This window comes from Pelobates fuscus, chromosome 1 (genome assembly GCF_036172605.1).
Source record: "Pelobates fuscus isolate aPelFus1 chromosome 1, aPelFus1.pri, whole genome shotgun sequence".
Classification (NCBI taxonomy): domain Eukaryota; kingdom Metazoa; phylum Chordata; class Amphibia; order Anura; family Pelobatidae; genus Pelobates; species Pelobates fuscus.
This window is the reverse complement of record NC_086317.1, coordinates 496,234,945-496,307,033: the sequence shown is the minus strand read 5'-3', so window position 1 is coordinate 496,307,033 and position 72,089 is coordinate 496,234,945. Positions and strand designations below refer to the sequence as shown.

At 46.4% G+C, this 72,089-nt stretch overlaps 1 long non-coding RNA gene across 1 annotated transcript; it reads right to left on the bottom strand.

The window, feature by feature from the left end:
* Positions 1-13,197: 13,197 nt before the first annotated feature.
* On the bottom strand, positions 13,198-50,622 carry LOC134573657 (uncharacterized). The gene is made up of 3 exons (XR_010085333.1): positions 50,571-50,622; positions 46,484-46,536; positions 13,198-13,531 (listed from the first exon to the last, which is right to left on the bottom strand). It is a non-coding gene; the product is annotated as an uncharacterized LOC134573657 (long non-coding RNA).
* Positions 50,623-72,089: the final 21,467 nt, after the last annotated feature.

The window sequence follows — 72,089 nt, the reverse complement described above, 5'->3', positions numbered from 1 at the left end:
ACCTATACCCGTCTCAGAAGCGTCAACCTCGAGTAGGAAAGGCAGAGTAGTATCAGGGTGAACTAAAATTGGTGCGGAAGCAAACAGCTCCTTGAGAGTCTTAAAAGCCAGAAGTGCTTCAGTAGACCAATTCTTAGTGTCAGCCCCTTGTCTGGTCATATTGGTGATAGGAGCAATAATAGAGGAGTAACCCTTAATGAAACATCTGTAATAATTAGAGAAACCAATAAATCTCTGAATGGCCTTGAGACCCTTAGGTAAAGGCCAATCTAAAATGGATTGGAGTTTCTCCGGATCCATTTCAAACCCCTCTCCAGAAATCACGTAACCAAGAAAGATAGTCTGGGATTGGTCAAAGCTACATTTCTCTAATTTGCAGTACAAGCCATGTTGAAGAAGTTTGTGCAAAACCCTTCTGACCTGTCCGTGGTGAGTCTCAATATCCCTGGAATGTATAAGTATATCATCGAGGTATACAATAACACAGTCATGTTGAAACTCCCTAAGAACTTCATTAATTAGATCCTGATATACCGCCGGGGCATTACAGAGACCAAAAGGCATTACTGTATACTCATAGTGCCCATAACGAGTATTGAACGCAGTCTTCCACTCGTGTCCCTGCTGAATTCTCACCAAGTTATAAGCACCTCTGAGGTCTAACTTAGTGAAAATCTTGGAACCCTTTAATCGATCAAAAAGCTCGGTGATGAAGGGGATCGGATGGGCATTTCTAATGGTTATCTTGTTCAAACCTCGGTAGTCAATGCAAGGTCTTAAAGAACCATCCTTCTTTTTAACAAAAAAAAATCCAGCCCCAGCAGGGGAGGAGGATCTCCTAATGAACCCTTTGTCTAGGTTTTCACGAATATACTCCTCTAAGACTAAGTTCTCATTCGTAGACAAAGGGTATACATGGCCCCTGGGAGGCATAGTACCAGGAAGTAAATTAATTTTGCAATCAAAAGGCCTGTGTGGTGGTAAGGTATCAGCCTTTCCTTTGTCAAATACCGCCTTTAAATCTAGATACAAGGACGGTATCTGTACTTTAGTAGAGTCGGTAGAGTTATTAAGTGTGTTAACAATACAAAGGGGTGACACTCTCTTTAAACATCTCCCTTGACAACCCTGACCCCACGAGACTATTTCCCCTGATTTCCAATCTATAATGGGGTTATGTCTCTTCAGCCAGGAGTATCCCAGGACTATGGGAACAGAAGGAGATGAAATGAGTAGTAGAGATATCTCCTCCTTGTGTAGAATACCAGTAGTTAAGTTAAGAGGTGTGGTCTCCCGGAAAATCACAGGCTCAACTAAAGGTCTACCATCTATGGCCTCAACAGCCAAAGGTGTCTTCCTTAACTGGGATGGGATAGCGTGTTTGGTGAGAAAAACTTGGTCGATAAAGCTCTCAGCAGCTCCGGAGTCTATCAATGCCATAGTTTCTAAAGTTCCCTTCTCCCAAGTTAAAGAGACGGGTAATAGAAGCCTGTGTTCTTTGTAGTTATGAGTAGAGGACAAAATAGAAACACCCAAGGCCTGTCCTCTAGAGAAACTTAGGTGCAAGTGTTTCCCGGGCGATTGGGACAATTCAAACGTAAGTGACCTCTGACTCCACAATACATACACAGTCCCTCCCTTCTCCTGTACTGTCTCTCCTCTTCTGAGAGGCGAGTAAGGCCTATCTGCATAGGTTCTGGAAACTGTGGAGTTTTGGTTTCAGGACTTTGAAATGATGGAGCTAGTCTAAAGGAAGGTCTACCGGTTCTATCTCGAGTGTTCTGCCTCTCTCTTAGACGTTCGTCAATGCGAGAGATAAAGGAAATTAAGTCCTCCAAATTCTCGGGAAGCTCTCTCGTCGCTACTTCGTCAAGTATTACATCGGATAATCCGTTTAAAAATACGTCTATATAAGCCTGTTCATTCCACTTAACCTCTGCCGCCAAAGACCTGAACTCTAGTGCGTAATCCACAAGTGTTCGGTTCTCTTGTCTAAGGCGCAACAGTAATCTAGCTGCATTGACCTTTCTCCCAGGGGGGTCAAAAGTTCTTCTAAAAGCAGCTACAAAGGCATTATAGTTATAGACTAATGGATTATCATTCTCCCACAACGGATTAGCCCATCTCAGAGCCTTCTCAATGAGTAAGGTGATAATAAATCCCACCTTTGCCCTATCAGTAGGGTAGGAACGGGGTTGTAGCTCGAAATGGATACTGATCTGGTTTAAAAAGCCACGACACCTTTCAGGAGAACCAGCATAACGTACAGGTAGGGTAACTCGGGAAGAAGCACCTACAGTGGCTACCTCTAGCCCTGAACTCACAGGAGGAATAGAAGTATTACGCATCTCCTCAGGTGGATTATTAGGACGTGATAGTAACGCCTGTAGTGCTAGTGCCATCTGATCCATTCTATGATCCATGGCGTCAAACCTAGGATCAGGAGAACCAAGCTGACCTGCAGTTTGTACCTGCAGGATCCATTGGCCCTGTCGTAATGTCAGGATCGGGACAGGGATCCAACACGCAGAGTACAAAGAGTAGCAGATACGTATACCGGACCTTAGAATGGCCGGACTTAACGTAAAACTACGTATAGAATGGTCAGGGACAAGCCGAGGTCAAGGGAACGAGAAGACAGGTAAGCGAGAGACAAGCCGGGTCAAGGATAACAGAGAAGACAGGTAAGTAATAACAAAGCCGGGTCAGAACCAAAAGACAAGAGAATACAAGAGCACTGTGTGACTAGGCTGGCTAGAACCACGACAGGGCAATGAGCAAATGCTGAGAGCTCCCTTAAATACCCTGGTTCTAGAGACTAATCACGCCTCCGCCGAGGCCTGATTCGTGTCCGGGATTTGACTGACAGGTCGGGCTAGAATAGCGTCATGACGTCGACTATTGAGCGTCACGTTACAAAAAGGCATAGTTCTCTCGCGGCCGGCGTTTACATGCGCGAGGGGACCGCGAGGAACGGGAGAATCATGCCGTCTAGATGGAAAAACGTCCAAGTCTCTACCCGTCTCAGGGGTAGAGACTACAGGTACCCTGACAAGCATAGAGCCACAGAATAACAGTAACCCAGGAAACCTAGAGACCCCAGCATAGAGCCACAGAATAACAGTAACCCAGGGAACCTAGAGACCCCAGCATAGAGCCACGGAATAACAGTAACCCAGGGAACCTAGAGACCCCAGCGTAGAGCTACAGAATAACATTAACCCAAGGAACCTAGAGACCCCAGCATAGAGCCACAGAATAACAGTAACCCAGGGAACCTAGAGACCCCAGCATAGAGCCACAGAATAACAGTAACCCAGGAAACATAGAGACCCCAGCATAGAGCCACAGAATAACAGTAACCCAGGGAACCTAGAGACCCCAGCATAGAGCCACAGAAAAACAGTAACCCAGGGAACCTAGAGACCCCAGCATAGAGCTACAGAATAATAGTAACCCAGGGAACCTAGAGACCCCAGCATAGAGCCACGGAATAACAGTAACCCAGGGAACCTAGAGACCCCAGCATAGAGCCAAATAATAACAGTAACCCAGGGAACCTAGAGACCCCAGCATAGAGCCACAGAATAACAGTCACCCAGGAAACATAGAGACCCCAGCATAGAGCCACAAAATAACAGTAATCCAGGGAACCTAGAGACCCCAGCATAGAGCCACAGAATAACAGTAACCCAGGAAACATAGAGACCCCAGCATAGAGCCACAAAATAACAGTAATCCAGGGAACCTAGAGACCCCAGCATAGAGCCACAGAATAACAGTAACCCAGGAAACATAGAGACCCCAGCATAGAGCCACAAAATAACAGTAATCCAGGGAACCTAGAGACCCCAGCATAGAGCCACAGAATAACAGTAACCCAGGAAACATAGAGACCCCAGCATAGAGCCACAGAATAACCATAACCCAGGGAACCTAGAGACCCCAGCATAGAGCCACAGAATAACAGTAACCCAGGGAACCTAGAGACCCCAGCATAGAGCCAAAGAATAACAGTAACCCAGGGAACCTAGAGACCATTGCATAGAGCCACAGAATAACAATAACCCAGGAAACATAGAGACCCCAGCATAGAGCCACAGAATAACAATAACCCAGGACACATAGAGACCCCAGCATAGAGCCACAGAATAATAGTATCAAGGGAATCTAGAGACCCCAGCATAGAGCCACAGAATAACAATAACCCAGGAAACATAGAGACCCCAGCATAGAGCCACAGAATAACAGTAACCAAGGGAACCTAGAGACCCCAGCATAGAGCCACAGAATAACAGTAACCAAGGGAACCTAGAGACCCCAGCATAGAGCCACACAATAACAGTAACCAAGGGAACCTAGAGACCCCAGCATAGAGCCACAGAATAACAGTAACCAAGGGAACCTAGAGACCCCAGCATAGAGCCACAGAATAACAGTAACCCAGGGAACCTAGAGAATAGAGCATAGAGCCACAGAATAACAATAACCCAGGGAACCTAGAGACCCCAGCATAGAGCCACAGAATAACAGTAACCAAGGAAACCTAGAGACCCCAGCATAGAGCCACAGAATAACAGTAACCCAGGGAACCTAGAGACCCCAGCATAGAGCCACGGAATAACAGTAACCCAGGGAACCTAGAGACCCCAGCGTAGAGCCACAGAATAACAGTAACCCAAGGAACCTAGAGACCCCAGCATAGAGCCACAGAATAACAGTAACCCAGGGAACCTAGAGACCCCAGCATAGAGCCACAGAATAACAGTAACCCAGGAAACATAGAGACCCCAGCATAGAGCCACAGAATAACAGTAACCCAGGGAACCTAGAGACCCCAGCATAGAGCCACAGAAAAACAGTAACCCAGGGAACCTAGAGACCCCAGCATAGAGCCACAGAATAACAGTAACCCAGGGAACCTAGAGACCCCAGCATAGAGCCACGGAATAACAGTAACCCAGTGAACCTAGAGACCCCAGCATAGAGCCAAATAATAACAGTAACCCAGGGAACCTAGAGACCCCAGCATAGAGCCACAGAATAACAGTAACCCAGGGAACCTAAAGACCCCAGCATAGAGCCACAGAATAACAGTAACCCAGGAAACATAGAGACCCCAGCATAGAGCCACAAAATAACAGTAATCCAGGGAACCTAGAGACCCCAGCATAGAGCCACAGAATAACAGTAACCCAGGAAACATAGAGACCCCAGCATAGAGCCACAGAATAACCGTAATCCAGGGAACCTAGAGACCCCATCATAGAGCCACAGAATAACAGTAACCCAGGTGTCAGGATCGGGACAGGGATCCAACACGCAAAGTACAAACAGGTACAGGGTAAGTATACCGGACCTTAGAATGGCCGGACTAACGTACGGAGAGTATAGAGAATGGTCAGAGACAAGCCGAGGTCGAGGGAACGAGAGGTCAGGTAAGCGAGTAACAAGCCGGGTCAAGGATAACAGAGGTAAACAGAGTAAGACAAACGAGCCGGGTCGGAACCAAAAGGATAACTGAAAAACACCAGAGCACTGTGTGACTAGACAGGCTAGAACCACGACAGGGCAATTTGCAACAGGGCGAAGTATGTTTAAATACCCTGGCTAGAGGGGATAGACACGCCTCCGACGAGTCCTGATTAGTCTCCAATGGATTGAGTGACAGGTCGTTCCGGATTGGCGTCATGATGTCGGTCTCCGGGCGCCATGCTACATAAGGAAGTGACTCCCTTGCGGCCGGCGTTTATGTGACCGGGTCGACCGCCAGGAACAGGAGAAACCTGGCGTCCGGACGGATAAACGTTTAAGTCTCTACCTCTCTCGGAGGCAGAGACCTCAGGTACCCTGACACCAGGGAACCTAGAGACCATTGCATAGAGCCACAGAATAACAATAACCCAGGAAACATAGAGACCCCAGCATAGAGCCACAGAATAACAATAACCCAGGAAACATAGAGACCCCAGCATAGAGCCACAGAATAATAGTATCAAGGGAATCTAGAGACCCCAGCATAGAGCCACAGAATAACAATAAACCAGGAAACATAGAGACCCCAGCATAGAGCCACAGAATAACAGTAACCAAGGGAACCTAGAGACCCCAGCATAGAGCCACAGAATAACAGTAACCAAGGGAACCTAGAGACCCCAGCATAGAGCCACAGAATAACAGTAACCAAGGGAACCTAGAGACCCCAGCATAGAGCCACAGAATAACAGTAACCCAGAAAACATAGAGACCCCAGCATAGAGCCACAAAATAACAGTAAACCAGGGAACCTAGAGACCCCAGCATAGAGCCACAGAATAACAGTAACCCAGGGAACCTAGAGACCCCAGCATAGAGCCACAGAATAACAGTAACACGGGGAACCTAGAGACTAGAGCATAGAGCCACAGAATAACAATAACCCAGGGAAACTAGAGATCCAGGCATAGAGCCACATAATAACAATAACCCAGGAAACATAGAGACCCCAGCATAGAGCCACAGAATAACAGTAACCAAGGGAACCTAGAGACCCCAGCATAGAGCCAAAGAATAACAGTAACCAGTAACCCCAGCATAGAGCCACAGAATAACAGTAACCCAGGGAACCTAGAGACCCCAGCATAGAGCCACCGAATAACAGTAACCCAGGGAACCTAGAGACCCCAGCGTAGAGCCACAGAATAACATTAACCCAAGGAACCTAGAGACCCCAGCATAGAGCCACAGAATAACAGTAACCCGGGGAACCTAGAGACCCCAGCATAGAGCCACAGAATAACAGTAACCCAGGAAACATAGAGACCCCAGCATAGAGCCACAGAATAACAGTAACCCAGGGAACCTAGAGACCCCAGCATAGAGCCACAGAAAAACAGTAACCCAGGGAACCTAGAGACCCCAGCATAGAGCTACAGAATAATAGTAACCCAGGGAACCTAGAGACCCCAGCATAGAGCCACGGAATAACAGTAACCCAGGGAACCTAGAGACCCCAGCATAGAGCCAAATAATAACAGTAACCCAGGGAACCTAGAGACCCCAGCATAGAGCCACAGAATAACAGTCACCCAGGAAACATAGAGACCCCAGCATAGAGCCACAAAATAACAGTAATCCAGGGAACCTAGAGACCCCAGCATAGAGCCACAGAATAACAGTAACCCAGGAAACATAGAGACCCCAGCATAGAGCCACAAAATAACAGTAATCCAGGGAACCTAGAGACCCCAGCATAGAGCCACAGAATAACAGTAACCCAGGAAACATAGAGACCCCAGCATAGAGCCACAAAATAACAGTAATCCAGGGAACCTAGAGACCCCAGCATAGAGCCACAGAATAACAGTAACCCAGGAAACATAGAGACCCCAGCATAGAGCCACAGAATAACCATAACCCAGGGAACCTAGAGACCCCAGCATAGAGCCACAGAATAACAGTAACCCAGGGAACCTAGAGACCCCAGCATAGAGCCAAAGAATAACAGTAACCCAGGGAACCTAGAGACCATTGCATAGAGCCACAGAATAACAATAACCCAGGAAACATAGAGACCCCAGCATAGAGCCACAGAATAACAATAACCCAGGACACATAGAGACCCCAGCATAGAGCCACAGAATAATAGTATCAAGGGAATCTAGAGACCCCAGCATAGAGCCACAGAATAACAATAACCCAGGAAACATAGAGACCCCAGCATAGAGCCACAGAATAACAGTAACCAAGGGAACCTAGAGACCCCAGCATAGAGCCACAGAATAACAGTAACCAAGGGAACCTAGAGACCCCAGCATAGAGCCACACAATAACAGTAACCAAGGGAACCTAGAGACCCCAGCATAGAGCCACAGAATAACAGTAACCAAGGGAACCTAGAGACCCCAGCATAGAGCCACAGAATAACAGTAACCCAGGGAACCTAGAGAATAGAGCATAGAGCCACAGAATAACAATAACCCAGGGAACCTAGAGACCCCAGCATAGAGCCACAGAATAACAGTAACCAAGGAAACCTAGAGACCCCAGCATAGAGCCACAGAATAACAGTAACCCAGGGAACCTAGAGACCCCAGCATAGAGCCACGGAATAACAGTAACCCAGGGAACCTAGAGACCCCAGCGTAGAGCCACAGAATAACAGTAACCCAAGGAACCTAGAGACCCCAGCATAGAGCCACAGAATAACAGTAACCCAGGGAACCTAGAGACCCCAGCATAGAGCCACAGAATAACAGTAACCCAGGAAACATAGAGACCCCAGCATAGAGCCACAGAATAACAGTAACCCAGGGAACCTAGAGACCCCAGCATAGAGCCACAGAAAAACAGTAACCCAGGGAACCTAGAGACCCCAGCATAGAGCCACAGAATAACAGTAACCCAGGGAACCTAGAGACCCCAGCATAGAGCCACGGAATAACAGTAACCCACTGAACCTAGAGACCCCAGCATAGAGCCAAATAATAACAGTAACCCAGGGAACCTAGAGACCCCAGCATAGAGCCACAGAATAACAGTAACCCAGGGAACCTAAAGACCCCAGCATAGAGCCACAGAATAACAGTAACCCAGGAAACATAGAGACCCCAGCATAGAGCCACAAAATAACAGTAATCCAGGGAACCTAGAGACCCCAGCATAGAGCCACAGAATAACAGTAACCCAGGAAACATAGAGACCCCAGCATAGAGCCACAGAATAACCGTAATCCAGGGAACCTAGAGACCCCATCATAGAGCCACAGAATAACAGTAACCCAGGTGTCAGGATCGGGACAGGGATCCAACACGCAAAGTACAAACAGGTACAGGGTACGTATACCGGACCTTAGAATGGCCGGACTAACGTACGGAGAGTATAGAGAATGGTCAGAGACAAGCCGAGGTCGAGGGAACGAGAGGTCAGGTAAGCGAGTAACAAGCCGGGTCAAGGATAACAGAGGTAAACAGAGTAAGACAAACGAGCCGGGTCGGAACCAAAAGGATAACTGAAAAACACCAGAGCACTGTGTGACTAGACAGGCTAGAACCACGACAGGGCAATTTGCAACAGGGCGAAGTATGTTTAAATACCCTGGCTAGAGGGGATAGACACGCCTCCGACGAGTCCTGATTAGTCTCCAATGGATTGAGTGACAGGTCGTTCCGGATTGGCGTCATGATGTCGGTCTCCGGGCGCCATGCTACATAAGGAAGTGACTCCCTTGCGGCCGGCGTTTATGTGACCGGGTCGACCGCCAGGAACAGGAGAAACCTGGCGTCCGGACGGATAAACGTTTAAGTCTCTACCTCTCTCGGAGGCAGAGACCTCAGGTACCCTGACACCAGGGAACCTAGAGACCATTGCATAGAGCCACAGAATAACAATAACCCAGGAAACATAGAGACCCCAGCATAGAGCCACAGAATAACAATAACCCAGGAAACATAGAGACCCCAGCATAGAGCCACAGAATAATAGTATCAAGGGAATCTAGAGACCCCAGCATAGAGCCACAGAATAACAATAAACCAGGAAACATAGAGACCCCAGCATAAAGCCACAGAATAACAGTAACCAAGGGAACCTAGAGACCCCAGCATAGAGCCACAGAATAACAGTAACCAAGGGAACCTAGAGACCCCAGCATAGAGCCACAGAATAACAGTAACCAAGGGAACCTAGAGACCCCAGCATAGAGCCACAGAATAACAGTAACCCAGGAAACATAGAGACCCCAGCATAGAGCCACAAAATAACAGTAAACCAGGGAACCTAGAGACCCCAGCATAGAGCCACAGAATAACAGTAACCCAGGGAACCTAGAGACCCCAGCATAGAGCCACAGAATAACAGTAACACGGGGAACCTAGAGACTAGAGCATAGAGCCACAGAATAACAATAACCCAGGGAAACTAGAGATCCCAGCATAGAGCCACAGAATAACAATAACCCAGGAAACATAGAGACCCCAGCATAGAGCCACAGAATAACAGTAACCAAGGGAACCTAGAGACCCCAGCATAGAGCCACAGAATAACAGTAACCAGTAACCCCAGCATAGAGCCACAGAATAACAGTAACCCAGGGAACCTAGAGACCCCAGCATAGAGCCACCGAATAACAGAGACCCCAGCATAGAGCCACAGAATCACAGTAACCCAGGGAACCTAGAGACCATTGCATAAAGCCACAGAATAACAATAACCCAGGAAACATAGAGACCCCAGCATAGAGCCACAGAATAACAGTAACCAAGGGAACCTAGAGACCCCAGCATAGAGCCACAGAATAACAGTAACCAAGGGAACCTAGAGAACCCAGCATAGAGCCACAGAATAACAGTAACCAAGGGAACCTAGAGACTCCAGCATAGAGCCACAGAATAACAGTAACCCAGGAAACATAGAGACCCCAGCATAGAGCCACAAAATAACAGTAACCCAGGGAACCTAGAGACCCCAGCATAGAGCCACATAATAACAGTAACCCAGGGAACCTAGAGACCCCAACATAGAGCCACAGAATAACAGTAACCCAGGGAACCTAGAGACCCCAGCATAGAGCCACAAAATAACAGTAACCCAGGGAACCTAGAGACCCCAGCATAGAGCCACAGAATAACAGTAACCCAGGGAACCTAGAGACCATTGCATAGAGCCACAGAATAACAATAACCCAGTAAACATAGAGACCCCAGCATAGAGCTACAGAATAACAATAAACCAGGAAACATAGAGACACCAGCATAGAGCCACAGAATAACAATAAACCAGGAAACATAGAGACCCCAGCATAGAGCCACAGAATAACAGTAACCAAGGGAACCTAGAGACCCCAGCATAGAGCCACAGAATAACAGTAACCAAGGGAACCTAGAGACCCCAGCATAGAGCCACAGAATAACAGTAACCAAGGGAACCTAGAGACCCCAGCATAGAGCCACAGAATAACAGTAAGCCAGGAAACATAGAGACCCCAGCATAGAGCCACAAAATAACAGTAACCCAGGGAACCTAGAGACCCCAGCATAGAGCCACATAATAACAGTAACCCAGGGAACCTAGAGACCCCAACATAGAGCCACAGAATAACAGTAACCCAGGGAACCTAGAGACCCCAGCATAGAGCCACAAAATAACAGTAACCCAGGGAACCTAGAGACCCCAGCATAGAGCCACAGAATAACAGTAACCCAGGGAACCTAGAGACCATTGCATAGAGCCACAGAATAACAATAACCCAGTAAACATAGAGACCCCAGCATAGAGCCACAGAATAACAGTAACCCAGGAAACATAGAGACCCCAGCATAGAGCCACAGAATAACAGTAACCCAGGAAACATAGAGACCCCAGCATAGAGCCACAAAATAACAGTAACCCAGGGAACCTAGAGACCCCAGCATAGAGCCACATAATAACAGTAACCCAGGGAACCTAGAGACCCCAACATAGAGCCACAGAATAACAGTAACCCAGGGAACCTAGAGACCCCAGCATAGAGCCACAAAATAACAGTAACCCAGGGAACCTAGAGACCCCAGCACAGAGCCACAGAATAACAGTAACCTAGGGAACCTAGAGACCATTGCATAGAGCCACAGAATAACAATAACCCAGTAAACATAGAGACCCCAGCATAGAGCTACAGAATAACAGTAACCAAGGGAACCTAGAGACCCCAGCATGGAGCCACAGAATAACAGTAACCAAGGGAACCTAGAGACCCCAGCATAGAGCCACAGAATAACAGTAACCCAGGGAACCTAGAGACCCCAGCATAGAGCCACAAAATAACAGTAACCCAGGGAACCTAGAGACCCCAGCATAGAGCCACAGAATAACAGTAACCCAGGAAACATAGAGACCCCAGCATAGAGCCACCGAATAACAGTAACCCAGGGAACCTAGAGACCCCAGCATAGAGCCACAGAATAACAGTAACCAAGGGAACCTAGAGACCCCAGCATAGAGCCACAGAATAACAGTAACCAAGGGAATCTAGAGACCCCAGCATAGAGCTACAGAATAACAGTAACCAAGGGAACCTAGAGACCCCAGCATAGAGCCACAGAATAACAGTAACCCAGGAAACATAGAGACCCCAGCATAGAGCCACCGAATAACAGTAACCCAGGGAACCTAGAGACCCCAGCATAGAGCCACAGAATAACAGTAACCAAGGGAACCTAGAGACCCCAGCATAGAGCCACAGAATAACAGTAACCCAGGAAACATAGAGACCCCAGCATAGAGCCACAGAATAACAGTAACCCAGGGAACCTAGAGACCTCAGCATAGAGCCACCGAATAACAGTAACCCAGGGAACCTAGAGACCCCAGCATAGAGCCACAGAATAACAGTAACCAAGGGAACCTAGAGACCCCAGCATAGAGCCACAGAATAACAGTAACCCAGGAAACATAGAGACCCCAGCATAGAGCCACAGAATAACAGTAACCCAGGGAACCTAGAGACCCCAGAATAGAGCCACAGAATAACAGTAACCAAGGGAACCTAGAGACCCCAGCATAGAGCCACAGAATAACAGTAACCCAGGAAACATAGAGACCCCAGCATAGAGCCACAGAATAACAGTAACCCAGGGAACCTAGAGACCCCAGCATAGAGCCACAGAATAACAGTAACCCAGGGAACCTAGAGACGCCAGCATAGAGCCACAGAATAACAGTAACCCAGGGAACCTAGAGACCCCAGCATAGAGCCACAGAATAACAGTAACCCAGGGAACCTAGAGACCCCAGCATAGAGCCACAGAATAACAGTAACCCAGGAAACATAGAGACCCCAGCATAGAGCCACAGAATAACAATAACCCAGGAAACATAGAGACCCCAGCATAGAGCCACAGAATAACAGTAACCCAGGGAACCTAGAGACCCCAGCATAGAGCCACAGAATAATGGTAAATCCACTTTGCAGTGCTATTATTAAACAGTTACCTGTGAGGACGAGAGCTTATGTCTGGCATTAGGTCCATGGGAAGCCTGGTTTTCAGTGCCATGGCTGTACCACCTCGGCTGCAGTGCCATACTGATTCTGAACTTGCCATTTCTGCCCCCACATATCCCACGCAGAACGGCAAATCCCTCAGGTAAATTGGCGGTAAATGGAACTCACACGTGTCCTTGTTACCTTGGGGTATGGTGAAAAGTGCAGATTTATCAAAAGGGAAGGCAGTCCGCAGGGCACCGGGTATATCCAAATCAATTAGGAGTACTTGGTGATGCCCATAGGCCCTATACAGCCTCTCCAAAGCAGGTAAGATAAGTGTCCTCTCACTGGCCATGCAATCTTGAAACGGTCGCAATAGGCGTAGAACTTCAAGCAAATCCAGCCACCAGTCTCGATGATATCCTGATGGAGCACTTTCCAAAAATCGTACCACTTCTGTAGCTAGGAGAGTCACATCATGAGGGACAACGTGCCCAGTTAATAAGAGCTGTTTAGAAATGTGGCAGCGCAAACTTTGTGCCCAATTGTGTGTACTGAATGTTGATTTAATTTGAGGACAATCTTTCATGGCTGCCAAAGAAAAAAAACACATATGAGCATGAGTATACAGCAGCTATGGGATATTCTACACAGTACACATACACCAGAATAGGTAAAATGCACATCACAGCACTGATCATTGGACTATTACTAACACTAACAAAATCTAAATGTTAATAGGAATTGTGGCAAACCTAGCCACTTCTGGACTGTAGTATTAAAGGTTGTCCGTAGGCTGAATATATGCTGTGTATTTTAAACTGTATATGTACCGTATTATGGCCGTTCGCATGCTGGCAGCCGTACGCTGCCAGCATACAAATCCCTTTCGTTTGACGAAACACGGCTACCCAGGCCGTTCGCCATACGAATGCGGGCTCCCCAGGTAGACCACCCACTCACTAGTCGTGTGGCACCAATTAACCGATTGCAACAATGTTGCAATCGGTAATTAAGGGCTCTCCTAGGTGGCCGTCGTTCGGCTACCGACCATGCGGCGGTCGGCCATCTTGGATCCTTTGTCTCTGCAGCGGTGTTCGGTCCTCGAGAGCCTGGAACTGAAAACGGCTACTCAATGATCCGAACACCGCTGGACTTCCAGATCGTTCGGGAGTTCCACGTTCGGCACATTCTGTTCCCCATAGATGTTCGGTACTTTTGAACCGAACTCAATGTTTTAATGTATTTTGTGCGGCGTTCGGTTAGTTTAGCTGGGATCGGAGCGGTATTCTCACTAAATGTGCCCGCCGACCCCAGCTATCTACCGAATGGTCATTCGTCTAAAAGCGAGGAAAATTGTATAAAATATGGATTTCTATATAAATTGTCGGTTTTGCTACACGAGGGGATAATCCACTTAATCGTCCATTTTAGTGGGAGTATCCCTCTCGTGCAGCAATGCCTGTTGGGATAATTACAATGCCTGATGGGAGAAATCCCCTGTAACATCTGTAAGGAAACCCCTTGCATGGGGAACTGCATAAATATGGAGGTCTGTGAATAAAGCAAGTTAGTTGACTCCCAAACTGTGTTTCGTCCGGTTATTGGGAGGATTGGGGAATATTGCCGTGCTTTCTGCTCTGACTGTGGCTTACCTGAAGATACCAACGGATATCGTGGACTAATATATTGCATTCCGTTACAATTGGTGGCAAGCGACGGGATCCGAACCTTACAGTCGAAAAGCAGTGTTCGTGTAAACTGGAACTACCGAACAAGGAAAGCAAGGGCAATCCGTATGGAGATTGATTATACCATACTGAAACGACAGACTTTAAAAGAGCTACTGGAAGCCAGGGGTAAGATAGCCAGCAACAAATCTAAAGCTGTGCTGATCGCTGAACTGATGGAGGGAGACGGAGCTCGCAGCAGTACACCTCCACCAGCCATGGAAGAGACCCCATACCAGAAAGAGCTAAGGACCAGGATGGCTTTTCTGCCACAGCCAGTACCTATGGAAATAATGACCGTGCTGATGTCACATGTACATGATTATCTGATGGCAAACCGCACACCGGAGACACCGCCTAGGGCAGAGTCTGTTACTACCTCCATATACGGACAGGTAAAACCCAAAGTCCCACATCACGCATTTAAAGTGTTTTGTGAAGAAAAGGACGAGCTTGACGGGTATTTACAGGATTTCGAGAGGCTGTGTGATTTGCACGACTTGGAACCCACAGTATGGGTGCCCCTACTGGCAGGCAAATTATCGGGTAGGGCAGCTGAAGCCTACCGCGCTGTGCCCCGAGAGGACAGCAAAGATTACCCTAAAGTAAAGAGGGCGATCTTGGAGAGGTATGCCATTACCCCAGAGGCGTACCGGCGCAAGTTCAGGGGCTTACGCAAACCTGAGAAAGATTCTCATGCAGAATGGGCGCACAAGCTGGATCAAGCATCACAAGGCTGGATACAAGCCAGCAACGCTACCAATATGGAAGAATTGCGGCAGTTAATGCTGCTGGAGCAATTCTTTAATGGTTTGTCCCCAGAAGCACAAGAATGGGTGAGGGATCGTAAACCACTCACCCTAACCGAAGCCGCTAGGTTGGCGGATCAGCATTTTGATGCCAGGAGGCATCACGGACTCCAAAGTAAGACTCTCCCTCGGATTACCGGGCCACCCAATACTTTTTCTCCTACCGGCCCCACAGTACCCCTGTCCAGGCCAGCACTGAATAATCCACCATCCCCTTCCCGATACAATGGCCGGGCAAACATTCAGTGTCACACCTGCAAGCAGTGGGGACATATTTCTCGTGAGTGTACGCAAAACCGGAGCCGACAAGCTTGGAACCAGGTGCGACAAAATTTAACACCAAGGGCTGCGGCGCATCACTATCAGGTAGCACCAGCTACCCAGGAAATGCTGAGCGCTCAAATCGAGGAACCTCTAGGGGTGCTCCACGAAGTAATGTCGGTCCGAGCCACCGACAACCGACAACATCATCGGCAGCTAGTGACCCTGGAGGGGAAGGAGGTACAAGGGCTCCGGGATTCGGGAGCCACTCTAACTTTGGTTGCACCGCATTTGGTACCAGGCGCAACCCACACTGGCAGATCAGTGGCAGTACGGGTGGCAGGGGGAGCAGTATACCGGCTACCCACTGCCAAGGTACATTTGGATTGGGGTGTGGGAGAGGGAACTGTGGAAGTGGGGCTTATGCAAAATTTACCCGCAGATGTTGTACTGGGGAATGACTTGGGCCAGATGACTTCCGCGTTTATACCCCAGGCTCCCTACCAGGAGGCCCATCCCGTAACTACACCTCAACAGGCTCGCACCACGGCTACACCGATACACTCTGAGGCTCAGGTAAGAGACCATGACCCCCACCCGACTCCCATGTCCTGGGATACCCCGACCACCTTTGCGACCGAAGTACAGACCGACCCCACCTTACAAGTATATAGGGACCGGGCACAAGCTGACCAGACAGGGCTAGAGGGGGAGCGATACACGTGGGAGAAAGCGTTATTATACCGTGTCACGGCAAAGGACGTGTTGTCACCTTGACCAACAAACAGTTAGTGGTACCGCAGAAATATAGGCAGGAGCTGCTTAGAATTGCGCATGATTATATATATAGTTACATAGTTAGATAGCTGAAAAGAGACTTGCGTCCATCAAGTTCAGCCTTCCTCACACCTGTTTTTTGCTGTTGATCCAAAAGGCAAAAAAAAACAAAAAACAAAAAAAACCCCAGTTTGAAGCACAATTTTGAAACAAGCTAGGACAAAAAATTCCTTCTTGATACCAGAATGGCAGTCAGATTTATCCTTGAATCAAGCAGTTATTACCCTACATTGAAAGATTATATCCTTGAATATTCTGTCTTTGCAAGTATGCATCTAGTAGCTGTTTGAACATCTGTATGGACTCTGATAAAACCACTTCTTCAGGCAGAGAATTCCACATCCTGATTGTTCTTACAGTAAAAAAACCTTTCCTTTGCCTTAGACGAAATCTTCTTTCTTCCAGTCTAAACGCATGGCCTCGTGTCCTATGTAAAGTCCGGTTTGTGAATAGATTTCCACACAATGGTTTGTATTGGCCCCGAATATATTTGTATAATGTTATCATATCCCCTCTCAGGCGACGTTTTTCTAAACTAAATAGGTTTAAATTTGTTAACCTTTCTTCATAGCTGATATGTTCCATTCCTTTTATTAATTTTGTAGCCCGCCTCTGCACTTTTTCTAGTGCCATGATATCCTTCTTTAGAACAGGTGACCAAAATTGCACAGCATATTCAATATGTGGTCTTACCAGTGATTTATAGAGAGGCAAAATGATATTCTCGTCCCGAGAATGAATGCCCTTTTTCATGCATGACAATACCTTACTGGCCTTGGCCACTGCTGATTCACATTGCACATTGTTGCATAGTTTGTTGTCTATAACAATTCCCAAGTCCTTTTCGTGTGTTGTTATCCCTAATTCACTTCCATTAAGGGTATACGTTGCTTGTGTATTCTTTACGCCGAAGTGCATAACTTTGCATTTTTCAACATTAAATTTCATCTGCCATTTGAGTGCCCAGTCCTCCAGTCTATCTAAATCCTTCTGCAGCAAAGTAATATCTTGCTCACATTGTATTATTTTACAAAGTTTTGTGTCATCTGCAAACACTGAAACATGACTTTCAATGCTGTCTTCAAGATCATTTATAAAAATGTTAAATAGAAGGGGTGATATTGATATCACCCTTCTATTTAATGATATTCCCTTGTCAGGACACTTAGGGATGACCCGCACCCGATACCGCTTAACGCATGCGTTTTTCTGGCCCGGAATCTCTCAGGATGTGCGACAGTATTGCACCTCCTGCGACGTTTGCCAGCGAGTAGGTAAACGAGGGGATCGCCACAAGGCCAAGTTATGTCCCCTACCCATTATTGCAGAGCCCTTCAGCAGGGTAGCGGTAGACATAGTAGGGCCCCTGCCAAAACCCAGTCCCTCTGGCAAAAAGTACTTTTTAACCCTAGTGGACTATGCCACCAGGTACCCCGAGGCTGTAGCCCTCACTAACATTCATGCTGAGACCGTAGCTGAAGCCTTAATGAAAGTGTTTTCCAGGGTAGGGTTCCCCCAAGAGATAATATCGGACCGGGGCACCCAATTTACTGCCGAGGTCACCCAACATATGTGGAAGGTATGTGGCATTAAGCCAATAGTCAATTCCGCCTACCACCCCCAGTCCAATGGACTATGTGAGAGGTTCAACGGGATGCTGAAGCAGATGCTTCGGACGTTTGGGGAAACCCACAAAGACTGGGAGAGGTTCCTGCCTCACCTACTCTTTGCGTATAGAGAGGTTCCCCAAGAGTCGACCGGATTCTCCCCATTTGAACTATTGTTTGGAAGAAGGGTGCGAGGACCCTTGAACTTGATTAGGGAACACTGGGAGGGAGAGAGTACGACTAACGAAACCCCTATCGTATCATATGTACTGGAGTTCAGAGACCGTCTGGAGGCGCTAACTCAGGCTGTGCACACCAACCTCCAGGCGGCTCAGCAACGGCAGCGACGCTGGTACGATAGAGGAGCTAGAGACCGCAGCTTTCGGGTGGGACAGAAGGTTTTAATTTTAAAACCCGTCCGCACAGACAAGCTGCAGGCCATCTGGAAAGGCCCATACCAGGTAGTAGAGCAGCGATGCGACACTACCTATGTGATTGGCCCCTGCTCAGGGGTAGGGAAGAGACGCATGCTCCACGTGAACATGCTCAAACCCTACCATGAGAGGATAGAGGATGTGACGGCAATCTGTGCCTCCGCCTTAGAAGATCAGGAGAACCTGCCCCTACCGGACCTACTAGAACCGGAAGAACCGATAGAGCCCTCCCGGGGAGTTCAGCTGGGGGAGCGGCTAAGCCCTCACGAGCGTGCCCAGGTACAGGCGCTGATTGTAGCTAAAGGGGCTACCTTCTCCAATTTACCTGGGTACACTCCGCTAGCCACCCACCGAGTCGAAACCCCGGGACAGCTACCTATGCGACAGGCTCCATATAGGGTTCCGGAATCAGTTCGGACCCATATGAAGGCCGAGTTAGATGAAATGTTGCAGCTAGGGGTTATCGAACCCTCAGATAGCCCCTGGGCATCGCCGGTAGTTCTGGTGCCTAAAAAGGACGGCACCACCCGATTCTGCGTTGACTACCGGAGGCTGAACGACAAAACAGTGTCTGATGCCTACCCGATGCCTCGGATAGACGAGCTGCTAGATAAGATGGCACGGGGTCAGTATCTCACTACCATTGACTTGTGTAAGGGATACTGGCAAATTCCTCTAGCCGATGACGCCATCCCCAAGTCGGCGTTTGTCACTCCGTTTGGCCTGTACCAGTTCAAGGTCATGCCATTCGGAATGAAAAACGCTCCGGCTACCTTTCAGCGGATGGTAGATCGGCTACTGGACGGCTTCCAGGAGTATGCCTGTTCCTATTTAGATGACATAGCCATCTTTATCCAGACCTGGGAAGACCACCTACGCCATATAGGGGCGATCTTAGACCGTATTGGGGAAGCCGGGTTAACGTTAAAGCCCAGTAAGTGCCACATAGGTATGGCCGAGGTGCAGTATCTGGGCCACCGAGTAGGGTGTGGGCAGCAGAGGCCCGAGCCAGCCAAGATTGAGGCCGTGGCTAAGTGGCCTACCCCAAGGACTAAGACGCAAGTGCTAGCGTTCCTAGGGACGGCCGGGTATTATAGAAAATTTGTTCCCGACTACAGCACCCTGGCCAAACCCCTGACGGACCTGACCAAAAAGAACCTTCCCCGACTGGTTGTCTGGGCCCCAGAGTGTGAGCAGGCATTCCAACAACTCAAGACAGCTCTGACTAATGCTCCTGTGTTAACTGCTCCTGATCCAACTAAAAGATTTCTTGTCCACACAGACGCTTCAATGTTTGGATTGGGGGCAGTGCTGAGCCAAGTGGGAGCCGATGGCGGAGAGCATCCCGTAGCCTACTTAAGCCGAAAGTTGTTGCCCCGTGAAGTGAGCTACGCCGCCATTGAGAAAGAATGCCTGGCCGTGGTGTGGGCCCTTAAAAAGTTACAGCCGTATTTGTATGGACAACCTTTTTCCTTACTCACAGATCACAACCCGTTGGTGTGGCTGAACCGTGTGTCTGGGGACAATGCCAGGCTGCTGCGCTGGAGTTTAGCGCTGCAGCCCTTTGACTTCACCATCCATTACCGCCCAGGAAAACAAAACGGTAACGCCGACGGGTTATCCAGACAGACTGAACTCGAGAAGTGATCTGTGAGTACTCCCCCGGACATCCCCAAGCCGATCCGTTGGGATCAGACTGTGTATGCCGGCTTGGTTCTGGGGGAGCATTGTGGCAAACCTAGCCACTTCTGGACTGTAGTATTAAAGGTTGTCCGTAGGCTGAATATATGCTGTGTATTTTAAACTGTATATGTACCGTATTATGGCCGTTCGCATGCTGGCAGCCGTACGCTGCCAGCATACAAATCCCTTTCGTTTGACGAAACACGGCTACCCAGGCCGTTCGCCATACGAATGCGGGCTCCCCAGGTAGACCACCCACTCACCAGTCGTGTGGCACCAATTAACCGATTGCAACAATGTTGCAATCGGTAATTACGGGCTCTCCTAGGTGGCCGTCGTTCGGCTACCGACCATGCGGCGGTCGGCCATCTTGGATCCTTTGTCTCTGCAGCGGTGTTCGGTCCTCGAGAGCCTGGAACTGAAAACGGCTACTCAATGATCCGAACACCGCTGGACTTCCAGAGCGTTCGGGAGTTCCGCGTTCGGCACATTCTGTTCCCCATAGATGTTCGGTACTTTTGAACCGAACTCAATGTTTTAATGTATTTTGTGCGGCGTTCGGTTAGTTTAGCTGGGATCGGAGCGGTATTCTCACTAAATGTGCCCGCCGACCCCAGCTATCTACCGAACGGTCATTCGTCTAAAAGCGAGGAAAATTGTATAAAATATGGATTTCTATATAAATTGTCGGTTTTGCTACACGAGGGGATAATCCACTTAATCGTCCATTTTAGTGGGAGTATCCCTCTCGTGCAGCAATGCCTGTTGGGATAATTACAATGCCTGATGGGAGAAATCCCCTGTAACATCTGTAAGGAAACCCCTTGCATGGGGAACTGCATAAATATGGAGGTCTGTGAATAAAGCAAGTTAGTTGACTCCCAAACTGTGTTTCGTCCGGTTATTGGGAGGATTGGGGAATATTGCCGTGCTTTCTGCTCTGACTGTGGATTACCTGAAGATACCAACGGATATCGTGGACTAATATATTGCATTCCGTTACAGGAATAATACTTCAATATGCAGAACAATGGAATAGTAATTCTAATGCCGAGATGTATGAAATAATAAAGGGCTAGCTCGTTATATAGCCCACTCATGGGACGTTCAGCCCACTATACTGTAACGGGTTTGGGGATCAGACACAGTCACTGAACTTAAACTCCTTATTGATAATGCAAATAATAAAACCAAAACGTCCCAGTACAAGTGTGACAGAACCATCCGTCTGTCTATTGTGGTGGATTCGTCTATTCCCTGTATATACTTTTATTTTCCTATGCAGAAAAGTCTATTCACGTATGTCTGCCCTGGCGTTCGGTAGATTCTCGGATTTACTGAATTAACTCATTTAACCCAGATAGCTATGCCATGGAGCCTATTCCTGTAATAAAAGAGTTGCGGTTTGCGGTTAACCGCAGGCTAATTGACGGCCCCAGTATATATCCGTTCGTGCCTTATCTACCGATGGTTAAACTACCGAAAGAGGCACGAACAGGGACCACCTTCAATCTGGCTTGTGGCCTCAATTAGAATGTAGAACGTTGCGGTTAACCGCAAGCTAAGTGGACACGCCGGACCACCCAGCTCCTACCCCCCGGAGCGCTCCCGCCCTACATGCTACAAGTGCAAGCAGCCGGGGCATCTCATTGCTAACAACCCCCTCAACAACAATTACCCCTCGAGGAGTTACAATACAGCTCCCTCTGGGAATAACCGCCCAGCCCCGCACGCGCTTTTTGTGTCAAACAAGAAAGCCCCTTAGAAGAACATCTGGGACCCTTGCACGAAGCTAACCCTGTATATGCCGCGAACGACAACCGGCAACACCACAGACAGGAAGTCTTACTGGAGGGCCGCCCCACACAGGGGCTGAGAGACACAGGGGCCACTATCACACTAGTACAAGGTCGACTGGACCCAGCCCATAAGCGCTCCACGGACACTGTTGCTGTCCGAGTGGCCGGAGGAGATATTTACAAACTACCCACAGCTCAATTGCATTTGGATTGAGGTGCGGGGAAAGGAATTGTGAAAGTGGGAATCATGGATAATTTCCCAGCGGAGGTTTTACTGGGCAACGATCTGGGACCTATGACTTCTACTTATGCTCCTTCCTACAACCAGGAGGCACATCCGGTCACGACCCGGTCGCAAGCAGGCAGGACCCGAGACCCTTCGCCAGTGCGGGAGACTCAGGTAAGACTGTTACCCTGGGATACCCCTGCAGCCTTTGAGGCTGAAACAAAAACTGACCCGACCCTTCAGAAATATAGGGAGAGAGCCGACACAGGGACAGGGGGATCAGACCAAGAGACGTTCGCATGGGAGCAGGGCCGACTATACAGACATACCGAAAAGAAAGGGAACCATAGGAGACAGCTAGTCATTCCCCATAATATAGACGTGATATACTCAGAGTGGGTCACGAAATCCCTTTAGCCAGACACTTAGCCGTAACCTGTACCCTCAAACGTATCACCCATACTCTCTTCTGGCCAGAAGTACATGCAGATGTACGCACATACTGCAACACATGTGAGGTCTGCCAATGAGTAGGCAAAAGAGGAGACCACCCTAAGGCACATCTCGTTAACATGCCAATTATAGAGGAACCTTTTAGCCGGGTAGCCATCGACCTCGTAGGGCCCCTTGCCACCCCTAGTCCATCCGGGAAGAGATATATTCTTACCGTGGTGGACTACGCTACTCGCTATCCAGAGGCCGTGGCTCTATCTAATATCCAGGCAGACACCGTAGCCAACGCATTGGTACAGGTCTTCTCCCGGGTAGGATTTCCGCGGGAGATCCTATCCGACAGAGGCACCCAGTTTACGGCAGAACTAACGCAACAACTATGGCACGTCTGCAAAATAAAATTCCTACTCAGCTCCTCGTATCATCCTCAGACCAATGGGCTATGTGAGAGGTTCAACGGAACCCTCTAACAGATGTTAAAAACCTTTACCCAAAGAAAAGAAAAAAGGGGGGAGAAAAGAAGGGGAAACTTTTCAATAAAGATTATATATAAAAAAAAACCAAAAAAAAAACCTTTACCCAGGAATATAGAGACTGGGAACGTTTTCTGCCGCATCTCCTGTTTGCTTACCGGGAGGTGCCCCAGGAAACAACCGGGTTCTCTCCCTCCCCCTGTACGGACGTAAGGTACGGGGTCCCTTGAACCTGATCCGTGAGCACTAGGAGGGAGAGACAGAGAACGCTGGGGTCCCCATCGTACCTTATGTACTGGAGCTTAGGGACCGCATGGAACAACTAGCCAGGTCAATCCAGGCTAACCTTCAGGCGGCCCAGAAGCGACAGAAAGTTTGGTATGACAGGGGAGCGAGAAAAATTAGTTTTTGTATAGGGCAGAAAGTGATGGTACTCAAACCGGTTAAAGCAGACAAGTTACAGGCAGCCTGGCAGGGACCGTACCAGATACTAGAGAAAAGAGGGGAGACTACCTATGTGATTGCCAGCTGTCACGACGAGAACCTAAGAAAGATATTCCACGTAAATATGTTAAAAGAATATCTGCAACGACCAGAAGATGTATTGGCCATATGTAGCCCCGCAGCCGAAGACCCCGATAGCCTGCCCATACTCGACTTGTTAATCCCGAATGGCCCGTCTGATATAGTGAGCCAAGTACAGATAGGGGACCAACCAGTAGAGAGGGAGCAGCTACACAAACTGCTCCAAGAGAAACAGGCGATGTTCTCACAGGAACCAGGGTACATCAACTTAGCTACTCACCAAGTAGACACCCCAGGGCAACAACCCTTAAGACAGGCCCCCTACCGGATACCCCAGGCGGTCCAGGCAGGGATGAAAAAAGAGATCACTGAGATGCTCAAACTAGGGGTCATTGAGTCCTCCGATAGTCCTTGGGCGTCCCTGGTAGTACTGGTACCCAAGAAAGATGGTACTACCAGATTCTGTGTGGACTATCGGAAACTTAATGATAAAACCGTGACCGATGCATACCCCATGCCCAGGGTAGATGAGTTGCTGGATCGCATAGCCAGGGGGAACTATCTAACTACCATTGACCTCTGTAAAGGTTATTGGCAAATCCCCCTGGCCAGGGAAGCTATCCCCAAGTCGGCATTCGTCACCCCGTTTGGCTTATACCACTTTAAGGTTATGCCGTTCGGGATGAAGAATGCCCCCGCCACATTCCAGCACTTGGTAGATAGACTCCTTGATGGCTTCCAGGATTTTGCCTGCGCATACCTGGACGACATAGCGATACATAGTGAGTCCTGGGAGGAACACTTAGCAATGTAGGAATGGTTCTGGATCAGATTCGGGCCGCGGGCCTGACCCTGAAACCAGAGAAATGCCATTTTGGAATGGCTGAAGCAGTGACCAGAGCCAGCTAAGATAGAGGCGGTCGCGAACTGGCCCACTCCCACCACTAAGACCCAGGTATTAGCCTTTCTGGGTACTACAGAAGGTTTGTACCAGATTACAGTACCATTGCCAAACACCTGACTGACTTGACGAAGAAAAATCTTCCACGACAGGTTCTGTGGTCTCCCCACTGTGAAACAGCGTTTAACACACTAAAAACTGCTCTAAGTAATGCTCCTGTCTTGGCTGCCCCAGCCCCTAACCGACGTTTTATTGTTCATACAGACGCTTCCATGTTCGGGCTGGGAGCTGTCCTCAGCCAAGTAGGAGACGATGGGAACGAACACCCGATTGCCTACATCAGCCAAAAACTCCTGCCACGAGAAGTCAGCTATGTCGCAGTAGAAAGGGAGTGTTTGGCTCTGGTGTGGGCACTAAAGAAATTGATTCCCTATTTGTATGGACAAGAGTTCATTCTGGTTACAGACCATAACCCGTTGGTGTGGCTAAACCGGGTCTCTGGGGATAATGGCAGACTATTACGGTGGAGTTTATCGTTACAACCTTTCAACTTCACCATTACCTACAGACCTGGGAAACAGAATGGCAACGCTGACGGGTTGTCCAGACAAACAGACCTCAGCCCAGCATAACCAGCGGTCTGGACAGCCTTAGTCTGCCCCGAAAAGGGGTCAGACGGTGTCTGCCAGAGTGTTCCACAAAAGGGGAGCACTGTTACAAAACTGTTACAAACATGGATGATATTGGCTATTTTGTATATTGTGACTTATGACGGTACTTGAATGCTGCACCCTCTCCCGAATGGATTGTATATACCCCGGTTCATCAAACGAACAACCGACCAGCCGGTTCCTGGCGTGTGCCGCCACTTAACCCCGGTCACCTCTCAAACTACCGAACGGTCGACCACCCGGCTGAGAGCGCATGCCACCAAATGATCACCCAGGGAGTTGCGGTTTGCGTTTAACCACAAGCTAATTGACGGCCACAGTATATATCCGTTCAATCTGGCGTGTGGCCTCAATTAGAATGTAGAACGTTGCGGTTAACCGCAAGCTAAGTGCCCCTTCACGGAGGGCTAACTTCGTATACTGAACAGTGGCCAGAGAGCGGGGATTCGGGCACAACTCTGGCCGTTATTAGTTCCACGAGTTGACGCCGAGGCATATTGTTGCACCTAAAAACATGGCCGCCATTTTCAGCTTGCGACCCAAATACACGAACAGACTTTCTCTCGACAAAAGACAGCAGCGGGTTCATGAGTTTGAGTCGCTATTCGGTGAACTAGTGCACACAGACTGGAGCTATCAAATGAGTGGTGAAAGTACCGAAGTGTCTATTAAACTGTTGGAGTTATGTATTTTTAATCTGTTTTCTGTGTGTAAAATAAACGTGGGTTTTGGGCGCTTGGAGATAATTGTATTACTGTAACCGTTGGATTCATTATCTCCAAGCTGGGCGGTAGCAAGTTCAAATGATACAATGTCTTATGATTGGTTGACTTGTTGCATTGTACCTGTATCCCACCAGGTCCACAGGGGGCTGTCCTTAGACCTGGGGACTTGCATAAATTGCCATGCTTACGTGCCAGTAAAGTTAGTTAGTTTTACCCTCAACTCGCAGCCTCGACTCGTGTTGTAGGGATCCGGGAATCCTAGCTTTGCTATAGCTAGTGGGAGATTCTACACTTGCAGGTTTATACCTACTGGAGCATCGTTCGCCTCTCTGACTTCGGGAACCAGGGCATACAAGCGATCCAACCTCCTGCTAGACCGGAGGCAATCGTAACAATTGGTTTACTTCTGTCATGATTCGGGGAACCAAACACGCTAACACACACACACAGAAAAGGTGCTGTACCGGACCTTAGAGTGGCCGGGCTAAGCACACAAACAATAGTCAGGAGACAAGCCAAGTAAGGGGAACCAGAAGACAGAATAACGAGAAACAAGCCGAGGTCAAAGGGTAGGAGAAAGTCACAAAGTCAGATAAACAAGCCAGAAAGTACTTAACCAGAAGCACAAGTTTCAGTAGCAATACTAGCAAGCAAAGACCACAACAGGGCACTGAGAGACAGGAAAGGTAAGTATATAAATCCTGTGTTTAATTCTGATTGGATAATTTCCAATCAGAATTAACAATCACACGTGGGAGATATCTATACCTCCCACTGTGATTGTAGTACTGTGACTTTAACGCCGGGTCACATGGCTGACCCCGGCATTTATATGAATGCGCGGTCTCCCAGCGTGCAGCGTTATACATGCTGCCACTGGGAGACGAGAAGGAGGATGCGAGCGCCGTCCGGGGCTGTGAGGACGCCGCTCGCCAACAGGTAGGGAAAGGGGAGACCGCGGGCGGCGAAGAACTGAGGGTGAGTGCTGCAAGCAGATTGCAGCCTCCCCTTACAGCCGCCCGTGGGATCCTGACATTACCCCCCCCCCCCTCGAAGACCGCCCGGAGGGCGGGAAGCAGAGGGTTCAAAGGAAACCGGGCATGAAAGGAGCGGACCAAAGAGGGAGAGTGCAGATCAGAGTTCGAAACCCAAGACCGCTCTTCAGGGCCGTACCCCTTCCAATCCACCAGATATTGCAGCCGACCCCTAGAAACATGAGAGTCGAGGAGGGCAGCCACTTCGTACATGTCACTAGGGACAGCGCGAGGGGAAACGGGCCGCCCGAGGGGACGAGAGAACCGGTTACACAGCAAGGGCTTCAAAAGCAAGACGTGAAACGTGTTCGGAATACGCATGGAAGGAGGCACGTCTAGGGAGTAGGAAACGGGGTTAACCCTACGTAACACCTTGTAGGGACCAAGAAATCTAGGAGCAAATTTCATCGAAGGAACCTTGAGACAAAGGTTCCTGGAGGACAACCATACCCTATCACCCGGGGCATAAGAAGGGGCCGCAACCCTACGGCGATCAGCAAACTTCTTCTGAGCAACTGCTGAACGAGACAGCGCAATATGGACCTGATCCTACATCTTCTGCAAAAAGGCGAGGTGCTGGTCCAAGGCGGGCATTCGCTTGTCGGAGAACGCACTGGGAAGGACAGAAGGCCGAAACCCATAAGCAACCTGGCAAATTCAGCCCACGGAAGGAGGTGGGACCAGTCGTCCTGGTACGCATTAGTGAAGCAGCGCAAATACAATACCACAGACTGATTAGCACGTTCGGCTGCACCATTAGATTGCGGGTGATAAGAGGAAGTGAATGACAAGGAGACCCCCATTTCAGCACAAAAGCCCCTCCAAAACCGAGAGACAAATTGAGGGTCCCTGTCAGATACTATATCCTGAGGTACCCCATGCAAGCGGAAAACTTCCTTGGCAAACACCTGAGCAAGCTGTATCGCAGAAGGCAGTTTCTTAAGCGGAATAAAGTGCGCCATTTTAGAGAACCTATCCGTCACAGTCAATATCACTGGAGGAAGGTCTACAATAAAATCCATGGATAAGTGGGTCCATGGTTTCTTGGGTACAGAGAGAGGCATCAGGAGACCCTGGGGTCTCACATTAGGAGACTTACACTGCGCACAGACCCGACAAGCCTGTACAAAATCCACTACGTCTCACTTAAGTGAATGCCACCAGAACTGTTGAAGGAGGCCTTTATAAGTCTTGGCAACCCCCGGATGACCAGCAGTTTTGGCGGTGTGAAATAAAGTGAACAACTTTTTTCTGTCATTTACTTTAACGTATAGTTTACCAACAGGCGTCTCAGGGGGTGCTTGGGTTTGGTATGTCTTAATATTATCAAGAAAGGGAGATGAAACAACCAAACGGGTAGCAGCTATTATCTGAGACGCAGGTACAATAGGTTCAGAAGTCGGGTTAACAAATTCTAAAGGTTCATACTGTCGAGAGATAGCGTCAGCTTTGGAATTACGGCAACCAGGTCTATAGGTAATAACGTATTGGAAGCGCGAAAGAAATAGAGACCATCTAGCCTGCCGGGCGGACAACCTTCTAGCATCAGCTATATAGGAGAGCTTCTTATGATCTGTTATAACCATAATTTTGTGTCTAGAACCCCCTAATAAGTACCTCCATTCCTTAAAAGCTAACACAATAGCTAATAGTTCCCTGTTACCAACATCGTAATTCTTTTCTGGATCAGACAACCTCTTTGAAAAGTAACAACAGGGATGGAGGGGTTCGTCATACCTCTGTGACAGTACTGCTCCCACACCTGATTCAGAGGCGTCTACTTCCATAACAAAGGGAAGAGAAGGATTAGGGTGGTGTAGCACTGGAGCAGAGGCAAATGCCTTCTTGAGAGTTTTGAAGGCCTTAAGGGCTTCAGGAGTCCAAACCCTTTTTTAGTCAGCTTCGTTATAGGAGAGATAAGTGGTGAAAAGTTTTTGATCAATTTCCTATAATAGTTGGCAAATCCTATAAAACGCTGGATAGCCTTAAGTCCTTGGGGAAGTGGCCAGGACAGTATGGCTTCCAATTTAGCAGAATCCATACTGAAACCCTGTTCAGTAATAATATATCCTAGGAATTGCACAGAAGTCTGATCGAACAAACATTTTTCTAACTTACAATAAAGTCCATTCTGTAATAACTTTTTAAGCACCAACCTAACATGATTATGGTGTGACTTCAAATAAGGAGAATACACAAGTATGTCGTCACGGTACACCATGGCACAGACATGCAATAGGTCCCTAAGGACATCATTTATGAGATCCTGAAACACAGCAGGAGCATTACACAGTCCAAAAGGCATGACCAGGTATTCATAATGCCCACTACGCGTATTGAACGCTGTCTTCCACTCGTCATTCTGCTTTATATGGACAAGGTTATAAGCCCCCCTGAGGTCTAATTTAGTTAAGTACTTAGAACCTTTAACATGATCAAACAACTCAGTGATGAGGGGGATAGGGTAGTCTGTAGTCTATACATGGCCTCCAATCGCCCTCCTTCTTTGCCTCAAAAAAGAAACCAGCACCAGCAGGAGAGGAGGACCTTCTAATAAAACCTTTACTTAAGGATTCCCGTATGTACTCCTCCATGATCTGGTTCTCTTTCTCAGAAAGAGGGTAGACCTTACCCCTAGGAGGGATAGTACCCGGTAGCAGGTTTATGGCACAGTCATACTCACGATGTGTAGGTAGCTTATCTGCTTCCCTTTTTTCAAACACCAATGCAAGGTCTGCATCTACAGAAGGGACAGAAACAGAAAGTGGTTTAGCCGTTGGCACATTAAGTAAACAAACAGGACGTACATGAGCCATACAGTCTCGTTGACAGGTTTCCCCCCAGGAGAGTATATCTAAACAACCCCAATCAAGTACTGGGTTGTGTTTCACTAACCAGGGAAAACCCAGAACGATGGAAGCAGTAGGGGAGTCAATTATTTGGAAGGTTAACCTTTCCTTGTGCAAAGCACCCACTGACATAACTATTTCTTGGGTTTCATGGGTCACCAGAGGTTTCTCAAGTGGTCTACCATCTATGGCCTCAACGGCCAAGGGTGTGGCCTTTTGGATCAAAGTCAAGGCTGCGGTTTTGGCAAAATTCTCATCCATAAGGTTGTCTGCCGCACCTGAATCGATCAAGGCTTTGGTTGTTATAGTGGTTTTATTGACCAAGAGAGAAACCGTAATGAACGGTCTAGAGATGGACACATGAGGGGACAAAGTCATAACACCCGAGGCCGACCCCTCTCTAGGCCTTAGGTGCTGTAGTTTCCCTGTACTTTAGGGCAGGTATTACAGTGGTGCCCCCTCTTTCCACAATAAAGGCATAACCCCCCCCCCCCTCTTCTACGATACGCTCTTTCAGCCTCAGTTAACCCCGTAGCACCCAATTGCATGGGTTCAGGGGATGGTTGCCTATGAGCGGGTAATGCTAGTAATGCAGTACTGGGTAGAGCAGGTAACACCCGTGAATCCATCCGTCTTTGACTATGGTTATCAATAAGAATCATATAATCTATAATATCATCCAGAAGAACAGGCAATTCTCTGGATGCTATTTCATCCAGTATGTAAGCAGCCAAACCCTCCTGAAAGGCTGTTACAAGGGCGTCATTATTCCAAACCACTTCAGCTGCTAGAGTGCGGAATTCGATAGTATAATCCGCTACAGATCTGTTACCCTGTCGGACCCTAAGCAGAGCTTTGCCAGCAGAAGCAACCCTACCGGGTTGATCAAACGTGCGTTTGAAAGCTGTCAAAAAATCTGCAAAGGACATAGGAGATGTATTTTCCCACATGGGGTTGGCCCATGCTAAAGCCCTCCCGGACAAGTGGTTTATCAAAAAGGCAATTTTGGATCTGTCAGTGGGATAGGAACGTGGATTCATCACCAAATGGATATCAATTTGGTTGAGGAAACCACGACACAATGCTGGGTCACCACTGTAGCGCTGTGGCGGCGTCATATGAACTACATGAGCAGGAACGGGTACCAGAGTGGGAATGGGTTCGGGCACAGCAGCAGCAGCCTCCTGAACGGCAGGCTGCAAGTCTGCAGTACGAGCCAGTATGGTTTGTAAAGCTTGAGCAAACTGATCCATACGGTGGTCTAAACCATCCATTCTAGCCTCCTGATTAACTAGGAGCTGTGGAATGTCAGCAGGTTCCATTATGGCCCTGTTGTAATGTCACGATTCGGGGAACCAAACACGCTAACACACACACACAGAAAAGGCGCTGTACCGGACCTTAGGGTGGCCGTGCTAAGCACACAAAGAATAGTCAGGAGACAAGCCGAGTAAGGGGAACCAGAAGACAGAATAACGAGAAACAAGCCGAGGTCAAAGGGTAGGAGAAATTCACAAAGTCAGATAAACAGGCCAGAGAGTACGTAACCAGAAGCACAAGTTTCAGTAGCAATACCAGCAAGCAAAGACCACAACAGGGCACTGAGAGACAGGAAAGGTAAGTTATAAATCCTGTGTTTAATTCTGATTGGATAATTTCCAATCAAAATTAACAATCACACGTGGGAGATATCTGTACCTCCCACTGTAATTGTAGTACTGTGACTTTAACGCCGGGTCACGTGGCTGACCCCGGCGTTTATATGAATGCGCGGTCTCCCAGCGTGCAGCGTTATACCTGCTGCCGCTGGGAGACGAGAAGGAGGATCCGAGCGCCGTCCGGGGCTGTGAGGACGCCGCTCGCCAACAGGTAGGGGAAGGGGAGACCGCGGGCGGCGAAGAACTGAGGGTGAGTGCTGCAAGCGGATTGCAGCCTCCCCTTACAGCCGCCCGTGGGATCCTGACAACTTCTCAATTATCTCCAGGATAGAAGACTCTGTGGAACTAATTTTGGGCAGAAAAGCCATGCTTCATTTGGTCACAAAGGACTTTGATCTATCTTTTGAACCAATGGACCAATTTGGATGATTTTGACATATGTTTGTATTTGGAGTATGCTGAAAATGTAAGTTTTATGTGAATGTGATGCATACTTTTAAAGTTATGAATAATGTGAAAAAACTGTATTTCTCTGCCTGTGATAATTACATTACCCATTGTGTAAGGTAATTGTATCACAGGCAGAGGGGAGGATTTTGTGTGGGAGTGTCTGAGTGTATTGTACGTGTTTATTGGTTGTTTTCCAAAACCCTGTGGGTGTTACTAATGTGTAAGAATGTGTATATAAGAACAATATTCACTGCTTGACCCTCAACACGGAGCTTTGTCTCGTTCTTCGGGGGATTTACTGTATGCTGTTAGAGACTGATTGCAGGAGTGTAAGCCGCTAGGGTGCTTTTCCTGTTCAGCTACTAGCAGCTATTCGTGAGGTTCCAGTTCGGGAGTTTGGAGTGCTACTTTGTATTGGGAGTTTGGGGTTCTGCGATAGCTGTGCCTGTGTCTCTGGAAGGGGAAGATCTTCTAAACGGCGGTTTAACCCCTTTTATGCCTGGGGTGCCGTTACAAGTACGTTAAGACCATTCTAAGATCCGGTTAGACGTTAGACACGTGCAATTTGTTTCGGTCCGAATGTGAATTCGGACAAATTTCGGGAAATTCGGACATTCGGGTACTTCCGAATGTCCGAATAGATGAATTGCCGAATTGTCGAAGTCCGGAAGTTCCGAAATTACTGAATTTCCGAAGTGTCGAAGTGCCGAAGGGCCGAAGTTCCGAAGCACAGTATTGCCAAAGAACTAATATACTTACCCAGTGGAAGAATGAAGAATGTTACAATGTATAAAATTTTAAATAAAAAGTATACAAACATAGCCAGGATTCAGCTGTAAGCATTTGCAACACTTACAACAATCAAGTAACATACATTCATATAAAATGTAAGTTACTTAGCAAGTCAATGTAATGACAGGAATGAATAAGAAGATAACTCCCTAATTCCCACGGTATTAGGGAGCTATCTACTAAAAGGAAGAAAGACCTAAATTGGTCTTTCAACCAAATTTACTAATACTAAGTGAAGATTACTTAGTATTAGTAAATTATGCCCCTACTCACTATATACTATATATATGTCTATTAAACAGTGAGCAGCCTGTGGCTCTCTGATTGGTGGATTGAAAGTAACCAATCAGAGAGTTATGAGTCAAATTACACAGGGTGGGAAAATCCCAAAGCACTTTCCCACGCTGTGTAAAATGACACAGAGCACTCTGATTGGTGGATTTCAAGCCAGCCAATCAGAGTGCTGTGACAGGTAAATGTAGAGACTTACCTGTCAGTCTCTTCATTTACCTGTCAGAGCACTCTGATTGGATGGCTTAAACTCACCAATCAGAGTGCTCTGAGCCTAATTGCAGTGCGGGACAAGACTTTATAAGTCTTTCCCCACCCTGCAGAGCTCAGTCTACGTGGAGCCCGCCATGGGTGAAGATGGATTTTTTTTTTTTTAAGTGCTTCGGTTATTATGGATTTTTTATTTGGCCTATTTTGGGGCTGAAAAAATAAGATTTTAGAAGAAAGAAACATCAAATGGTAAGTTTTATTTATTTATTTTTTTACAGGTACTTAGTTAATGGTCCCCCCTCATTATTTTTAGGGTGAGGGGGGTAGGTAGGGGTTAGTTTTTTTGGGGAGGGGGGACTAGGGGTTTGGGGACCCCTAGTCACCTGGGGGATGTGGGGTTAATTTTTTAATTAGGACCCCCACCTGCCGCTCATGGGTGGGGGCCAGGGGAGAGGACATTAGGTCCCCCCCTTATTAGTATTTAGGGCCCCCACCCACCGCTCAGGGGTGGGGGCCAGGGGGAAGGACATTAGGCTAATTTAGGGCTCCCACCCACCGTTCAGGGGTGGGGGCCAGGGGGGAGAACATTAGGTCCCCCCTTATTAGTATTTAGGGCCCCCACCCACCGCTCAGGGGTGGGGGCCAAGGGGGAGTTTCACATTAGGTCCCCCACCCTTATTCTAATTTACGGCCTCCACCCGCTGCTCAGGGGTGGGGGCCAGGGGGGAGGACAATAGGTCCCCCCCATCATTTTACTTTAGGGCCCCCACCCTAAACTAAAATGTTGGGGGGGACCTATTGTCCTCCCCCTTGGGCTCAGGGGTGGGGGCCAGGGGGGAGGACATTAGGTCCCCCCCTTATTCTAATTTAGGGCCCCCACCCACCGCTCAGGGGTGGGGGCCAGGGGGAGGACATTAGGTCCCCCCCAATTGGTATTTAGGGCCCCCACCCACCGCTCAGGGGTGGGGGCCAGGGGGGGAGGACATTAGGGAAAAATAATTTTTTAAACAGTGAGCAGTCACAGGCTGCTCACTGTTTAATAGACATGCCCCTTCTCGCGGAATAGCGAGTAGGGGCAAAATTTACTAATACTAAGTAATCTTTACTTGGTACTAGTAAATTTGGCTGAAAGACCAATTTAGGTCTTTCAGCCTTTTGGTAGATAACTCCCTAATACCATGGGAATTAGGGAGTTATCTACTAAGCGGCTGCAAGAGAAGTCCCAAAATTCCAAAGTTCAGAAGTGTCGAAGTGCCGAAGTTGCCGAAGTAACGAATTTCGGAATGCCTAACCGAACCGAAAATTTTCCCTATGCACATGCCTATTAGACGTTATCCTTAGTCCTAGGTGTGATACTATTCTGTGTGCTGGATCAACTATAATCCTGACATTATGACATCTTTTAGAAGGTTCCAAGGACCCTCTCCTGATCATAACTGATGTGATAAGGTGAATGGGGTGGTCTGTGAGGGAGTTTATATTTCGACAGAATTGTTCAGAGAGGCATATGATTTTAAACCCCAGGGGGAGTGTGTGTTTCTGGTTGTGTATATAACCGAAATTAATATTTAGTTATGGGCCCCTGGGGTGGAGCATTTGAAAGAGCAGGGTGGGCAAGTTCTCCACTCCGCAGTTTAGCAGTTTTCTTGGGAGACATAGATCCAGGCCAGGGTTTTTGGACTGTCTCCAACCCACTGCTCAGCTGCAGGTAATCAGCTGCAGCAGTGGGAATAAACCCCTCCCTGCTAGGCAGATAAGGGGAGAATGTTTGTTTCTCTCTGGAAGCAGCAGGCTGACTAAACACTGGAGTGCTGAGAGCGGACAAAGACACTAGGTTGGTGAAACCAATAATTTTTGTTCTAGTTTAACCCCTGAGAGATAGGGAACCTAATGTTAGTTAGTGCTCAGACGAGCTAGGTTTTTGTTTATAGGGATTTGTGTTATATTTATGTTTTCATTTACTGCTGTCTCCTGTGTGGATTTACAAATAAAGTGCCTGGATTATATGCAATTAAAAGGACTGTGCCTGTTGTTTACCCTAGAGGACCGTGCTACTGTAGCATTACTTACCTTATCCGGGGGCCGGCCGCGGTCCTCTCTTCAAGCGAGATGCGGTCACGTGTCCCGCCTGCAGCTAAGAGCGCGCCGCGAGTCTCGGGCGCGCTCTTAAAGAGACAGTGGGAACCTAAATTGCAAAAAGGCTCCCATTGGCTCCTGTCATGCCAATCACCCCATACACTTACCTGTTGGGAGTGTGGAAGTGACAGGAGCCAATCACATTAGTTTGAAGGCTACTTATACTCACCCTTTTCCCCTAGTTCCTTGCCCTATCGTGGTTTCTGCTACAGTTCCCTTTAGTGCTTGTTGTGTTCAGTTGTGTTTCTCCGTATTTGACCTTGGCTTTGTATTCTGACTTCGTTTTCGCTTTATCCTTGTCTGTACTGTTTGCCGGCTTGCTGATTCCTGTGTACCAGACCCCGGCTAGTTCTCGTTTACGCTGTCTCTTTGTGCCCTTGACCTCGGATCGTTCCTGACTCTGTACTTCTCCTATTACGTCGAGTCCGGACACTCTAAGGTCCGGTAGACGTATCTCTCCTCTGTGCTGTCTTCTGTTTGGCTGGATCCTGCGTGTAGGGGTATATACTCGTTACATTACGATAGGGCCATGGACCCCGCAGATTTAGCTCAACAGATGGCGTCCCATGAGGCTAGATTTGTAGAGCAGGATCACCGTATGGATCAGATAGCTCAGGCTCTCCAGACGCTCTTAGCTAGAACCATTCCAGCAACCGCACCTAACCCTCCTACACCCCTGCTTCCTGAAGTATCGACTGTGCCTAATGCTACGGCCCATTTAACGCCTCCTCCTAGGTATGGAGGGGATTCTAAGACATGCAGAGGGTTCATTAACCAAATAGAGTTTCATTTTGAGATGTATCCACGTTCATTTCCCACAGAGAGGTCTAAAGTTGGGTTCTTTATGCACCAACTTACCGACAAAGCACTTGAATGGGCAAACCCAATTTGGGAATCTAATGGACCTATGGTGCATGACTTTCACAGTTTCCTGACAGCTTTTTGCATAACTTTTGACACTATGAAAAGGTCTAAGAATGCCGCAAGAGCATTAATGAGGGTTAAACAGGGTTCTAGGTCTGTGGCTGATTACGCTATTCAGTTTCGTACCCTTGCCTCACAGGTAGATTGGACCAACAATGGGTTAACTACTGCCTTCATGGAAGGCTTATCAGACTCTATATTGGATGAGGTAGCAGCTAAGGAGCTTCCTGTTGCCTTAGAGGACCTTATTGACTACCTCATCGATATAGATAATAGGATTCGTGACAGGCTCTATACCAAGAACAGGAATAGACGTTTTCCTGTTCCACCCCAGAGTTAATATACCGGAGAGTGTAAAAGTATCTGAAGAGGAACCCATGCAATTAGGGGTTGCCAAACTCTCTGATAATGAAAAATTACATAGGAGAAGGGAGGGACTCTGCCTATATTGTGGTAAGAGAGACCATATAGTAAGGGAGTGTCCTTTGCTCCCGGAAAACTCTCGCACCTAAGACCTTATAGAGGACTGGCCTTGGGTGTGATTTCTAAGTCTCCTACATTGCCTCCTAACTGACTGCTTCTCCCTGTTTCTTTACATATGGGAGAGAGTTGTATAGTTGAAAATATATACGCCCTGGTTGACTCTGGGGCAGCTGAGAATTTTATAGACTCTGGTTTTGTAAAGAAAAACAATATTCCCATCAGGGAGAAGGAGATACCCTTGGCCGTTGAGGCCATAGATGGTAGACCATTGATATCTCCAGTTGTTACTCACGAGACTGCACCGCTACACATGTACACAGGGGTTCTACACTATGAAACCATTCGGTTCCAGGCCATCACCTCTCCCTCTTCACAGTTGGTGTTAGGGTATCCATGGTTACGTGCCCACAATCCCATTTTTGACTGGGAGACAGGGCAGATAAAATCATGGAGTGAAGCCTGCCATGAGTCATGTACTATTGAAGTCACGCCTGTGAATTCTATTAATGTTCCTACCATCCCTACTTTGTCTACGACTATACCCTCTCAGTATTTATCTTTAAAGACTGTCTTTGATAAAAGAGAGGCTGACAAATTACCGCCTCACAGACCCTACGATTGTGCTATTGACTTGTTGCCTGGCACTATACCTCCCAAGGGCAGGGTGTACCCTCTATCGGTTCAAGAAAGCCGTGTCATGGAGGAGTACATTAAAGAATCATTAGACAAGGGATTTATTAGGAGATCCTCTTCTCCGGCTGGAGCGGGGTTCTTCTTTGTATCAAAGAAAGAAGGTGATTTAAGACCTTGCATTGATTATAGAGGTCTTAATAAAATCACCATCAAAAATGCTTACCCTATACCATTAATAACAGAATTGTTTGACAGGCTCAAACATGCTACGGTATTCACCAAATTAGATCTTAGAGGAGCATACAATTTGATACGTATAAAAAAGGACCACGAATGGAAGACAGCCTTTAACACTAGGTCAGGTCATTATGAGTATACCGTCATGCCATTTGGGCTTTGCAATGCCCCAACAGTATTCCAAGAATTTATTAATGATGTCTTAAGGGACTTTATTCACTCATTTGTTATTGTGTACTTGGATGACATTTTAATATATTCTACAGACTTACACACTCATCACAGACATGTTACGACAGTTCTGAAGACCCTTCTTACTAATGGTCTTTATTGCAAACTAGAAAAATGTCTATTCGACCAATCCGAGGTCCAGTTTTTAGGGTATTTGATTTCCGCTAAGGGTTTTCGGATGGATCCCCAGAAGCTCGCTGCGGTCATAGAATGGCCTCTGCCGCAAGGTCTGAAAGCCATCCAGCGTTTTCTGGGTTTCTCTAATTATTATAGACGTTTTATCAAAGGTTTTTCGTCTATCGTAGCACCTATTACTCGTATGACTAAAAAGGATGGCAATACACGTGCCTGGTCTACCGAGGCACTTCAGGCTTTTGACTTTCTTAAGACTACATTCGCCTCTGCACCTATTTTACAGCATCCTGTCCCATCATTGCCATATATACTTGATGTTGATGCTTCCGATATAGGGGTAGGTGCTGTCTTATCCCAAAGAGAGTCTCCTGACAAGCCATTGCATCCTTGTGGCTTCTTTTCTAAACAAATGTCCAAAGCAGAAAGGAATTATGATGTGGGTAATCGCGAACTCCTTGCTATCATTTTAGCACTCAAAGAATGGAGACATTTGTTAGAGGGCACTAAGGATCCTATCCTCATATTTACGGATCATAAGAACCTATCCTACCTTAGCGAAGCTAAAAGATTGTCTTCCAGGCAGGCTAGGTGGTCACTGTTCTTGTCTCATTTTAATTATATAATCACCTATAGGCCAGGTGATCGGAACACTAAAGCGGACGCTCTGTCCAGACAGTTCGAGACTATTGACAAACAGGAGATTGATGTCACTCCTGTCATTCCCCCAGACAGGATAATAGCAACTATTATATTGTCTATTTCCTCGTCCCTCTTGCAGGCCATACAAGCGAAACAAAGCATGGCACCTAGCGAGAGGCCTAATGATAAATTGTTCGTTGACGTTCCCGAGAGACGGGATAATCTGTCACGGTATCATGATACTAAGACTGCTGGACATCCTGGTATTTCCAAAACGGTGTCAGCCGTTTCTCGGTATTTCTGGTGGGATACCTTATGTAAGGATGTTACTGACTATATAAGTGCTTGTACTACTTGTGCATGTATGAAATCCTCTCGTAGAGTTCCTTGTGGGCTGTTGCATCCGTTACCCGTTCCCGAGAGACCTTGGTCTAATCTATCAATGGATTTTATTGTTGAATTACCCCCTTCGAATGGTAACACAGTCATCCTAACGATAGTGGATCGGTTTTCCAAAATGGCTCACTTTGTGTCTCTTCGCAAGTTGCCCACGTCCAAGGAACTGGCTCTTATCTTCGCTAGAGAAGTGTTTCAATTACATGGTATTCCCTTATCTATTGTATCTGATAGGGGTAGCCAATTTATTTCCAGGTTCTGGAGAGCCTTTTGTTCGGAGATGGGTATTTCTCTCTCATTTTCTTCCGCTTACCATCCCCAGTCTAATGGAGCTGCTGAACGTGCCAACCAGTCTCTGGAGCAGTACCTCCGTTGTTTTGTGTCTCACCATCAGGACAATTGGTCTGACCTGCTTCCTTGGGCTGAATTTGCTCGGAATAACGCCACTCATGATTCTTCCGGCAAAAGCCCTTTTTACGTTGTCTATGGCCAGCATCCCGTGGTTCTTCCGGCTGCATTCTCCTCACAGGGCATGCCAGTTCTGGATGAGCATTTGGCTGGTTTGCGTAATACTTGGGAGCAGGTTCAGCATTCTTTGGTGGACTCTGCTGCCCGCCAGAAGGCTCAGGCTGACAAGCATCGCAGAGCGGCTCCTTCCTATGTTGTGGGGGACAGGGTTTTGCTTTCCACACGGAATATTCGCCTCCGGGTGCCTTCTATGAAATTGGCTCCCCGCTTCATTGGTCCTTATCGCATTATACATAAGGTTAATCCCGTTTCTTATGCCTTGGGTCTGCCTAAGAATCTGCGTATACCTAATGTATTTCACACCTCGTTGTTGAAGCCTTACGTACGCAACCGCTATACCCGGCATACTCCCCCTCCCCCTCCTGTCTCTGTGGAGGGTCATGAGGAGTTTGAAGTGTCTGCTGTTCTTGACTCTCGTTTCCTTAGGGGTCGGCTTCAGTACTTGGTACATTGGAAGGGTTATGGGCCTGAGGAGCGCAGTTGGATTTCTGCGGATGCTGTTCATGCTCCCCGCCTTGTACGTTCTTTCCTGAGGCGTGTCCTCAGGGGGGGGTACTGTAGCGTTACATACCTTATCCGGGGGCCGCCCGCGGTCCTCTCTTCAAGCCGCGCGCGGTCCTGCGGCTGCACGAGCCGCGCGCGGCTCATCCGACTCTCCTAACAGGAAGACGGGCAGTGACCGCGAGATGCGGTCACGTGTCCCGCCTGCAGCTAAGAGCGCGCCGCGAGTCTCGGGCGCGCTCTTAAAGAGACAGTGGGAGCCTAAATTGCAAAAAGGCTCCCATTGGCTCCTGTCATGCCAATCACCCCATACACTTACCTGTTGGGGGTGTGGAAGTGACAGGAGCCAATCACATTAGTTTGAAGGCTACTTATACTCACCCTTTTCCCTTAGTTCCTTGCCCTATCGTGGTTTCTGCTACAGTTCCCTTTAGTGCTTGTTGTGTTTCTCCGTATTTGACCTTGGCTTTGTATTCTGACTTCGTTTTCGCTTTATCCTTGTCTGTACTGTTTGCCGGCTTGCTGATTCCTGTGTACCAGACCCCGGCTAGTTCTCGTTTACGCTGTCTCTTTGTGCCCTTGACCTCGGATCGTTCCTGACTCTGTACTTCTCCTATTACGTCGAGTCCGGCCACTCTAAGGTCCGGTAGACGTATCTCTCCTCTATGCTGTCTTCTGTTTGGCTGGATCCTGCGTGTAGGGGTATATACTCGTTACAGCTACCTGCTGACAAGGATCACACTGATCACAAAAACTTGGCATACATTGGAGATGCTAAAAGGCTGTCTTCTAGACAAGCTAGATGGTCATTGTTCTTGTCACGCTTTAACTTTATCATCACTGTAGCAAAATCCCTACAGTGATTATGGTGTGGTTCTCCTTTCTGATATTTTATTGCAGCAAAGGACACGTCCCTGGACTTTGTTTTCCCCTTGTCATTGCTTGGATTTTATATAAGGCACTGGTTCTGCCCCTTTAAATTATATTGGAACAGTTCTACACTTTTGAGGTGGCACTTCGGATACAGCCGAAGTGGCCGCCATTTGACATATGAACACGTGGCAGCGGGCATTTTAATTCAGTCTAACGCATTCAGCGGTGTTTGGTCGTCGAGTTCATGGAGTTTAAATCGGACACGTGACGGCACAAACACTGCTGAACTTTACCTTCTCCAGAACTTCAACACTTCGGGAGTCAAACGGGGTTCGTCTATACGAACGACACTTTAACTTTGGCTATTTGCATGAATGGCCCCTGGTCGTGCAATCGAACGGAACTTAACTATTGGAAATAGACTGGCCGCACAGCCAAATTCTCTGGAACTATTTTGCGGTCGGTCAAAAGAGACTTCCATGGAATTTTTGAACCCCTGCTCTGATCTGGGTGATTTTTGGATATGTTGTTCACCCAGATCAGGGCTATCCAGGGATGTATATATTAATGGGGATATGTTTTTGTTTTTGGGTGTTTCTAGACTTTGGTTAAAAATGTATATTTTATTCCTGTGGTTAATTGTTATTCCATTAGCTAGCTTAATTATATCACAGGCAGAGGGGAGGGCTTGCTGACTGTATGTGGGAGTGTTACTGTGTTAATTATTGTTTATATTGGTTTGTGTCCCTTTTGTCCCTGTGTTCCATCAGGTCCAGGGGGTGTGCCTCTGGCCTGAAAATGTGTATAAAAGACATGCCTTTGTGGCCAATAAACCAGACCTTCTTACCCTCAACTCGCAGCCTTGTCTCGTGTTGTAGGGAACTGCTATATCAATACTAGCTCTTGTAAGAGCTCTCTTCAGCTCTGCAGCTATATAAGCTCCTCAGGATATCGGGTTGGAACTCTGCAGCGCTCTCCATCTATGAGAAGAAGGATGTCCAGACGGTAGATACCCTCACTCTATAGGGGTAACCGTCACAATCACATACAGGCCTGGTCCTAAGAACGTTAAGGCGGACGCTCAATCTAAGCAATATGACCTAGGTGAAACAAGATGAGGCGAAACAAGAACAAGAAACCTCTCCCATCATACCACCTGAATGTATCATTGCCTCTACGGTTCTTCCCTTGTCTTCCCTTTGTATGTTCTTTGTGCTATAATGGCAGCTCAGACTCAGGCACCTAGTGATAAACCTTTAAGATAGATTGTTTATTTCCGTATTGGAAAAGAGAGGAGGTACTAAGAGTGTTTCACGATAATGTGACAGCTGGTCATCCAGATATTAATAAAACTGTGTCCGCTGTTTCTAGGTCATTTTGGTGGCCTTCTCTTAGAAAGGACATCAGAGAGTATGTGGAGGCCTGTACTATTTGTGCGGTTTCCAAGGTTCCCCATAAACTACCTTGTGGGCTATTACAACCGCTTCCTATAACCAGTATTCCATTGTCTCATTTGTCTATGGACTTTATTGTGAGACTACTGATTTCTAAAGGCTACAACACCATCACCATCCTTTTCTAAAATGGTACACTTTGTTCCGCTCAATAATATGCCCTCTTCCCAAGAGCCGGCTCATATATTTATACGCAAAATACAGATTACATGGTATTCTGCTAAATATTGTGTCAAACAGGGGTTCCCAATTTGTGTCACGATTTTGGAGAGTATTTTCTAAACAGTTGGGTATTGAATTATCGTTTTCTTCTTATTTCCATCCTCAAACCAATGGTGCGGCTGAGTGAGCCAACTAATCGTTGGAACAATATTTGAGATGTTTTATTAATGGCGCTCAGGAGAACTGGTCTTATTTGTTACCATGGGCCGAATTTGCCAGAAATAATGCTACCCATGACTCATCTGGACATAGTCCATTTTTTGTTAACTACGGTCGTCATCCTACTATCCTCCCTGCAGCATTTTCTGACACTGCTATTCCCGCTCTGGATGACCATCTCGCATGTACTCAGGACCACACAGATTTAGAAACAGCTACGGCTAGTTTCAAACTGCATGCTGATAGAAAGCGGGGTGCCAACCCTGTTTACCAGGTGGGTGACAGGGTATGGCTCTCCACACGGAATATTAAACTCAAAGTCCCTAGCATGAAGTTTGCACCCAGGTTTATTGGTCCCTTTCGAATTATTTGTAAGATTAATCATGTGTCTTATTCTCTGGCTCTCCCCGCCTCTCTCATATATCCCTACTTAAGCCTCTTATCTGTACCAGGTATACCACCCCTTCTGTCCATCCCCCTCCATTGGTTGTTTCTGAACAGGAGGAGTCTCCTCTATTATCAACTCCAGGTTTTCTCGAGGGTCTTTACAGTATTTGGTTGATTGGAAGGTGTTATGGATATCTTACACTCCAGCTGAGTATATCCGTGCAGTGTCTCCCGAAATCCAAGTAAAGCAGAAGGTGTAGTAAATTATAGCTCACAATCCCCCAAACATGAGCCAAGATTTCATGAAGGGGTGAAACAATCTTGTTACAAACTGCTATTTGTAACTGGCCCTTTAAATTATAAATTGCCCTGTTTCCCTGGATTGTGGAGAAGCCTATTTGCCAGCCTCCTCCTGCATGACTATGGCCCTGGGAGATTGGGCCCTTTAAAAACAGTATTTGGCCATACCAGCATGTGTGTCACTCATTCTGGCCCTTTAAATCCTGTGGGGAAGAATTGGTACTTTTTATATGGCACTTCGGATGCAGTCTAAGTGCCGAAGTTGTTGAAGTGGCCGCCATTCGACAAAGGAACACGTGGCGACGGCCATTTTAATTTAGACGAACGTGGTCAGCAAAGTATGCTAAAGAAGCTATGGAACTAGAATCGGCTACGCAAATGCACAAACACCGCTGACCCTTACCGTCGCCTCCACTTCGATGATTCGGTTAAAGTCGAAGTACGTTCGACAATTCGAACCCCCTGTTACACGGTGCTATTTGCACGAACGGACCCGTTCGTGCATTCGAAGGGGACTTAGCTGTTTTTTTGCAGGAAATTGACCGACCGCACAGCCCAAATCTATGGAACTGTTTTGGGCAGGGTTTGTGTGCTTGCGGTCGGTCATAAAGGACTTCCACCTAACTTCTTATCCACTGGAGGGATTTGTATGATTTTTGAGAGTGTTTATGTTTAAAGTATGTTGAGTCCAATTTTTATGGAGATTGGATGTATAGTTTTAAAGTTACAGGGTATGTGTAAAAACTGTATTTTTACTGTCTGTGATAATTATGTTAATCCCTTGTATAATAATTATAATTATAACATAAACATCACAGGCAGAGGGGAGGATTTTGTGTGTAATTGCTGGGAGTGTCTTCTGTAATGTACGTGTATGATTGGTTGTTTTGTAACACCCTGTGGGTGGTCCTATCTAAGGGGATCCTAGATAAAAGAAGGTTCTTTTGGTGCCAATAAAACAGAATGACTTGTCCCTCTAATTTGCAGCCTCGACTCATGTTTGTAGGGAGCAGCTATAATCACTTCAGGGATTGCTATGCTCTTCATACTCCCTTAGCTACTGAGCTCTTGTAAGAGCATTTGTTCCTGATCCTGCTTCGCTCTACAGAAGGAAAAGGTTCACCTACTGGAACCTGGAGCCTGGTCGTAGGTCCAGGGTGCAGAGCAGACGGCGAGATACCAGCCCAGTAGTGGTGGTTCGTGGAGTCTGCAGTACTTATGGTGGCTATGCAGTAGTTATGGTGTCTACGGTGCTGATGGTCCTTTGGTGAGGGCTAGGAGCATCCTTTCTATGGTCCAACTTCCAGCCAGCCTGGAGGCAACCGTAACAAATCTGTTTATTGATGGCCACAGCTGGGCCTTTTATGCAGGTCCTCCAGCAAGGGTTACTCCCACAGGGACCTTGTGGAGGACTGGAACACAAAATACAGTAACCAATCATTTTACAACACAGTATCAAACACACCCACACAAACAGTGAAATCCCTCCTCTCTATCCTGGAGATAATTGGGTTAAGTGTCAGAAGAGAAATTATTTTCATTTTACACTGTAACAAAAAAATACATTAAAATCAATAACTTATATTTTACCGAACGGAACCCCCACATATCCCCAGATAGCTTGGGTCTGAGCGCTCAATATAGCCGAACAGCGCTCAGATCCCACAAACACAGTCAAATCGCCATGGGGCTAAAGAGTCTGTTCACCGACTGTTCGCTAGAAATATGTCCAAAATTAGCTCCATGGATTGAGCTACCTGGGGTCATGTAAATAGAAACGAACAAGGTGGAATTTAGGTAGTCCCAGCGGTGTTCGTGTGAAATTGGGGCCGAAAATAGTTCCACGCTTTCTACGACCAAACACCGCTGGGCGTTAGTCAGTTTAAAATGTCCGCCACAACGTGTTAGTTTAAACAAACGGTGACCACCCAGCCGTTCATCAAATAGCTGTGGTTAACCGCAGCTTCTGGGTGATTTAATTTGCTGCACAATCCCATTGCGGGTGGTCTGGCTGTTCGGTAGTTTGCTCGGTTTTTTAAAAAATAATGAAATAGTGATAACTACACGAACAGCAAACGAAGTACAAAAGCCTTGGCATTCACAAAACAGGGGTTTGTTACAGAAAGGTTATGGGCCTTGCCGATCGTTCTTGGGTTTCTGCTTCAGACGTACATGCGGGCCGCAAAATCCATTCCTTCCATTACAGGTTTCCCCTTGAGCTTGGTCCTGCCCACTTGATGGGTGGTCTTCAAGTGGGGGGTACTGTCACAGCTCCCGACATCTCTGCCAGCGTGGCTGTACTCAAACTAAGCATTCACGCCGTCAGAGATGTTTCAAACTTACCTTGGGCTCGGCGGGCAGCTACCCGGTCTCCCTCCGTTCCGGTCCCCAGCGGGTGCGACGTTCTTAGGAACGCCAGCCACTATGGATCGGGCTTTCTATAAGAAACTTGCCTTCGCCCACATGAAAGATGGCTCCGATGTGCGTGCAGCATCATGTCATAGATGCGTACGCACGTTTTGGGGTCAGAGACAGTCAATTACAGCCTAAGGATTTATTTTAAACCCAAATTACCTTTTTGTCAGTGCCCTGTCATGATTTCCACTAGATGGTTATCTGAGAGTGTGTTCCTGATTGCATTTTTCCATTATTTGACTGTATTTATATAGCTCTAACAGGTGTACTCAGCACTTTACAGGTTACATTACAGTAGAGGGAGGTACAGTAAGTGCAGTAGGTATACATTGTTTGTATATTTTATTTATATAGCGCTAACAGGTATACTCAGCACTTTACAGGTTACATTACAGTAGAGGGAGGTACAGTAAGTGCAGTAGGTATTCATTGAGTGTGAGGGAATGGGATTAACACTGAGTGGCTGGTTTACCTGGATCCAGTCTGCTCCCAGATTTTGGAAGTGGGGGTAACTCCATAAGGCGCCTGAAAGATAAGAGATGGAATAAGGAGATCTGCTTTCATACTATAACTCAGAGGTTCAAGGTGCCCTTAATATTTCAATATTTTTTCAAGGCGCCCCGAGTCAAAATGTGTAGATTGTATATATGTACAGCGCTGCTGCATATACTTGCGCTATAGTGTAATGTATAGTGTTGGTGTTTGATTGAAGGGGTGCTTGTGTATAGTTTTAGTGTTTTAATACAATAATTTTTGTGTTTGAGTGCAGGGGTGTGTTTGTATGTAATGTTCGCGTTTGATTGCAGGGGTGTGTTTGTATGATATGTTCGCGTTTGAGTGCAGGGGTGTGTTTGTATGTAATGTTTGATTGCAGGGGTGTGTTTGTATGTAATGTTTGCGTGCAGGGGTGTGTTTGTATGTAATGTTTGAGTGCAGGGGTGTGTTTGTATGTAATGTTTGATTGCAGGGGTGTGTTTGTATGTAATGTTTGTGTTTGATTGCAGGGGTGTGTTTGTATGTAATGTTTGATTGCAGGGGTGTGTTTGTATGTAATGTTTGTGTTTGATTGCAGGGGTGTGTTTGTGTGTAATTTTCACTTTTAAATGTGGATGTACATTTGTGTGAAGTATTCATGTGGCAAATGAAGGGGAGGGAGGAGAGGGGAAAATGGGACACAAGGAGGGGAGGGTGGGTGTGGGAAACAGGAATGGGAGGGGGGAGAGAGGGAGAAATGGGACACATGGAGGGGAGAGAGAGGGTATGGGACACATGGAAGGGAGAGGGAGAGTGAAGAATGGGAGAGAGGGAGGGGGAGAGAGGGAGTGTGGCGGAACCAGCCTCACCACTGTCCACTGGATGAGCCTGGTTGCTCGCCTGCTCCCTTTAGACTATGGCCCGGCATTTAAAACCTTTTATTTTCCCTGCAGAAAGGCTTATTTGTGCCTTTCTGCCGGGGCGTTCGGTGGATTCAATCTACCAAACAAAGTACCGAACGATCAACCACCTGGGTATGGAGTGTGCCGTCAATTGACCGCCCAGAAGCTGCGGTTAACCGCAGCTTAATTGACGAACGCTGGGTGGCCTTTGTTCGTTTGCCGAACACGTGGCAGTGGCCATTTTAACTCCCGAATGGCCAGCGGTGTTCAGCGCCCAAACTATGGAACTGGAAACGGACACTTAATTGCGCGAACACCGCTGAGCCGCCAGCCTCCTTGCCTCTGCATTCGGTAGTGTAACTGAATGCCTGTTCATTCGGTAGTTTAACCGTATGAACAGCATCATCACCCCAGATAGCCATGCCATGGAGCCTATTCGTGTAACGAAAGACTATGGGAAAGACTTTGACTCCATGGCGATTGAACTGTATGTATGTGATCTGAGCGCCATTCGATAGTGATGTGCGCTCAGATCTAAGCTATCTGGGGATAGGTAGAATGTATATGTTTTGTGTAGTAAGTGTAACATTGGATATTTTAATGTCTTTTATTGTCCTTTGTCTGCCATGTGGTTAATGGAGTTTTGCCTCTGTCCTTGGAGATAATTGGATTACTTCCCAATTATCTCCAGGACAGAGAGGAGGGATTGTGATGCATTGTGGGATTGTAAGCTTGTGATTGGTCAATGTCCAATATGTTTCCCAGTCTTCCATCTGGTCCCCTAGTGGAGTGTCCACCAGGTGGGAGACCTGCATAAAAGCCGGGCGGGTAGCCCCAGTAAATCAGTTCTGCTTGACCCTCAAACGAAGTGTCGTCTCGTTCTTGGGGGGGAATTGGATTGTATGCTGTTACTGTTAGGAGTGTAAACTGTTCGTATGTTTTTTCCTGTTTGGCTGTTTACAGCATTCGTGTGTTTCCTGTTCGGGAGTTGGAGGATTCATGTGTTTGCAGTTAGGGAGATTGGTGATTGCAGTAGCTGCTCATCTATCTATAAGGGGAATATCACCTAAACGTTTTTTAACCTCTTGTGTGCAAAACGGTCCGTTACAGGGAGGATATGGACAAATCATGGGGAGGGGGAGAGTGAAGAATGGGACACATGTAGGGGAGGGGGAGAGAGGGAGCATATGGTACACATGGAGGGGAGGGGGTAGAGAGTGAGATATGGACACAGGGAGGGGCTGAGAGGGAGGAGGGTATGGAAAACATGGAGGGGCTGTGGGGCAGAGGGAATGAGACACATGAATGGGCTTTGAGGTTGAGGTAATGAGACACATGGGTGGGCCTAGGCACGGAATGAGACACATGCAGGAGATTGGGGAAAAGAAATGAGACACAGGGGGGAGACACGGGGGGAGGGGATGAGACACATGGGAGGAGGACCCAGGGCAATTTCCATACCGGGGCCTGGTGGATTCTAGTTACGCCTCTGTCTGTGTGTGTGCTAGTGTCTGTGAGAGTGTTAGTGTCTGTGAAAGTATCATTGTCTGTGTGTGTGTGTTAGTGTCTATGAGAGTGTTAGTGTCTGTCAGAGTGTTAGTGTCTGTTATTGTCTGTAAGAGTGATAGTGTCTGTGTGTCTGTGAGAGCTTTAGAGCCTGTGAGAGCGTTAGTGCCTGTGAGAGCGTTAGTGCCTGTGAGAGCGCTAGTGTCTGTGAGAGCGTTAGTGACTGTGTGTGTTAGTGTCTGTGTTAGTGTCTATGAGAGTGTTAGTGTCTGTGAGAGCGTTAGTGTCTGTGTGTCTGTGAGAGCATTAGTGTCTGTGAGAGTTTTAGTGTCTGAGAGAGCTTTAGAGCCTGTGAGAGCGTTAGTGCCTGTGAGAGCGTTAGTGACTGTGTGTGTGTGTGTGTATGTGTTAGTGTCTGTGTGTGTGTTAGTGTCTGTGTAGGTGACTTTTACAAAAATTAAATATTAGCGATCAATGAAAACCATAACAATAATCTATAATAATTGGCAGGAGGACAGGGGGCCTCAACAAAGAAATCGAAATCATCATTTAGACCTGGGATAGTAAACCTAGTCCCTACTGCCCACTAGTGGGCGGTTTGGGATTTCAGGTGGGCGGTGGTGAGTTCTGCAGAAAACACCGGGTGGGCCTCGATGGTCATGGGCCAAGGGCAGAAGAGATCCTTTAATCTCCCCTGCCGGCCCATGCAGAGCCAGCCTTGCTGTAAGCCCTCTCAGGCTGGTGAGGAGATCAAAGATCTCCCTCACCGGCGCGCTGGCACTTAGTTTCAGCAGAAGGAGGGAAGGGCCTGGGCGGGTCTGTGCTCCTCCTGCAAGCAGGCTAGTCGGACCGTTGCTGTGCGTTACCATAGCAACACTCTGATACAGTGCTGTCCTTGCAGGATCTATCTATAATAATTGGCGGGGGGAAACGGGGGCCTCAACAAATAAATAGAAATCATCATTTAGACCAGGGGTAGTAGTCCTGGTCTCTACCACCCACTCCGATACAGTTCTGGGCTCGCAGGTGGACAGCAGAATCAGCCTGCAAGCTAAAGTGAACATGCCATCACTGGACCAACAGGGCTTGCAACATTATGTCCCCCTTCCTGGTAAAAGGTAAGAAGAAGGGAGGGGAAGATGTTAACATAGATTTCACATCTCATCCACCTACACACAGCATAGACCCTCACACAAACACACAATACAACCCTCACACACACACAGCCTGCCCTTCACACACACTACATCCACCCACACACACGCACTGCCCCCTCACACAAGCACAGCACCACACACGCACAGCACCCCTTCACACACGCACAGCACCCCTTCACACACGCACAGCACCCCTTCACACATGCACAGCACCCCTTCACACACGCACAGCACCCCTCACACAAACACACACACTGCCCACCTCACACACAAACACACACACTGCCCCCTCACAAACACACACACACTACACACAGACAGACACACACAGCACCTCACAGACACACATAGAATAAAAAAGTAGAATAGAAAATGGAAATAAAGGAAAGAAAATTGATACATTTAAGTACATTTCTTTTTTTAAAACCTTCCTTTCTAAAAAAAATATATAAAATAAAATATCGCACTTAGGTAGGTATTGAAAGGTTGATTACCCTAATTTAGACAATCTGCTACTTACCGAAGTTGATACTTGTACTCCTGTCACAGTCAGTATTAAAGCAGATCTCTCTTTAATGCACCCTCTCTCTGTATAACGCTCTCTCTGAATAATGCTCTCTCTCTGTATAACGCGCTCTCTTTCAGTATAATGCTCTCTCTCTGTATAACGCGCTCTCTTTCAGTATAATGCTCTCTCTCTGTATAACGCGCTCTCTCTCTGTATAACGCGCTCTCTCTCTCTGTATAGCGCTCTCTCGCTCTGTATAACGCGCTCTCTCTGTATAACGCTCTCTCTCTATAAAGCTCTCTCTGTATAATGCTGTCACTCTGTATAAGCTCTCTCTCTGTATAACGCTCTGTCTCTCTCTATAAAGCTGTCTCTCTGTATAACGCTCTGTCTCTCTCTATAACACTCTCTATGCCATGCAGAGCTCCCTGTGTTACTGTCTGTTGCCAGGGAAGCTGGATGGTAACCAGGGGCGGAGCCAAGACACAAGGGATTTAAACCGAAGAGAGGGACTATCTGGAGAACCACCACATGGGGGCAGCAAACCGAGCTCCATATCTCCAACTATAGAATCCCTCAATACAATACCTGGTCCATAACAAAGTAACAACCGCACATGTTACAATTGTATCCAGTGGGTTTATATTATTACATTACATTTATATCACGTGGGTTTATATTATTACATTACAGTTATATCACGTGGGTTTATATTATTACATTTATATCACATGGGTTTATATTATTACAGTACAGTTATATCACGTGGGTTTATATTATTACAGTTATATCACGTGGGTTTATATTATTACAGTTATATCACGTGGGTTTATATTATTACAGTTATATCACGTGGGTTTATATTATTACAGTTTTATCACGTGGGTTTATATTATTACAGTTTTATCACGTGGGTTTATATTATTACAGTTATATCCAGTGGGTTTATATAATTACAGTACAGTTATATCACGTGGGTTTATATTATTACAGTTATATCACGTGGGTTTATATTATTACATTACATTTATATCCAGTGGGTTTATATTATTACATTACAGTTATATCACATGGGTTTATATTATTACATTTATATCACGTGGGTTTATATTATTACATTTATATCACGTGGGTTTATATTATTACATTACAGTTCTATCACGTGGGTTTATATTATTACATTACAATTATACTGGGTGAGTTTATATTATTAAAGGACCACTATAGTGTGAGGAAAACATACTCGCTTTCCTGGCTCTATAGGGTCTTTGGGTCCCCACCCTCAGGGAACCCCTTCCCGCCGGGATCTAAGGGAAGGAAGGGGTTAAACTCTTACATTACTCCAGCGCCGGGCTTCCTCGGCGCTGGAGACTCTCCTCCCTCTTCTGCTGAATGCGCATGCGCGGCAAGAGCCACGAGCGCATTCAGTCAATCCATAGGAAAGCATTGCTCATGAAACTGCTATGTTTACAGCTGCCGGGTTAACCCTAGATGGACCTGGCTTCATTGAGCTGAAGTGGTCTGGGTGCCTGTAGTGGTCCTTTAAGAAATAATGAGTATTTGTGTGCTGAGTAGGCGCTTCTATTTGAATTCAAAATACATAAGATATAGTGTTAGCAGCTACCACACAGATATAGGGACTCTTATCCCCTATATAGAGAATAACCAGACAAAAATTCAAGCTAGGTGGAAAGAAAATATATATACATATAATTCACCACTAGTTGATTGTGGAGCGCTTAAATAATTTTGGTCACTTACCACTTACCCCTAAGGGTTGATGTGATATTCAGAGCTCAAAAGGTGCAGAACAAATCTATACAACTGAAAAGATAGAAAACTAATAAAGTGTAATAAATTGGTGAAAATAAATTGTGTGGTGAATAATCTCCATGGTCACACATGAAAAAGAGCCACTCTGGATGGGCTCAAATCACTTTTGCCTGTGTGTACTAAGGTGACACTGTACCTCTTCTCACTCAGATAATCCCCATTTGTGGAAGAGAAGAAGGTAGGGAGAGAGAGGAAGTTCTGGTGCAATTAATCCCAATGGATGCAGTAAAAAAGTGCAATAAATTGGTGGCTTCTCGCCTTCTTAGGAGCCCAGACCTGGCTCCTGGTATATGAATGAATGTGCCTTTGAGGGGGCAGCAACCCTTCTTTTAGACAGCAGAAGATGTGGTTGGATCAACAGCAAAAAACAAATGTGAGGAAGGCTGAACTTGATGGACGCAAGTCTCTTTTCAGCTATGAAACTATGTAAGATGGGAGGTCAACTGGACTACTTGTGTATAAAATAAAATGTATTTAACCCCTTAAGGACTGAGCCAAATGAACAAGTTGTGAACAAAACAAAACGTAAACAAAACCTGGCATTTGCGCTACTTGTCTGTCCAACCGTAAATCACCTCTTTCATATTAAATGCACCCCCCTTATTATATATCATTTTATTCAGGGGAAACAGGGCTTTCATTTAATATCAAATATTTAGCTATGAAACACAATTTAATGTGAAAAAAATGGTAGAAAATAAGAAATGTTATTTTTTTAGTTCTACATGACATTTTAACTGTTAATGTCATAATACTGTTTGCTTTTACTGCAATAAAATACGCATATTTGTATTCAGCAAAGTCTCACGTGTAAAACAGTACCCCCTATGTACAGGTTTTATGGTGTTTTGGGAAGTTACAGGGTCAAATATAGCACGTTACATTTGAAATTGAAATTCGCCAGATTGGTTACGTTGCCTTTGAGACTGTATAGTAGCCCAGGAAATAAACATACATCCATAATGGCATACCATTTGCAATAGTAGACGACCCAAGGTATTGCAAATGGGGTATGTCCAGTCTTTTTTAGTAGCCATTTGGTCACAAACACAGGCCAAAGTTAGCGTTAGTATTTGTTTGTGTGTGAAAAATGCAAAAGACGCCAATTTTGTCCAGTGTTTGTGACTAAGTGGCTACTAAAAAAGACTGGACATACCCCATTTGCAATACCTTGGGTTGTCTACTATTGCAAATAGTATGCCATCATAGGGGTAATTTTCATTCTTGGACTACCATAGGGTCATAAAGGCAACGTAAGCAATCTGGCGAATTTTAATGTGAAAAAAATTAAACACAAGCCTTATATTTGACGCTGTAATTATTGAAAATACCATAAAACCTGTACATGAGGGGTACTGTTGTACTCGGGAGACTTCGCTGAACACAAATATTTGTGTTTCAAAACAGTAAAAAGTATTGCAGCAATAATATCGTCCGTGTAAGTGCTGTTTGTGCGTGAAAAATTCAAAAAAATTCACTTTTACTGGAGATATCATCGTTGTAATACATTTTACTGTTTTGAAACACTAATATCTGTGTTCAGCGAAGTCTCCCGAGTAAAACAGTACCCCCATGTACAGGTTTTATGGTGTCTTGGAAAGTTATAGGGTTAAATATAGTGCTAGCAAATTAAATTCCCTATACTTTCGTCATGGGTTGTCAGGCAGGTCCCGCTAATTGTAATTAATTAGGATATCTAATTATGTAAAAATATTACATAAATATATGTGTAGAATTAATATATGTGTATATATGTATTAACAAGGGGTTAAAATCCGTTTAGGCGATATGCCCCTTTCTGAGAGACAGGCACAGCTACTGCAGAACACCAAACTCCCAAACTGGATACAAAATAGCACTCCAAACTGGAACCTCACGAATAGCTGCTAGCAGACGAACAGGAAAAGCATACATCAGCTTACACTCCTGGCAATCAGTCTCCAACAGCATACAGTGAATCCCCCCCCCCCCCCCCCCCCCAAGAACGAGACAAGGCTCCGTGTTGAGGGTCAAGCAGTGGTCTGTTTTACTGAGGGCTACCTGCCCAGTATTTATGCAGGTCTCCCACCTGGTGGACACTCCCCTAGGGGACTAAATGGGAGACTGAAACAACAGACAGACATGTATCATTTTAGTACATACAGCCACAATACTTTCCCACAATGCATCCTGGCTTCCTCCCCTCTGTCCTGGAGATAATTGAGAAGTAATTCAATTATCTCCCAGGACAGAGGCAAGACTCCATTATGCACGTGGTGACACAAAGACAGTATATCACTTTAAAATATACAATAGGACAACTGGTACAGTAAATATACACATTTAACATATCCCCAGATAGCTCAGGTCTGAGTGCACATTATTAGGTGAATGGCACTCAGACCACACGAATACAGTTTAATTGCCATGGAGCCAAAGTCTTTAATTACACGAACAGGCTCCATGGCATGGCTATCTGGGTTAAAACATTCCTCCAACATAAAATACCGATTTTACATGCATTCGCTAAATCAATACAAATTAGAACCAGGGGCTGGAGGTTCAGCGGTGCCTGCACGTAAAAGTGTTCGGGTTTGGTGCATGAAAGCCGGGCAGAAAAGCGCTGGCTGCCCGGGGAGCTCCAGAACACCGCCATCGTGTGGCGGCTAAGTGTAACCGCGACCACCCAGTAACAATCAATTAAGCTGCGGTTAACTGCAGCTACTGGGTGGTCAATTGCCGGCACACGCTTGTTAAGCCGCGGTTAACCGCAGCTTCAGGGAGGTAAATGGAGGGCGCACTCTGTAGCGGAGTGCAATGTTAGAATCCACCATCTCCGCTGGTATAACAGGTAAATCCACAGTCAGCGCTGAAAAGTAAGGCAATATCCCCAATCCTCCCAATAACCGGACGAAACACAGTCTGGGAGTCAACTAGCAGCTTTATTCAGAACTTCCAGTATTTATGCAAGTCCCAATGCAAGGGGTTTCCTTACTGACAAAGCAGGGGTGATACAGTAAGGGACTACATGGGGGACTTAGCATTTGGTAAATTTTTCCCATCAGGCACCGCTGCACGAGAGGGACACTCCCACGAAAAATTAACCCCTCGTGCAGCAGAACCGGCATTTTACATTAAAATCTATAATTTGAACAATATTTGTCTAATTTGCACGAACAGCCGTTCGGTAGATAGCTGGGGTCTGCGGGTACATTTCGTGGGAATACCGCTCAGATCCCAGCTAAACTAACCGAACGCCACACGAAATACAGTTATCTTTTTAGTTCGTGTCAAAAGTACCGAACATCAATGGGCCTCCCAATAGAAGAAGACCGGAGCTCCCGAACAGCCTGGAAGTACAGCGGTGTCCGTGTCGTCGAGTAGCCGTTTTTAGTTCCATGCACTCGACGACCAAACACCGCTGGGGGAGACAAAGGATTCAAGATGGCCAACCGCCGCGTGGTCAGTAGCCGAACGACGGCCACCTAAGAATCCACTTAATCCACAATGTTGTAATCGGGTAATTGGTGCTGTGACAGATCCATCTGTATAGACTTATATTGCTGGTTCGTCTGTTTGCCTTCATTTCGTTGGCTTTCCTGTCCGTATGCCCCTGTTCGTGTGTTTCCCCAAGTACCGATTGAAACTACTGAACGGACGGCCACCCAGGAGAGGAGTGTGCTGCTAGTTAACCTATTAGAACGTTGCGGTTAACCGCAGACGCCTCTCCATTCCATTCGTACGGGTGGTCGTCGTTCGTATGCCGACCACGAGGCGGCGGCCATTTTGGGACACAAGGAGAATCAGCGGTGTTCGGTGCAAATCCTATGGAACTAAAAACGGATACTTTATCTGCCGAACACCGCTGGAAGCTGCCGCCCGCCTTCTATTTCGTCGAGGCGTACGAACACCAGTCAGTTCGGGAGTTTATATCATTCTTATGGACTTTACCCAGGTAGCCGTCCCATGGAGTCATTCGTATACAGAAGGACTTGTGAAAGACTTTGACTCCATGGCGATTGAACTAGGTACATCGGATCTGAGCGCTATTCGGTAGAAGTATGCACTCAGATCCAGGCTATCTGGGGATACGTTACACGAACCATATGCATTCGGTATTTCTGAAATTATGTATTTTATTGTATTTTTCTTATTATGTTTTAAAATGGCGTTCGTCTCTATCCTGGGAGATAATTAGGTTTCTTCCTAATTATCTCCGGGATAGAGAAGAAGGATTTATGGGTAAAATGGGAAGGGCTTATATTGAAGCCACTGCGATTGGCTACTGTCCAATATATTGTACAGTCTTCCACAAGGTCCCCTAGGGGAGTGTCCACCTTGTGGAGACCCGCATAAATACCGGGCAGGTAGCCCCCATTAAACACATTCCTGTTTGACCTTCAAGACGGAGCTTAGTCTCGTTTGTGGAGGGATTTATTATTGGGACAGTACTTTTCGTTATTTCTAGCTGTGGAAGGATTTCGACTGAATTGCTGATCGGGAGTTCGTTCGTATGCTCCGTTTGGGAGTTTGACGATCGGCTGGATTAAAACTGCATTTCTGGAGAAAGGGGATTATTCACTAAACGGTGGCTTCATTCCCCTGGCGGTGAGTGTCATAACAGGTGCCACACGCCTCTAAGTGTGTGGGCTTGCGTTCGGTACTTAGTTCGTTTCACGAACAGCCGGTAAAGTTGCTGTTCGTGAAACGACCATGTATATGCTAGCGGCTTTCGGCTGCTAGCATACGAATACCATAGACATACATGGAACCTTACATTTACAGGCAGAATACACAGGACATTCAATTACAATATATTAGCAGTTTGTAAGACAACCTTTAGGAACCATTTCCATAGTCTGAAGTGGCTAGTTTTGCCACACACTCCAGCTTCTGGGTGGCCCATTAACAACGCCAGACGGCTTCCTACGGCTCTGGGGAGGTTGGTGAACGGCTGTTTGCTGTGCAGAAAGGGAGAAATAAATCCTTCTGCACAGTAAAATTAACCCTTTAGCTGCTGGTCCATAATCCAAAGGCAGCAGGCGGCAACCAGGCTCCTCCAGTTCACAGTTGCGAGGTTGGTTTCGCCACAATACATATGTATATATATATATAATTTTTTTTAATATTTTTATTTCTATATAGGTATATGTATAGTGATATATACGTATATATTTATGTATATAGATATAGATATTATTTTGTTCTACGAGTATTTTGATATATATATATGTAATGGCTACCCAGATAGGGAGAGGGTATCAGCCGTTGGAGACGTCCTTTTCCCTGGCAAGCTGCTGTATAAAAGTAAAGCTGGGATAATCCCATCCACGAGATCCAGGGGGAGAGTCAGGTCCAGCTGTAAAAAGAGCAGAGTAATAATCCAATATAATTCCCTTTCAAGAACGAGACGAGGCTACGTTTTGAAGGGTCAAGAAGAACTGAGTGCTGGAACACCCAGCCTGGTTTTTATTACAGTAAAGTACAAACAGAACACACCCAGGGGGAGGTGTAAAATAGCCAATTGCATACATGGTTCAACCCCCACATCTCCTCCCCTCAGATAACATGTAACATAATTAAAACATACACAATTTTACTCAAGTTCTGGATGTACCCCCAAAAACAGGGGGTACACCTTTAGCTCTCATCCAGGGGAACAACATATCCAAATATCAGCCCATTCGGATGAACAGTTCGGGAGTTATGGAGTCCCAAAGTTTTGACCGTCCGCACAGACAAACTAGCCGAAAATAGTTCCATAAGTTTGGGCCTTGCGGTCGGTCCTCGTTCGTACGGTAAAAAGGAACGAAAATCTTGCCATCCATTCGAATCTGGGGGGTCGCTAGAATCCCCATAGTCTGTTAAGTCTTTCTACCGAACAGCAGGGTGTTCGGTAGCTTTGGCACGAATCCCCGGTGCTATGGAGGTCTCAGCGGTGTTCACCTGTTTGCGTAGCCATTTTTATCTCCAGACGATTGCTGGCAAACACCGCTGTTCATGCGTAAGATGGCCGCGAACACGTGCAAAGTCCCGAAATGGCGGCCACCTATACTTAACACAAAGGATTCGTGCTGACCCATACGAACGGCTGAAATAGAACTGGGAGGTAAAATGTCCCTTAATTACCAGCAGGGTGGTCCGGTGTTCGGTAGTCTGATTCATTTATTTATAGGTTGGATTACTACCGAACAGATGGTATAAAGTACAATTCCCCCTGATTATTCCACATGCATCAGGGAACTGTAAGGTTCTGTTACAATATATATTAATATAACAATACAGTTAGAACGAAATAACACACATCTATATATTTTTAATCATTTATTTTTAATTATTTTTTCATTTTATTTATTTACGTATTTACATATTTTTTTATATGATATATCAATATATAACAATAATTCTATATATATTTAATCAGTATCAGTCTACGTGTAATTTGATAATATATATATATATATTAATAGTAAAATACACCTAGACGGTATATGTGTGTGTGTATGTATTTGTGTGTGTATTTGTATATATATATATATATATATACTTAGATCATATATATCATATATATATATATATATATATATATATATGATCTAAGTATAGAATTATTTTTTTTACACTTATTTTAATTATTTTTATTTTATTTCCAGCCAGCAGGGGGACTACCTGTCATTACAGTTAGTCCCCCTGCTGGCCTTGCTGCAGCCAGCTATCCCGGCCATGTGATTGTGAGGTCCTCGCAAGGACCTCACTCTCACATGGCCCGGGGGGGCTGAAGAGGGCGGACGTCTCGTGGGGGGCTCCCTGGGAGTTCCCTCTAACCTCCCATCCCGGTGGGATCGCCGGCGACCGGGTAAGTAAAAAAAAAACGGAGGGCGTACAATTACGCCCGGCGGCTTTTAGAGCCGCTTAAAAAAGGATGTAATTGTACGCCCTCCGGTCTTAAGGGGTTAATAAAGTAATCAAACAAAAAAAATGAACACACATACATAAAAGAAGTGCTGTAGGTCATCCTGTCCAGAGACACGTTTCACTGTGTAGTAACAGCTTTCTCAATCGGTGTTCATCTTGCTGCTGTGAGTGGTTTAAAAATCCCTTCATTACCACTGATTGTTTTTTTCCTTGAGAATGCTCTCCAATCACGTTCTTCCTTTTGATGGTGTGGCAAAAATAACCTTGCCACTGGGTTTTAGAGAGGCCTGCTTGCCAGCCTCTTGCCCTGTGACTATAGCCCTTTAAAAAAGTCTGCTTGGGCCTATTGGATTTTAAAACACTTTTTCTGCCCCTTTAAATCCATGGGAAAATGTGCCTCTTCTCCTCCCCCTTTTTCCTGTCCCATTGTTTCTCCAGCAGGGCGTTGTCCCAGGGACACTGCCAGACCAGTTGAAACTGGCTGCTTTGTCCCTCCTCAATCTCTCATCAGCCCTTGCTATTGTTTAACCACATGGCGTTCCAACTGTATTAGTGAGATCTGAGCGCTTTTTGGACATATCGAGCGCTCAGATCCAAGCTATCTGGGGATATGTTGTACATATAGGTTAAACATTGTATTATAAGAGTTATGTAATTTTATGTGGTTTTTGTAACAATTTTGAGATATTCCCTGTACCTGGAGATAATTAAGTTACCACACCCACTTAAGCCCATTATCTCTAGGATAGAGGAGAAGATAGACCGGCTGCAAAGCCTAATCTGTGGAACTGCTTTGGGCAGTAAAGCCATGCTTGCAGTCGGTCAACTGTGACTTCCACGGCATTCGTGAACCTCTGCTCTGATCTGGGTGATTTTTGGATATGTTGTTCACCCAGATCAGGGCTATCCAGAGATGTATAATTTGTATATGTGGTGTTTTGGGGTGTTTTCTGTGTTTTGGGAAAAATGTGTGTTTTCTGCCTGTGAGTAATTAAGTTAGCCCATTGTGTTTGTTAATTGTATCACAGGCAGAGGGGAGGGTTTGTGTACATTGTCTGGGAGTGTCTAAACTGTACAAGTCTGTCCTGATTGGTTTTGTAGCTTTGTATCCTGTGTACCACAAGGTCCACGTGGGTGGTAACCTTGTGGGAAAACCTGTATATAAGAGACAATAAACCCTTAGACTGCTGAGTTCCTGTTTTACCCTCAACATAGAGCCTTGTCTCATGTGTGGGGGGAAAGGCTGCATCTACACTGGGGGATTGCTATAATTTGTATACTCCCCTGGCTATAATCACTAAGCTCTTTTAAGAGCTTGTTCCTGCTTCGCTCTCTGAAGAGAGGTTCACGCACTGGAGCCTGGAGCCTTGTCGTAGGTCCAGGGTGGGTAGGAGACGGCGAGACCCCAATCAAGCTGCGGCGGTTTGTGGGGTCTGCAGTGCTTATGGTGTCAAGTGGAGTGCTTGGAGCCCTTGGGAAGCACTAGCAGCATCCATCAATGGAGGTACCCAGTCGGGGTGCCAGGTGATCCGTTACAGATGGGTGTGTGTTTTATCATTTGTATTGAATGATATTGCCCGGTCATGGGACGCCGCATGCAATACTGTGCATCGCATGTGACGTCATTTGTGGGGCATGTTTACCCATGATGCATATGTATCTAGTCCGTATCCTGGAAGTGACGCAGCCACCCGGGCGTTAAGTCACTTCTTTTACTTTGCAACCATCTTTGTTGTGGTGTGTTTCATCCTGTATCGGTATATCCGGATTCGTAGTCAATGACAGTCAATTTATGTCCATCTTAAAAATGGGCTAATTTGGCAAATTTCTCTGATTTTATCAAGCGGACGTGAAATAGAAAAATAGAAATAAAAGGTTGGAATATAGTAAAAAAGTATATTAAAATAAATCTATACATATACTGAAAAAATATAAAATATTTAATATAGGCACATTATTCTTACATAATGATATACCTTCTTAGTGTGTGACCTCCATTTGTCTAAATATACATAGGGATTAAGGAGAGAGCGCAGGTAACTTTTTCTTTTCTTTGGTTTTTACTACATATTGTGGTTGATGTGTACTGTAGTCATTGCTGCCGCCCACGAGTGATGGGAGTTTGCGCAGGACTTCTCTTTTTGTATTTGTATTTACTTTGTATCACACAGCCTGGTTACAATGCTGCCGCCCATCCCATGTGTTCCCTATTAAGGGTTAATAAGTATATAGGGGTGTATATAAAAAATACCCCTCTCTGTCTCATTAGAGATATATTTGCCAGAAGCTCAAGGAAGCAGGCTGAAGGGTCAGTGTAGGACCTGCTTTAGGGGGGTCTGCCTTGACGTTGGCAGGCGGGCATTCCCTCCAATGGCCATTGGAGCAACTAAATGACCTCCATTTGTCTAAATATACATAGGGATTAAGGAGAAAGCGCAAGTAACATTTTATTTTCTTTGGTTTTTGCCATTTGTAACTGGCCCTTTAACCCCTTAAGGACCATACTTCTGGAATAAAAGGGAATCATGACATTTCACACATGCCATGTGTCCTTAAGGGGTTAAATGACAAATTGCCCTGCTTCCCTGGGTTGTGGAGAAGCCTATTTGCCAGCCTCCTTCCGGCCCTTTAAATGCTGCAGCCGCCGAGCGCTCTGTAAAGAGCGCTCAGGCGGCTGCAGAACAGATTCTCCCCTTCCTCCCCTCCCCTGTAGGTGGCCGAGCTGCACTCCGGTCCGCGGTCCCGGCCGGAGTGATAGGAAAGTGCACTGAGTGTGCACTTCCTGTCAGTCCGTCCGGGTACAGGAAACAGAAACCCCTGTTCCGCGCGGAACAGGAGTTTCTGTTTCCTGTACCCGGCCGGACTGACAGGAAGGTGCACACTGAGCACCTTCCTATCACTCCGGCCGGGACCGCGGACCGGAGTGCAGCTCGGCCACCTACAGGGGAGGGGGTGAGAGTAAAAAGAGGGGAGGGGGGAGAGTAAAAAGAGGGGAGGGGGGAGAGTAAAAGGAGGGGGGAGAGTAAAAGGAGGGGGGGGAGAGTAAAAAGAGGGGAGGGGGGAGAGTAAAAAGAGGGGAGGGGGGAGAGTAAAAAGAGGGGAAGGGGGGGAGAGTAAAAAGAGGGGAGGGGGGGAGAGTATAAAGAGGGGAGGGGGAGAGTATAAAGAGGGGAGGGGGGAGAGTAAAAAGAGGGGAGGGGGGAGAGTAAGAAGAGGGGAGGGGGGAGAGTAAGAAGAAGGGGGGAGTAAGAAGAGGGGGGAGTAAGAGGGGCGGGGGGAGTAAGAAGAGGGGGGAGTAAGAGGGGCGGGGGGAGTAAGAAGAGGGAAGAGGGAGTAAGAAGAGGGGAGGGGGGATAATAAGAGGGGGGAGTAAGAAGAAGGGGAGATAAGAAAAAGAGGGGGGTAAGAAGAAGAAGGGGGGAGTAAGAACAAGAGTGGGGAGTAATTAGAAGAAGGGGGTAAGAAGAAGAGGGGGGTAAGAAGAAGAAGGGGAGTAAGAAGAAGAGGGGGTAAGAAGAAGAAGGGGGAGTAAGAAGAAGAGGGGGGAGTAAGAAGAAGAAGGGGGTAAGAAGAAGAAGGGGGGGTAAGAAGAAGAAGGAAGGGGTAAGAAGAAGGGGGAGTAATAAGAAGAAGGGGGTAAGAAGAACAAGGGGGGGAGTAAGAAGAAGAGGGGGGAGTAAGAAGAAGAAGGGGGTAAGAAGAAGAAGGGGGTAAGAAGAAGAAGGGGGTAAGAAGAAGAAGGGGGGGGGTAAGAAGAAGGAGGAAGGGGGTAAGAAGAAGGGGGAGTAATAAGAAGAAGGGGGTAAGAAGAACAAGGGGGGGGAGTAAGAAGAACACAGGGAGGAGGGGGGGTAAGAAGAACACAGGGGGGGTGAGAACACAGAGGGAGGAGTGAGAAGAACACAGGGAGGGTGGATGAGAAGAGCACAGGGAGGGTGGGTGAGTGTGAGAAGAGACCGCTAGGGGAGGGTGGGGGAGAGGAGAGACCACTAAGGGGCAGAGGAGAGCTCTAAGGGACAGAAGGGACAGCTCAATAGGACAGGGGGCAAGACAGGGAGCTCTTTAACACTACGCGCACACACACACACACACACACAATGCATCCCTATACATACACAGAAACACAATGCATCCCTATACATACACAGAAACACACAATGCATCCCTATACATACACAGAAACAGAACATGCTTCCCTTACACACAGAGAAACACACAATGCATCCATTACACACACACACACAATGCAACCCTTACACACAAAGACAATGCATCATTTGCACACATACACAGAAACATACAATGCAAACCCTTACACACACATGCAAACACACACACTGTTTTTCTTACATACACACAGAAACACAATGCATCTCTTACACTCAATGCACACACATACAGACACACACCTTGCATCCCTTATGCATACAAACACAGATTCACACAATGCATCCCTCACACACAACCAGAAACACATAATACATCCCTTATACACAAATACACACTGCTTCCACTACACACAAACACACTGCATCACCTGCACAAACTGGTATCCCTATACACTACATACCATTAGCACACATATTAGATAACACATAACACATCCCCTACACACTCCACTCCCTGTGAGCGAGCTCATGGGTGGGTGGAACATACAAGTGGACTTATGAGTGGGCCTTATGGGCATACTCACCGTCAGGCACTGGAGCCCAGACCTTGAGCTGTGTAAGAGGCCCCCAAAAAATGGAGCTGCTTCCAATTCTCCCAGAACGTTGAATTTTGTGACCACAGTTGCAAACAGCCTCCAGAGGTCCTGTTCTACACCAGACCAGTGGAGCCAAACTGCAGCCCATCATCATCCTCATCTAATTGTAAGTAGGCAATCTAGTATATTATTAGTGACACTAATCTATAATTTACCTCACATTAAAGGGACACTATAGCTTAATGAAGTGGTTCTGGTGTCTATAGCTGGTCCCTGCAGGCTTTTTAATGTAAACACACACTGTGTGCAGCACTGGCGTTAGTTCATATGGCAGATCATATGGGTGGGGCATTGTGATGTCACATGGGGGGGGGCGGCAAATTTATATTTTGTCTAGGGCGGCAAAAATCATTGCACCGGCTCTGATCCTGGGCAGGTGCACCAGTCTACTGGTGACCCACAGGAGGGGAGTGCACTGATTGCACTGCACGCTCCTCCTGCCCAGACCCGTCTTGACCGCAGTGCAAGTGCCCTCTGCCCCTAATTTACAGTGGCTCACACTCACAACAAGCAGTGCCTGGAGCCCTTTGCAGAGACGGAAACAAAGAGGTTCTGCGGCAGCTGGCCGTCCTGCAAGCATTACATTAAACAGCTGTTCCCCATGCAGCCACAGGTGGCGTTGTGCTGGGAGACTGTGATTACTCTTCACTTCCTCCCAGCCTACAGAGCAGCGCATGGGGGAGAGAGGAGGAGGCATGATTTAATCTTGAATAAATCCTCTAAGCAAACCTTTATAAATTTGGGGGGGATCAGCTCTAGTTTCCACAGTTTATTTGTGTTTATTCTCATCTCTGTATTAATATTGAGGGATGTCTAAGTAGTAATATCAGTGTGTGTCAGCAGGGCCAGCCGTTGGGGTGGGAAAGCTGTGCGGTCACGCAGGGTGCCATGACCACAGAGGCGCCCGGCGGCCAACACAGCTCACAAGTTGGGTACACCAGCATATTTAATTTAAACGATTCGCTGGTGGTCCACTGGTGCGCACCAGCAGTAGGTGCAGTCAGATCATATCCTCTCCCTCGTGGTTCCGGTGCTCAGTTAGTGAGTCAGAGCACAGGCTCAGAGATTCTCAGCCTGTGCTCTGACAACATTGAAAGTCAGAGCCGTGAAGGAGCGGGTATGGTAAAGAGCTACTGATTAGCATAACATCAATATCCGTTATAAAACCAGAAAAAGGTGGGCATGGATGGTGAACTGATTTGGTGGCGCAATGGGCCACTTGACTGGTTTTGCCCCCCAGGCCTAAGGCTGCCAGCCCTCCCCTGCTGCCGCCCATCCCATGTGTTCCCTATTAAGGGTTAATAAGTATAGGGGTGTATATAAAAAATACCCCTCTCTGTCTCATTAGAGATATCTTTGCCAGAAGCTCAAGGAAGCAGGCTGAAGGGTCAGTGTTAGGACCCGCTTTATTGGGGTCTGCCTTTAGGTTGGCAGGCGGGCATTCCCTCCAATGGCCATTGGAGTAACTAAATGACCTCCATTTGTCTAAATATACATAGGGATTAAGGAGAGAGCGCAAGTAACTTTTTCTTTTCTTTCATTCTTAGTGTGTGGTCAGAGGGAATATCTTATAAGAATATCATGTATGTGCATAATAGTGTTAAGGTGCACAGTAGATCTCAATGTGACTTGTTTAACCTAAAAATAGTACTTTGACTATAGCAAAAAAAATACTAAAAACAGAAATAATTGAGGTTTTAAAAAAAGTATATATATTAACTTTTAAAGAGTACTTATAAACATATATCTATAAACAATTTATATAAAAAAAAAAAACGACAGCTGAAAATCATCATTGAGACCATGTGGTTGCATAGTATTGGGGTTGCATATCCACTGCATCTCTATTTTCCCAATTATTTTAATATAATTACCCCCCTCCCTTTTCCAATCTGTCGTTATTTTTTGGATTGCAAAGAACTGGGGGTGCCTGGGGTCACTGTTGTGTTCTTCTTTGAAATGTAGAGATATGCTATATATGTATGAAATCCTCTTTAATATTTCTCATGTGTTCCTGGTTTCTAATGTGCAGACTTCTAGCTGTGCGTCCCACATAAGATAATTCACTGGGCCAGATAAGGAAATAAATAATAAACTTTATTTGCTTAATCTTGAATTTAACTTTTTTGTCGTGGGGATTGGTTTTAAAGCTCTTCCAATGGTCATCTGAGAAATGCATCAGATAAGGAAATGCAAGATTTAACAACTGGCTCTGTATAGGACTGCTGGCAGGTGATGCGCTCAATAGATAGAGAATACACTTTCTTCTCTTCGGTTCATGAATCATATTCTCGAATAGACTCTCTTAAATCAAATAATGAAAATTGATAATTGTTCAATAACATGGACTGATCACAAACCACAATAACATAGATTATAAATATAGAAGAAGGAGGAGATCGAATGAATCATTATTAGACTGAATATGACCTATCTTATCTGCATACCGAAATAAAAAAATGACTGGATATTAACGTTACAAGCGATACCTCATTTACTGATATATGGTGCACACTTACATGTTTTATACGAGTATTACTTATAAAAATAGGCTCCCCCCCCCCCCAAAGAGAACTCTTTATTAGATATTTATATTAAGCAAAAAATGAAAGATTAAATATGAATAACATGTCCTGAAAGAACTAAACTATAAAGAAGAAATTAATCAAAAGGTTCTATTTCAAGTCGAAAAAACTATCAATTGCCGTCAATCAAGGCTTACCAAGGACCATCAGCACCGCACCAGACACTACAAGCACTGCAGACCCCACGAACTGCCGCAGCTTGGTTAGGGTCTCGCCGTCTCCTACCCACCTTGGACCTACGACAAGGCTCCAGGATCCAGTGGGTGAATCTCTCTTCCTTCCGAGAGCGAAGCAGGAACAGCTCTTAGAAGAGCAAGTGATTAGAAGCCAGGGGAGTATACAGAGTATAGCAATCCCCAGTGTGATTATAGCAGTTCCCTACAACACGAGACGGGGCTGCGAGTTGCGGGTAAGAAGGTCTAAAGGTTTAATGGTACAGGTTGGATTTATATTACAACTTTTCAGGCCAGAGGCACACACCCTGGACCTGATGGAAAACAGGGACACAAGGAGCATAAACCAATGGGAACCATATTTACACTGTAATACTCCCACATACAGTCAGCAATCCCTCCCCTCTGCCTGTGATATAATAAAGGTGGATAATGAACTAACTCAATTATCAACAGGCAGAAAGTACCCATTTTTACCCAAAGTGCAGGAACACCCCAAAACTCCAACATATCCCCATAAATCCTACATCCCTAGATAGCCCTTATCTGGGTGAACATCATACCCAAAAATCACGCAGCTCAGAGCAGGAATTCAAAAATTCCACGGAAGTCTATTTTGACCAACCGCATACATGATTTTATGCCCAAAACAGTTCCAGAGAATTTGGCTGTGCGGCCGGTCTATTTCCAATGGCTAAGTTCACTTTGAATGCACGAACAGGTGCCGTTCGTGCACAAAGTCCATGTTGAAGTGCCGTTCGAAATGTCAAGGAGTCGAAGTCCCAGAGAAGGTAAAGTTTCAGCAGTGTTCGTGCCGTCGTGTTTCCGATTTGAGTTCAACAACAAAACACAGCTGAACATGTTCGACTAAACATAATGGCCGCCGCCACGTGTTCAACATTCGAACGGCGGCCACTTCGATGACTTTGACTGTATCCGAAGTGCCGTTTCAACTATTTGGAAAGTTTAAAGAGCCGTTGCCCACAATCCCAATAGGCAGAAATAGTGCCTTAGAGCAAAATAAGTCAATAGGTAAAAGGCTAGCAAGTAGTCCTCTCCAAAACCCAGTGGCAAAGTGGATTTCGTCACAATGTTCTTACACCTATATTATTTAAAACATTCCATGAGTTTCCTACTAAGGGCATTCCAAATGAAATGCTGCGATATCTCCAATCCTAAAACCGGGAAAGGACCCCACAAAGATGTCTAATTACAGACCGATATCTTTAAATTAATACTGACGGAAATTTTTTTTCCAAAGATTATAGCTAATCGTTTGGGACCTGTGATCCCAAACATTATCCATAAAGACAAATCAGGGTTTGTCAGGGACAGCAATCTGACCGAGAACACTAGGAAAATAAATATCATACATAAAACTGAAATATCAAAGACTAGGGTAGATTTCTTAGACTTGGATGCTGAGAAAGCTTTTGATAGAGTTAACTGGACTTTTTTGTGTCAAGTTTTAGAAAGCTTTGGTATAACAGGTTTTATTAAGATCAATATAATGTCATTATACTCAAATACATCAGCTAAAATACAAGGGCCTCAATTTGAATCATCCTGGTTTTAATATTACTAATGGAACTCGTCAAGGTTTCCCATTAGCACCTATACTTCAGATACTTTCCATTGAACCCTTAGCAATTATGATCCGGCAAAATGATGACAATCAATTAATTTAAATTGGTAATAGAACATGTGAAATAACTTTACCCAAGACCAGGATCCAGCTTACAGTGGGTAGACTTTTCCTTGTCCAGAGAGTGCAGCAGGCTGCTCTTATAAGAGCAAGTGTTGTGATCCAAGGGAGTATAGTGATTATAGCAATCCCTAGAGTGTGACTGTACCTCTCCAATCCCCCAAACATGAGCCTAGACTTCCTGAAGGGTAAAACAAATCTCAGTTTAATGGTAGCCACAACTGGCCTTTTATGACAGACCGGTTGTCTCCTCTCCCTGTAGGGTGCACTGCCGCTGGGGAGAGAGACCGGTTGTCTCCTCTCCCTGTAGGGTGCACTGCTGTAACTCCAGCTGTAGCTGGGGATCTGGGTCGGCTGCCCAGCATCCCTGTAGGGCCTGTAGAGAGACCTCGGTCCCATCTCCATCTGCCATTTGGGGGTCCTCCCAGGACCAGTCCATGAGGTCCCCTACCTAAGGTACCTCCGGTTGCTGTTGGGGAGGGAGACCAGTTGTCTCTTCTACCAATAACACATTCGGCCACTGGGGAGGGAGACCGACTGTCTCCTCTCCCGGTAAGATAGGCTGCTGCTGGGGAGTAGGACTGACTGTCCCTGCTCCCAGTAACTTTGGCTGTAGTTGGAGATCTGGGCCAGCATCCCTGTAGGGTTGGTGGAGAGACCACAGTCCCATCTGGGGGTCTTCCCAGGACTAGTCTATGATGTCCTCCCAGCTGAAGGGCTCTAGGCCTGGATCTGTCACCCTGCTCTCCTGCGGTACCTACAGGGTACGTTGGGACTGACTGGAGCTGAGCAGGTGTTGGTAATCTTGTTCAAGATCCCATTCCCGGGTGACAAGATGGAACAGTTCTGGTTCTAGGTCGAACCCTGGGAGATCCAGCATGGCTTCACGGTAGTCATGGATGCCCCAGAAGCGGGACTCTGTAGTACTCCCGAAGTCTGGGTCGGTAAATATTTCCCAGAACAGGCCAGGGCCATTGTAATACTTGCCCTCAGGGTTTTCGTAATTGGCCATCTTGGGAACACACTGGACAGTGTACCACCTTAGCACCTGGTACGTGTCATCAAGGTATAGTTCCCTCCACACTAGCAGCTCTAGTTTCTTCACCCACTCCCCCTGGGGCTGCTCACCAAGAAGAGGCATCCTCATTGCCACTCGGGCCTGTAGTCGCTGCTGCCTGCTGGAAAGTCGCTGCTGCCTGCTGTTCATCTCGCCAACGCTGTACACTCTCCAGGGCTTCATGCCACAGCTCCTTTCTGGCCTCCTCTCTGTAGTCCAACATGGCCACTTCTGATACTGGCCCATCCTGTCTGTCCAAGAGGTTCTGCACCATCCAGTAAAACTCCTCCACTTTGAGTGCTGTCCAGGGACCAACTGGTTCCATGTCGCTGAAGGTAGGGATGCTGCACAGTGGCGGGCTCTATCCCTCCATATAAATCTGTACGATTCCGGTGTCTCCAGGATGCGGTTCCTCCCACTAGGAGGCCATCCCACCACTGCCACCAAATGTGACGGACCCTCAGTCAATTAATGCTCCTAGTGCTTACCAAGGACCATCAGAACCGCACCAGACACCATAAGCACTGCAGACCCCACGAACCACCGCAGCTTGGTTGGGGTCTTGCCGTCTCCTACCTACCCTGGACCTACGACAAGGCTCCTGGCTCCAGTGGATGAACCTCTCTTTCTTCAGAGAGTGAAGCAGGAACAGCTCTTAGAAGAGTTAATGATTAGAACCCAGGGGAGTATACAGAATACAGAAATCCCCAGTGTGATTATAGCCGTTCCCTACAACACGCGACGAGGCTGCGAGTTGAAGGTAAGATGGTCTGACAGTTTAATGGCACAGGCTGGATTTTTATACAATTCCTCAGGCCAGGGGAACACGCAAGATGTACAAACCAATCAAAACAGAAATTAACAGTACGACACTCCCACATACAGTAAACAATCCCTCCCCTCTGCCTGTGATATAATTAAAGTAGTTAATACAATAACCTAATTATCCACAGGCAGAAACGCACACATTTTCCACAAAGTACAGAAAACACCACAAAACATACCATATCTCCATAAATATATTGCATCCCCTGATAGCCCTGATCTGGGTGAACAACATATCCAAAAATCACCCAGATCAGAGAAGGGGTTCAGGAAATTCCTTGAAGTCTCTTTTGACCGACCACACGCATAATTTCATGCCCAAACCAGTTTCAGAGAATTAGGCTATGTGGCCGGTCTATTTCTTTTTTTTTTTTTTTTTAATTCTTTATTTTTAATTTTTCGTGCAGGTTAGTACAGTATCGTTGTCGGGACGCCACAACAGCGTACATATATGCTTGAGTCTACATATTAGGTAGTGGTATATTTTCCTTGCACATTTTTTAACAGGTATAACAGGTTCAACATTAGAAGTCTATAGATTGTATACATGGAGAGTATTTAGTCAAATTTAACATTACATGGAAAGCTAAACTTTAGTTATAATACGCTTATGTTACAGGAGTATGTTATTCGTAGTGGCATTTGCGTCACAAAGTACAAAAGAGCAAAGTTAAAAGGAGCGTTATTACATGGTTAAAACAAAAGAACGGTATCAGCAATGTTTGGAGTTGACTCCTAGGAGAGACTGCCTCAGTTTTATAATATGTGGGCCATTTAATACAGGCTAGGTTGATTTTTCGTGAAATTAACAAAGTAAAAGTGAAAAAATACGTAAACTGCTTCTCACACGGGAATTATAGTAAAATAAGTATGCCATACGAGATGTAGGCACCGTGCAAGCTGAATTAGTCTGTCTAATGCAGTGTGGCATGGTTAGGTCAACAATCTTGTATCATTAAACATTTGTTATATGAGTTAGCATTACAGTAGCAAGGCATAGTGTGTGGTTAGGTGGAACATAAAAAAAAAACATAGGATGACAAACCTTCGGTATCATAGTAAAAAAAAAAACAAAAGCAAAGAACACGCTGTTGAGTAGGTTGGCATTGCTAACGCTGCTTGGCCATGGGTACTTTTTAGCTAAACCGAGCATGAGTCTAGGGTAGCGTGCATTATGTTAAACTAGTAGCACTGTGTGTCACTTTCGTATAACTAGATGACAGAAATGTCATGTTAATGCGGGAAAACATCTGCTTAAGAGAGCCCTGAATATGTAAGGGAATAGGTTGGTATAGTCAAGCTTAATAGTAGCGGGGCCTGTATGGAGACATCATACCTTGTGGGAAAGTGGATTTCTCTAATACTGCTAGTGTGGGTATTAGGTAACGCTGGAGAGGCGGTTTAATCGGAGGGGAAGCACTGCTGTGCATCTTCGGTGGGTAAGGCGGGAGGGGGGTCTCATGTCCTAGTGTTAGTGTTGGGGGGGGATGAAGGCCATGGTTAGGTGCATGTGTCAGCTGGGGTATGTTTATGAAGGTGGTGGTTTGGAGTTGGATTTGAGGCCCCCTCGGAGTGACTACTAGAGTCCTTTAAAACTAGAGTCTCTTTAGCAAAGTCCCTCAGCAGGTGGCGGTGTCGCCGAGGCAAGCTGGGTGTCAGTTCGGAATTTCTTTTCCGTACGGCACCGTGTATTC